The sequence below is a fragment of the Solanum pennellii genome, chromosome 11, assembly GCF_001406875.1.
Source record: "Solanum pennellii chromosome 11, SPENNV200".
Lineage (NCBI taxonomy): Eukaryota > Viridiplantae > Streptophyta > Magnoliopsida > Solanales > Solanaceae > Solanum > Solanum pennellii.
Genome location: NC_028647.1, coordinates 15,906,239 through 15,975,634, shown reverse-complemented (window position 1 = coordinate 15,975,634; position 69,396 = coordinate 15,906,239). Strand labels below are relative to the sequence as shown.

General features: G+C 36.6%; 1 long non-coding RNA gene across 6 annotated transcripts; it reads left to right on the top strand.

The window, feature by feature from the left end:
* Positions 1-9,900: 9,900 nt before the first annotated feature.
* Positions 9,901-53,247, top strand: LOC107005075. Of its 6 annotated transcripts, none has more exons than XR_003575241.1 (5): positions 9,901-10,217; positions 10,568-10,683; positions 13,775-13,862; positions 46,420-51,355; positions 52,900-53,247. It is a non-coding gene; the product is annotated as an uncharacterized LOC107005075 (long non-coding RNA). The 6 variants fall into 6 exon arrangements; XR_001454827.2 differs by having other exon boundaries at positions 46,409-51,355; XR_001454826.2 differs by lacking the exon at positions 13,775-13,862.
* Positions 53,248-69,396: the final 16,149 nt, after the last annotated feature.

The window sequence follows — 69,396 nt, the reverse complement described above, 5'->3', positions numbered from 1 at the left end:
TTTCAGAAGTCTAAGTCTTTTGGAACGAGACACCCTCGACGGCCCGTCGTGTCCATGACGGCCCGTCGTGGGTTCCGTCGACTCACACAGTTTTTTTTTTCAGAAATAAAATCTGCTGCTCAAAACGACTAAACAGGTCGTTACATATCTAGAAAACCCGAATCTGGGTTTCGGTCATAATCGCTAAAGTCTGTATGAAAATCTCTTTCCTAAAGATGAAATTGGTTCTGCCAAAATCGGATTCGTCAATCTTTTTTGCTAGGTCCTCTTTCATCGATCCTACCCAAAGAAGGGTGTTGTTGTTGACACCCAATTTTTACCCTATGCAACATAAATTAATCATCAAACTTCTTACATTCCAAATGATATGAAATAATTAACTTTATAAAATTTTAACTGTCTTTCAAGTCATTTTAAGTAATTTGTCATTTTTATAATTTTTATAATATCTTTTTTTAAAAAAATAATTTCTATTCTATATAATCATGTATGTAATTATTATATTCACACTTGAAATCGTCTAAAATATATTTTTAGTTTTTTCTTAATTATTTCCACAAATAGCTTAGTAAATATATAATTTATATTTGTGGGTAATTGGTTCATAGTTAATTATTTTTTTTCGTTAAAATTAAGAAGATCATTAATTAACTTATACTAAATCACTTTTTTATTATATTATTTTTTAAATTATTTTATTATTATTATTATTATTATTTATTTATTTATATAAAAATATTCCCATTATTTAATAGCAAATTTTAGTCAATTGTTTGCTCCAACTTTAAAGAAGAAAAAAATTGAGTCACTTCCTAAAGGCCTAAATCAAATTTCCAACACCATAAACTTCTCAAAACCATTACCAACCCATCAAATTCCAAGGCCCAACAATAATTTAGCTTATAATTCTCACAAGCAGATAAATACACAACAATACCAAACCGACCCCAGCCCCTACATTTTCTTCCTTGTATGTGACCCCGAAAGTCTACGCCGCAAATCCAGTGAAGCGACCTGCAAATCACGAGAATCCCGCAGCAAATCACGTCCTCTTCTTCCCCTCTCCCTTTCTTTTCTGTTGAAAATTTGGTACCATGGCCAACTTTATTTCTTATCGCTTCAAGATATTGAATTTTCAAATCGCCCAAGCTTCCCCAGTAAATGACATCGTCTCCCCCATGTTTTAAGGTGTCTAAAGAGTGAAGAAGCCTTGAGATTAGAGTGGATAGGCTTTTACCTTCTAAAAAAAAGGTTTATTTTATCGAACATACGAATAATCAAGAGCTAGTTTTATTTAGTACCTATTCTCTTTACCTCGAATTAAGATCACAAAGTGGAATTCGCTCAGCTCGTTTGTCTAAGTCGCTGCCCCAAAAAAGGTAACACGTCCTCTTCTACAAATGTTCTTCCTGTCTTTCATGTTTGAACATGTTGTTTTTAACATCTCAAGGTTTGAGCTCTTTGTTAGTCATTTTTAGTTCTACTTTTTTTAATTGTTGTTATTATTATTTTTTTATTTTTATTTTTCCTAGTCTGTTTAAGAGTTCTAATGTAAAGATGCCCCACTGTTTCCTTTATCTTGACTTTACTTTAATCATGTGTTGGCATCTTAATTGACATCAAATAATGATCCAACTTGTTCCACATTGATTCTTTTATTAAAGAATGTCTTTTTGTATACTTGTGTTCCATCAAATGTAGTAAATTTCCTTATTTAGTTTGCTTATTTATTTAACAACATCATTTTTATTTTGTGTCTTAGACTTTAACAATAATTTATAGTTCATTGGTTTCTCATTTAATTTTTGATTATAATAATTCTAATCTTATTACTATTTATTTGCATGTGAAAACTCTATCCGAGTCCATTTAGGATTTCATCCCTACATTTCGTTGAGTTGAGTTCCTCTTGAGTTAGCCTCCTCGATGTCCTAAGAAATTAGAAATTGAAATAGGTCTAGAAAAGAAGAAAAATAAGCTATTTACATTTAGTATACATTGAAATATGAAAAGTGTATACAAAAATGGGAATTGGGTTAAAACCCAAAATTCCAACGTAACTGGCCTAAAAGGGGGCCCAAATTCAACTCCCACCCCCCTCTTGCACTTAATTGTGATTATTTATTGTTTTTTTATAACTCTAACTTCAGAATTATTATTCCCCAAAAAGATGAGCTACATTCTTTATGTTAGTTATTTTAATACAATTTTATTTTTATACTTCATTTAATAATATTTAGTCAAAACTTTTACTTATTCATCCATTAATTTAAAATAATTTATCATGATTTAATTAACCAAATTGATTTAAACTATCATATCTGAAGTTATTCGGATTAAATTCTTACATAATATATATTTTTTAAAAAAAAGTAAAATTTTTTATCTCGTCTTTAAATGTTAATCTTAATGTTATTTTCTTAGTGCTAATCCGAATCCTTTTTTTTAGAAGTTTTGACCACTTTCTGATAATTAAATTAGTTTCATTTTCCGAAAAAGAAAACGAAAAAAGCTTCATTTGTACACTTAATTAATTTTTTTGTCAAAGTTAGTTAAATATTTAACATAAATCGTAGGATAACCACGTGTTAGCGGCTACTTTATGTGATAATACCTTCTTAAAAATAAGAACCTCTTACTCATTTTCCCTAATTTTTTAAAAGTTTATCTATTAAAATCTTTTTAAATTAAGTTTTCTTATTTTGTTTAAAAAAATTAATGACAACTCTTTCTAAGTACTTTTCTTAAATTGTTTTATACTTGGAAACATTTTAAAAGTGATTTTGCTAGAGATAGTAAAATTACGACATAACAGAAAAGTTGGTTGATCATCCTTCTTTCACAAGATCTAAGGCCCCAAAAATTCCTTCCCCGATCAAAGTTTGAAAAAAGAAAAAGGCAGAAATGGGTGATAACAATGATGAGATTTGCCTTAAATGTCGTGGCTCAACCTACGGCACTAATAAAAAATAATTGATTATGCAGTTGATGCAATAGATTGCCAAAATGATGGTGGAAGTGCAAAGAATTCAAGATTTGTCTAATCTAATTTCATCCTTCAACCCTCTAAGAGATAGAATACCTCCACTCAACTTTCCTCCCCCAAGCGCAGAACAAGTTCAAAACCTACCCCCTAACCCCGCTCAAAATCTTCTAACCATTGACTTAGTTACCCCAATCCCCATCACGCCACCACTTCGTGTCAAGCACCACATATTCCTCAAGATACCAACCTTCAATCCTTCCATCTTTCTCAAAACCAATATACGAACAACGCTCAGACCTTCCCCCATTATCAAAACAAAAATACCTACCCTCAAACTTTCCCCCAATATTATCAAGCCACTCAAAATACCAAGAATCCCTTCATTGCTCCACCCATACCTCAAAAGACTACTTTTCAAATCCCAATTCCAAATGAAACTTATGCCGATTGTTTCGAGGTTGATCAGTTTAAGGAACATGAGATGGTGGAGGTCAAAAGAAGTGGTAGTCAAGCTGAATATGAAAGAAGAGATCGGGAAAGCTATGAAAGAGTTGCAAAATTTTTCCTGAAGTTGATGGGTTGAGTTACAAGAATTTATGTATTAATCCAAATCCATACCTCCCCAGAAGGGTTTAAAATTCCAAAATTTGACACTATCGGAGGAACATGGAATCTTTTGGTGCACCTATGAGCGGACTGTGACCAACTCGTGGGAGTTGGAGGAATGAAACTTTATTAATCTGGCTTTTTAGCCGAAATTTGAATGGAGAAGCTTTGGAAAGGTTTACCTTGCATGAAATAAAGAAGTGGTCTAGCTGGAATGCACTATCTAAAGATTTGTTTGAACTGTTCGCCTACAATGTGGAGATTGGTCCTGATAGCTATTCTTTGGACAAAATTAATAAAAGATCCACTGAAAGTTATCGTCTATATGCGTATATGTTTAGGAAAAAGGCCGCTAGGGTTAGATCTCCTATTTCAGAGAAGGAGATCGTTGAAGTGTTTATACTCATTCAAGAGCCAGAGTATTATGACAGGATAATATTGCTCATTGGAGAAAAATTTGCGGGGATAGTAAAAGTAGGTGAGGCAATCGAAGATTAGCTTAAAACCCGAAATGTTTCTCGTGTTTCCGCCTCAACTGAAATGTTGAAAAACAAGGGAGATGACGTGTCTTTCATTTCCTATGCATATGATGCAAAAAGACACTTCAAAAATCCTTAACTTACAAAGGTTATCCTCGAGCTCAACAAACTTCATATCCAACATGTTATACACAACCAATTTATAAAACCCCACCACCGAGTTATCAAATTCCACCTTTTGTTTACCAAATTCCACCTTCACATTACAAAAATACCCATTCATACTATCAAGATCCATCGGTTAATTGTTCAAATGTCCAATCAAGTTACCAAAATCCACCCCCATACTACCAAAGTACCCTTCGTAGCTACCAACCTTCACATAAGCAAAATCTTCAAACGCAAACAACAATTCACCAAACTCTTCCAAACTAACATCAAGTACATCAAGGAAATAAGTAAAATCCTCCTCGCCTAAATCTTTAGAAGAAATATTCTAGAGTGTTTACCCCTTTAGTTGAGAGCGGAGCACAACTTTTTGAGAGATTTAAATCAGCTGGCTTGATACAAATAATTGATCGAACAAATATCAATGTCAACTCCAAGATTTATAAACTTTATCTTCACTGTGCTTACCATTCAGGAGGTGCTGGGTATATTAATGAGGATTTTATCAACTTGGAACATAAAATTCAAGACTTGATAGATTAAAAACTCGTCAATCTTCAAATTGCCACTCCTAATGTCAATAGTAACCCCATATTAAATCATGGAGGGTGACTATTAATGTGATTAGAGTCGAAGAAGATTTGTATGTGGAGAACATTATAATCTCATCCAACCTCGAAAAGCTTGATAAAGGTGTTGCCTCTCCAACCAAAAGAATGAAATATGAATTTGAGATTATAACACCTTATCAAAAAATTTCTTTAGTGTCAAGAGAGGATCAAAACAAGCAGAAGATCGATCAAGCTTTTTCAAAATCATTATTCCACTCATATCAGTCTTTTCCATAGAAAAATGGTCTAGGGGAAAGAATCGAAAATTTGCAAAAACAGTGAAATTCTACTTGAAGAGACAATTGAGACCCCAATCGTACTAAAGAGTGAAGCAAATGAGCAAACACCTAATTGGACATCAACTCCACTCTTGATTCCTTGCTCATCTTGGTAAAGAAAGACAATTTTCTTTGTTATTTTCAAAATTTGTGGTGTTTCGAATGTGGCTCGAGACCCATCTGTTACTCTATTTTTGTCTCACTATGTTTTAATCTCCTTCATAATATTTATTTAAAAAATGATATTCCGTCAAAGCGCTTATTTTCTTATTTCAAATGAAAACCTCCTTTAATGTTTAAATTTTCTTTACTTGCCTTATATTTGCTATTTTTTTATTGTTTCAGTAAAATTATTTTCAAATCTGTCAATTGCTTGTCATGTCACAAGCTGAATGAACAAAATGGGTAAGATGCAATTGAATTTGATTACTACAATTAGAAGATCATGGTACCCAAACATCGGGTTGAGAAATTTAGAAAGTTCGAGAGTCACGATAAGCCAAATCCAGAAAAAATTGGAATAGTGAATTAGGGAAATGGTGAATGCACCAAAGAAATCTAAATTGGTGCTTATATTGACAAAAACATTGATAAAAAACTCATCAGTTTGCTTAGCAAACACATCAATACATTTGTTTGATGGTGTCACATATTCGAGCATAAACATTAGATCTCACAAGTCGTCGATCTACTTAAATTTTCTCAGAGATATTATATGTGAAGTTCCCATTCATATTTCTATTATTTCCTTGTAATCGTGTTATTTGCTTGTAATCATTCTATTTTAAACCCTATCCCTTTTGTAATGAACTACGTCTGACCTGAATTCTCAAGAATGAGATACGTAGGCGACCTATGTCCTCCTCGGTCAGTCCTTTATCACTTTGTAATGTTTTTTTTGTATATGAACTACGTCTGACCTGAATTACTCAAGAATGAGATACGTAGGCGCATTTGTCGACCTCGGTCACTCCTTTATCCCCTTTTGATATTTACTTTTGTAATGAACTATGGATGACCTGAATTCTCATGAATGATATATGTAGGCGGCCTATGTCGGCCTCGGTCACTCCTTTATCCCCTTTTAATGTTTACTTTTGTATTTGAACTATGTTCGACCTCAGTTCTCAAGAATGAGATACGTAGGCGGCCTTATGTACTCGGTTGCTTTCTTTGTAAATTTATTAGTATTGTTAAACTTTGTTGGGGAGCTTCATTTGACCTAATTTCTGCCTCAACAGGATACGAAGGCGCCACAATGGTTCGGTCATACCTCTCGTAAGATTTCTATTTCTCTTTAACCTAGAACTGGATATAATTTTTGAGAAGGACTCAAAAATTCTCAAGAATAAGATCCCTCCAACAAAGTCGAGACTGAAGTAACTTTGAGATTTGCAACTGGGACAGATTTTTTGAGAAGTTCTCAAAAATTCCGTAATTTGCTCACCAACAGTTAAAGATAAGCGAAGACAGAAAATTAGGACAGAAATTTTAAGGATGACTTCAAAATTTTGACAGGATTTATTGGCAGTTTAGAGAAACTTTGAACATTTCCAACAAGTAAAAAGATAGACCTCGATATATAAACTTCAAAGAGTTTTATTAAGCTTGATGTGACATGACACTTGGCATGACTTTGTCCTAAATACTACCTTCTGAAAAACCAATTTTAATAAAAACTTTCTTTCATTTTTCAATTATTTTTTTTAATAAAAATATTTTGTCTTACCTATCAAGAGATGGGAGATTAGAAAAATCAACCGAAGATAGCAGGACAAGGAGCAGATGATTGAAGCGATCAACACAGATCAATTCATTTTAAAACTAACAATTTTTCTTTGGATGCAGGTTTATAATGGAGAAGTCAAAAGGGTGAAGAGCTCCCAAAATTGTAAATTTTTTCTGTGTGGTAAAGATTTTATGCTGCTTGTGCCAACAATTTTGGAATAGAAATAACATTGTTCCTTTCAATTCCCACCAACATGCAATCCATAATGAACGTGCAACTATGTTCAGAGATGAAATAACTTAAAATATAGACGAAAGACAATTTACTCTTATCCATCAGATAAAGATACCTGGAGGACGTTATCTGCACCATATTATTAGACATGATAGTCTTACTATCAAGAGAGTCATCTATATTGTATTGTCGAATGAGATGATACCACTACAGTGAGGGTCATTTTTATTTGTGTTGTCGATTAAGACAATGGTGTCACTAAGAAGATATGGAAAATATCATATATGTTTCTTGGTGAAGAATCATCTTTGCTAGATATTGATAGACATCATCCTATCATCGGATAAACATAATCCTATCAATGAATCTTTAGCATATTTATCATCATCATCCTACCAATGGATTTTCATCAACATTATCCTTCCAATGGATCATAATCACTATCCTACCAATGTATCGTCATCCTTTTACCAACAGATTATTATTTGCATCATCCTACCGATAAACATTTATCATCTTCATCATAGTTATCCTATCAATTGATCTTTATTATCCTATAAATTAATCAGCACTATCCTATCAAGGAATCATTATCATTATCCTACCTATGGATCAATATCATCTCACGACGGATATTCATTTTCGTCATCCTACCAATGAATCATTATTATTATCCTATGTATGGATCAATATCATCCCACGACGGACACTTATCATCGTTATCCTATCAATGGATCATTATCATTATCTAATCAATGGAAAAATATCATCCCACCAACGGATATTCATTAGCATTATCCTACCAATTGATAATTATTATTATGTTACACATGGATCAACATTATCATATCAATGGATCACTATTTTATCCTACCGGTGGATCAACATTATTGTCATCCTATCAATGAAGAATCATCATCCTATCGATAGAGTATCATCATCATCATCCTATCGATGGAGCAACCTCATTGTCCTATCGTTATCGTCATCCTATCAATAAAGAATCATCATCCTATCGATGTAGCATCAGCATCATCATCCTATAGATGTAGTGTTATCATTCTCTTATCATGTAGTAGCATTATCCTACCAATGGATTAGCATCGTCCTACCAATGGATTATTGTCATCTTACTAATGAAGAATCGTCATAATTATTTTCATTTGCAAAAAAGACATCAAGAGAACCATTAACTTATTACATCAATCTATTTCTTATTACTTCATATCAAAAGAAGAGTACATTGAAGATTATATTGCAAATATAATATATAAGCTTTATTTGCTTTTATGTTAAACCCAATGGAGTTGACGTCAAATGTTGAAGGAAAGAAATTAAGTGTCAACACAGTAAAAGACACTGTCTTCCATTTGGATTGCATTTTTATGCTAATGAGTTTTATCTCAGTCTATGTTGAGAGCATCCGGAAGTATGAATTCTCAAAAACAAACCACAGGTGCGGACAATACAAAAAAGTATGCAGCACAACGTGAAACTTTTTCTTAGCATCAAACTGGGACATAGTCCAAAGAGGAGTGTCAAACTCTTAAGACGCGAGAAGAGGAGGGACTTCCACCACAATCAAACACACCCCTATCTTAAGGCCTGTAGGTTTCTTGGTTTCAGTTTTGCATGCGGAAATTTTTGTATCTACCGGAAGAAGCAATCAAATTGAAGTGACATACACCAAGAGCTTTGGAAATTATGTCTGTGTAAGTTCTTAGTTATGGGTGAAGTGCGTCACATTCATGGCTAAGTGGTTACAAACCTCGTTTTCATACTCGACTTATCTTGTCATTTGTCCTAAACCAATGGTTATCTATCATAGTAGATTTCCTTTTCAACCGATCAAGTTGAACTACAAACAGCTTGATTCCTGAGGTACAAGGATATGTAGGTGGGTTCAATGTTGAAAACTCGGTTGTATTCCAACATTCACTCTTAAATATTACTCCTGAGCATTCTGGTCCCTTTATTATTCTGCATCGGGATAACTTTTAAAATCTTTCATAATCCTGTGTTAAATCAAGCGTACCGAACTATAGTGACCTAAATTCTCGTATAGCCTGAGATATGTAGGTAACCCATCTCTGGGGTTCGACTTTAACTCCTAAATTTTGTACAAAATCCCTTTCCTAAAGATGAATATAAGGTCGGTCAAAATTGGTTTCGTCAACTTCATTTTCCTTAAATTTTTTGCATCAATCCAAGTAAAATGAGGGACATTTGTTGATACCCAATTTTCACCCTCACGGATAAAGATTATTCCTCGAGCTTTTTCAATTTTAAACAATTTAAAATTATTCATTTTGTAAATTCAAAAAATAATAGCTGGCAAGTTATATTAAATAAGTTGTAACTTTTGCGATTTTTTGGCTAATGTATATATTTTACATAATTACGTGTTTAATTATCATATTTTATAAATATTCAAAAATGATCTCTAAAAGATTTTTTTTTGTTTACATATTTAACTAATTAGTTTAGTTATATAATAGCTTACACTTTTGTATTAATTAGTTTATAACTTAACCGATTATTTTATTTCGTTAAGATTAAGAAGCTCCTTAATTAATTTATGTTATTTCCTCTTATTTAACCATTAACCGAATTTAGTAAATGAATTCAATTTGGCTACAGTCCAAATACATTGGCTAAATTCTCAATGCAATGTATCACTCAATTCGGTCAAAATTTAATTCATAGCCAATATTCCCTAAACCTATTTTGAACAAAATCATGTTAGGCCCTCATGTCTTGCAAATTCAAGCAGCCCACCGTCCCAAACCCATTTTCCAAATTCAAAACACCCAGCCCACTCTTTCCACACTTGACCCAACCCACATCCATTCTCCCCTCACAAATCAAGAGATCTAGAAAATGCATCAAAGCAAATTAGAGAAACGGCGTGCTTCGCTTACACACGCGTGAAAACGAAGCAAACCAGATGCCATTGTCGTCTTCTATAAATGTCGCTCTCAACTCTTACTTGCAGCAGCAAAGCAAGTTTTGTTTTCATCCTTGCAACCATGAGATGAATGCACGTCGACGCCAAGGACATGGGAATCCATCTTAAGAGTCCATCCCCCTTCCTCTTACGAAATGGGGTCTAAGATTTTGGAAAAGGTTTTTAAGCCTAAATGGGATAAATTTTGAGTTTTGAATTTTGAATAGGTTTGGTTTTTGTCCAAAAAATATCATCCGCTCCCCCTCCCCCGTTTATTTCAAAAACCCTAATCCCCCTTTGATATATAATCGTTATTGGTTCACAGTTAAAGGGGGTGATTTTTTTAGAAAATGGTTGGTAATTTTTGAATTGGAGATTTTTACTTGGATCTTTCCTTGAACCAAACACACACAAAAAAATAGCTTAAGCCAAATGGCTAAAATACACAGAAATACTTTCAAGGTAGAAGTGATTTACTCTCGATCGAAGCTTAAAATTTCTAACTCATTTTGTCATATGTTCTTTTCAGTTTCGTTCGCGATAAGAGATTTTGCTTGGTTCTTTACTGTTGCTCGCATCCGTGCTTGTTTGGAGGAGCTGGTTTGCCTGCTTCGTCACTGTCTCCATTTTTCTGCGCGGAAAAAGGTAACCTAACGTCTCTCTGTATTCTTTTCCTATGATGTTTAGCGGAGTTCATTTATTAAGATTAGTTATTTTCTCCATATTAGTATTTTGCTTTAAGTTTAGTTTCTCCTGTGAGTTCTTAGGACTATCAAATATGAAGTATAAATGGAAGTGAAATAGTTGATGCATTTGGTTGTGACTTTGGATGTTTAGTTGTTTGGACTTCTTCACTGTTTACTCATGTTTTAGTGACCTCTTTTATCGTTTCGACTACGCGTTGGTAGATTCTAAATTAGTATTAGAATATCTCATGAGGCTTGTAGTTATGCTTGCAATCCGAATATTGTCTCTGTCTTGTGCATTTAAGCTAGTAGTTATATTCTTGTCTTCATTTTCTTACCCAAAGTTGCGGAAAATATGATGTTTGCATCATATTTTTTCTTGTTGTACTTGTGTCGTTTTCTCTAGTGACATGTTTAGTACAAATTGTTTTTTTTATAAAAAGAAAAAACTTTGTATTAATGTCATGTAATTTGTTCCCCCTTTTCTTAAGCGTGTTGGAGAACAATATGTATCATTCTTAGCTATTTTGAGCTATTATCGATTGAGATGAAACAATTGTTTATGCATATTACTTTGTAATGATAAAGTTTAATTGTAGTTAATGCAGGTTGTTCTGGGATTTTTACCTATTCGTAACGTCATATCATTCTTCTTTTTTTTTGAGTTTGGTGATATCCATTCATGTTGGGAAGAACATGTCTAGAAAATGTTGACCTCTTTTCCATTTTTGTTGATAGTTATTATCAAAATGTTTATCTTTTTACACATACTGTTCGATTATTGTTTAGTATGCATAATTCATTGAAAGTCATCAAGTCAGTAGTGGGCTTTCATATTTTCTTAGTGTGAAATTTTTGGATGAAGCATTATTTTCATATATTCCTGAATCTTTGTATTTTCTCAATCTTTGACTATTGCTTTGGTTGTCTTAAGGCTGCTAAGTTTCTTTACTGTGTTTATAATTGAAATATGATGTCATATATTTACCTTTAGTAGACATTTGCTCACTTTGAATCACGATTTGTTACTCACTTTATTACCCTTTGTTTGCATGTGAAATCTCCCATGGGCCTCATGAACCTTAGTTTCTTGCACTATCCTATTGGGCCACCAAGGCCCAATTCCTTATTTTGGAATTTGTACGCCTTAAAAATGTACATAAAGGTCCAGAATTCAGAAAAATTTAAAACATGCCAAGAAGTTGAAGATTTTTGGCCAAGAAGCCCAAATTTATTTTCTAAATTTTGTATTTTGTTATTTTTGGGCCTAAGCCCTTGTCTCTTTTGTCACTATTGTATTGTTTGAATTCTAGGACAGGTACCAAATCAAATAGGCTTAAGGCCAAAAATAAAATGGGTCCAAATACCAGTCCAGGCGGACAAGAACAAGATTTGCACCCTACTCTCTCTCACTCTCTCTCTCTCTCACACACACACTTTATCAATTATTTGCTTATTAGTAATTGTCATGAGTCTTAGGGTTAAAACTTAAAATCCCTCGCAAGACGCATTTATGTTTTAACTATTAAAACTAAATTAATAAAGTCTAAATAGATTTAAAAAGATAATGAATTCTACGGACGTCATTCTCTATGACTTAGAATAATTACGAAGCTTACCTGGATCTACGGACGTCATTCACGATGCGTGTGTTGAATGACAAACCATCGATGGGATCTGTAGACCTATGCACCTGATTTTTTTCCTTATGCCCGTACACATGTAGCAACCATCAGGGAATTCTCTTTGTTTATTCTAGAAGCTTTTTAGATACGGACCCTACGTTATATCTAGAGAACACAAAAACCAAAAATTAACAACTAACTACTCCGCTACAAGAAATCAAATAATTAAAGGAAAACTACTTGACAGAAATTGTAAACCTATGGTTGGATATATTTTACACCTTTGTTTTCATCCCAACCAGCACTTGATTTAACGTCGCGGCACGGCGCAAGCCTCTTGATTGCTCAGACTTCATCAATATAATAGGCCTCAATCACTTGTTGAACATTTTCCTCATTTCCCAGATAAAGCTTAATCATCTATTCATTTACCTTGAACCTTATTCCTTCACTATTATCAAGCTTCACCGCTCCATTAAGAAACACTTGCTTGAGTAAGAATGGTCCGTACCATTTGGACTTAAGCTTGTCGTGAAATAAGCGCAACCTAGAGTTGAATAGAAGTACAAAATCTCCAACAACAAAATCTCTCTTTTCAAATCTTTGATCATGGTACTTCTTCATCTTATCTTTATACAAGGATGCACTTTCATAGGCTTTTAGGAGAAGCTCATCGAGCAAATTTAAGTCATTCACCCTTTGAGTTGATCCGGCGCCTCAATCTAAGTTAAGCTTCTTCATTGCCCACACAACTTCGTGCTCTAGCTCTAGTGATAAATGGCAAGACTTCCCATATACAAGTTAGTATAGAGAAATACATATGAGACTCTTAAGTATAGTAAGGTGATCCCATAGAGCATCTTCAAGATTCCTTTACCAATCAATCTATTGGTATTCACCGTCTTTGCCAAGATTTTCTTTATCTCTCGGTTGGAAACTTTGACATGCCCACTAGTCTGTGGATGGTAAGGAGAAACTACATTGTAGCGGACACCGTATTTCTCAAGTAATGTTTTAAATAACTTTTTGTAAATGTGGGAAACTCCATCACTGATAATTAACAATAGGGTTCCAAATCTAGAGAAGACATTCTTCATCAGGAACGCGGTGACACTCTTGTCTTTATTGTTTGGGAGCACAATTGTTTCCAACGACTTCGATACATAATCAACCGCAACAATAATATACTTCATCCCATATGAACTAATAAACAACCCAATAAAATAGATGATGCATACATCAAATAACTCTATTAGCATGATTGGGTTCATAAGAAGCTCTTGCCTCTTTGAAATCCCATCCACTATTTGGCAACGGTCACAAGACTTGGCAAAATCATGAGAGTCTTGTAGATGGTTGGTCAATAGTATCCACATTGCAAAATTTTGTGCACATTCTGAATACCACTATGATGCCCACCAACAGGTGATGAATGACACGTCTCAATAACACTCAACATCTCAACCTCAGGCGCACATCGACGAATAATGCCAATAGCACAACTATGATACAGGTACGGCTCATCCCAAAAAAAAGTTTTACATCATGCTTAAAGTTCTTCCTTCGGTGAGATGACAGTTTGGAGGCACCAAATCTCTTGCCAAATAATTAAAAAAGTCAGCAAACCAAGGAATGAGTTCATGAGAGGCAGCCAATGCCTTTCCATATGGGAACATATCATTGATCTAACCCTTATAACAAAGATCAAGTAAATCTTAATCTTCCAATCTAGGCAAGTGATAGGAAACTTGGTTATCTGTTCCCTTGCGGTCATTCACCACAAAATAATTTCTTGCAGAAACGCACATAATAAGTCGTGGTTTTTAATCCTTTTTGTCCATCAAAAACCTTAACGCTAAATGGTTCGTGTGCACTATGACCTCAATCCCAAGCAAATAAGTGAAAATTTTCTCGAATGCAAACACTACAGCAAGAAGACCTTGCTCTGTAATCGTGCCATTCTATTGGGCTGCATTTAAATCTTTGCTTTCACAGTAAATGGGGTGAAGTATCTTCTCATGCATTTTCCCCAATACCACGCCAAGCACCACCCCATTTGTATCGCATATGACTTCAAATGGTTTCCCCCAATTTGGAGAAGTAAAGATGAAGTCAAAAACGAACTTCTTCTTCAACTCTCAAATTCTATTAGACAAGCATCAACAAAGTCAAAATTACTCTCCTTTTCAAGATGCTTGCACAATGGATTTGAATTTTTTGAAAAATCTCTTATGAACCTCCAATAGAAACCTGCATGCCCCAAAAAACATCTCACGCCTTTTATCGAGATAGGTGGAGGATGGTTTTCTATTACCTCCACTTTGGCTTTACCCACCGCAATACCTTTCTCAAAAATCCGGTGCCCCAAAAATATTCCCTCTTTAACCATAAAGTGACACTTGTCCCAATTGAGCACCAAATTGCAATCTTCACACCTTTTCAGTACCTCGGCTAGATTGTCCAAACATTTATCAAAAGACTCACCAACCACCAGGAAATTATCCATGAACACTTCAATTGTGTCCTCAACTATGTCGGAGAAAATTGATATCATGCAATGTTGGAAGGATGTTGGAGCATTGCACAACCCAAATGGCATGCATTTGAAAGAAAGGTTCCATAAGGGCAAGTGAAGATGGTTTTCTCTTGGTTTCCAAGGCTATAGAGATTTTATTATAGCCTGAATACCCACCAAAGAAGTAGTACCATCCCTTTCCTGCTAGACTATCGAACATCAGATCCAGGAATGACATAGGGAATTGGTCATTCATTAAACTTCTAGTAATCCATGCAAACTCTCCATCCGGTCACCAACCGCATCAAAATAAGCTTGTTTATTTCATTTGGGACCACAGTAATACCACCCTTTTAAAGCACAAACTGAACAGGGCATACTAAGCTATTGTCTACAATAGGGTAGATGACTCCAACATCCAACCATTTGATAATCTTCGTCTTCAGTACCTCTTGTATAGGAGAACTTAATCTTCTCTGATTCTTAATACTAGGCTCATTATCCATCATGAATTGAATTTTGTGAGAGCAAATATCGGGACGAATCCCGATAATATCCGCAATAGTCCACCCAATAGCTCGCTTGTACATCTTTAGCAGTGCTACCAAACACTTTACTTGTCACCCATTAAGATCCACCACAATAATCACTGCGATTTTCTCATCCTTACACAAGAATGCATATCTCAAATGTGGTGGTAGAGCCTTGAGTTCCAATTTAGGTGCCTCTTCCATAGATTGTCTCGCTGGAAGAGTCTCACGATTTTTCATATCCCTTTCCAATTTCTTAGGTTTTGGACATATTCATACCTATCAAGTGTGGTAACCAACTCGTCATACTCTATGATGCGAACACCTTCAAAGTTCTTTATCACTGTTCCTAACTCCTCAACACTTAGTCTCTCATCGATTTGTACCTCCAGACCACTCACTTTTATATGTCATAACAAATACCAATAGGAACTCACCATGCTACTTCATGGACCTACAAATGTCGAAAGTTGCTTCCTCATTATTAAGTCTGAACTTCATCTGTACTTTCTCCATATTAACAAAAGCGCGCCCCGTGGCAAGGATTGGAAAGTGGCAAGGAATGGTCTCCCAAGGATGATTTAAACCTCAAAGTCAACCTCACAATCAAGAATAACAAAATTTGACAGAAAAATTCACTAGCACGTCATGGAGAACTCCAATAGACCTCTTCACAATTTTATTCGCAATGAGCAACCACATCGTAGATGCTTTTTGATCACCCAATCCCTACTTCTTGTAAATGGACAATGACATAAGATTAATGCTAGCACCAAGATCACATAGTGCGTTGGAAAAGTCCAATAGCCCAATGGTACAAGGGATAATAAAAGCACTAAGATCTACCTCATTTTGTACAAGGGATCTTGTAGCAATAACAGTACAATGTTGCAACTTTTTGACATCTTTAAGACTCTGAGATCTCTTCTTTATAACCATTTCCTTCATAAACTTTGCATACCCATGCATTTGATCTAGAACTTATATCAGCAGAACATTGATTGAAAGTTGTTTTAGCATAGTCATTAACCTGTGGAATTTTCATTCTTTGGTCTTGATTGCTAATCTCTAAGGAAAAGGGGGAAATGCCTAGGAAAGGGAACCACTTTCTCTGTGACCACAACCTCTTTCTCAGTTGCATTATCGGGCTATCTCCCCTTCTTAACCATATTATCATATCTACTTGTATCAACCTCAACCACAAATGTCATTGGTTGATCCATGGTCTGCTTACCTACCCACCCCAAGTAGTGACTGCCATAAAATGCCCATCGTTTTTGAATTTAGGATATGTTTCTTTGAAGAGTAGCATGTTGGTGTGGGTTCGTTGTGGAAGACAACTTTCTCATCTGTTGATCAAGATACTTTATCGACAATGAATTTGTGTCAACTTTTTGACCAATACCAAAGAAGTCATTTTGCATCTCTCCAACATTTTCATTAGTTGCATCAAAACTTCTCATCATCTCTTGCATCATATCTTCAATTTGTGACATGTTACCTCTAGTTTCTTTAGTACTAGAGTCCCGTTTTTATGGAGGAACATAAGGTCCAACTCGATTGTTTCTGTTTATATAGTGGGTCTGGTTCGAGTTGTTGTCGAGATTGTAGTTTCCATCTCAGACATATTAACTTTCTCGATTGTAATTTTCGAAGTTCTTACATTGATTTTCTTGAGCATTGCTTCAATTATCCATGTTGGAAACTAGGGCGTGTGGTTGGAAACCCCCTGTTTGATCCTTCACTCCATACACATCTTCTTCATAATAACACTCTTCAACCGGTGGTGGAATTCTAGTAAAATAGTTCCTCATAATAGCACCCCCGCTCACATGTTTCAATACAAACCCCAACTTTGTTAATTTGTGCCATCTCCTCATGTAAGGCATATGCGGATTTGTTTCCTGTAGCTTGGACTGGAAAGGTGTTTCTCCCAGTATCCGATTTTCTTGTGCTCCAAGATTTTGTTGTTGCGGGAGATCTTCTCTAACTTATATGCAATCTACTCAAAAGATCAATATCCATAAGAACCCCAACTATACTGTCAAGTACCACCTTATTGTTGTCAACCTTCCCTCTGCAGAAATACTCTTTATGAGACTCATAACCAATACAGTGATTTAAAACACATCGGATATAAGAGGTGAACCAATCCTAAGCAATACTCACAGATGCTCCAAGTAGTGCCACAAAATTATTAAGCTTATCCAGGTAGTGCCACGAAATTGGTAAGCTTCTCCTTCTTGTTCAGCTTATTGGACACTAGAAAGAACTTTCCTAGGAATGATTCACTCAATTGGATCCATGTATATATAGAGTTGTAAGGGAATTCACTGAACTAAATTGTTGCATCTCCGGTAAGTGATAGAGGAAATACTCGCATCCCTATAACATCCATTTCCCAATCTGGTCGTCCCACAAAACTTTTGCAAACCACCCTGAGCTTTTCTATCTGAGCATGAGGGTATCCGACACAAACCCTCAAATAAGCCTCTCGTTGTAAGCATTTGTAATAGGATACTAGTTTCCACATAGGTATAAACTGGAGGTAGTGGGGGTAGGACAAGAGGGCCATCAGAGTCAGCAGTGTTGAAGTTGACCCTGTAGTGTTTTTGGGTCATGGCTTCTATGGCTCTTGTATCCCTAATGCATATCCCAATCAATTAACAGTTTGAGCCCGATCATTCCCCTCAACTACCCTCTGAGGCTACAACCTAAAACCATCACCTAATTCTCCTCTCATCAGGTTAAGTGTCACCTCTTGTTTATTCATTTTCTTCAATGTTATATTCAATTCTGGATCATATGGAGAGTAAGTGGTTCTCCTCGCTCCGTGTACTTGGAATATACTAGAGTTGGAACCCGAGAGAAATAAAAACAAAAAAAAAGAAAAATAAATTCAGAACTAGTTGACTAAAATTCAAATATGTCGTTAAATTTAATCTAAAAGCCAAACATCTCTGGCTGCGGCGCCAAAATTTATCATGTTCAAATGACACATCCCAAAAAAAGCATAATCAATCGTTATCAGGTAAAGAACCCAACTAGGAGGTTGTGGTTGATCCCACGAGAAATATGGTTTAGACTTATTTTTAAGCACAATTTTATCCATTTAGCTAGGGTCTTTCTGAAACAATTAAGTAAGGGGGTCATGAAACAAATTTCTAAAATTATGTGAGTATTAAGTAATCAAAAGTTAACTTTGATTGTTATCATGATGAGATATTAACACGTGTTCCGCACAAGCTCATAACGCGATAATTCTAGTAATTGCAATGGATTCCTAAAGTATTACATGCAAAGTAATAACATATATATCTCTAAATCCTTGGTCCGACATCTAGAGAATTTAGCTCGCACCTTGGTCCGTACGTGCGTATAAATTACTAACCATTATCTTTACGTCACATTACACATCGCATCAATGTATGGCTTAGTTTTCACCCTCACACCAATTCACACTACACCCTTGGATAGTTTCACACTAAATCTATGTTGATAATTCTTTTCCTATTATCTACCTCCTTGGTCCGGCAAGTAGCATTAAGGCGAGTTCTAACGTTGGCCATCCGTTAAAAAGACTTCTATGCGAAAGAATTATCAATACATGCAAGACACTATTCTAGAATTGTTATTTTAGTTAGTTTTTCCCCCATTATTTGCCTATGGTTCCCACAACCCTAGTTATGGAGTTTAGTTACCCATAGTCATAATCACAATATTCAAATATATGGTATAAGAATTCATGTACTTACTTCAATGAGAAAGAGTAAAATCTGAAAGTTCGCTTGATTAATCAACAAAAATCACCAATAATCAATTTAAAGAATCTCAAAATAATCAAGAATCTAACAATAATCAAGGGCCTAACCAAATAATCCATAGTCTAACCTAATAATCCAGAGTCTAACCTCAAAAACGAGGTTTTTCGAACTATTTATAGAAAATAAAAACCTAATTAAACAAGGACTCTATTTGCTGGAAATCTGTCAAAAACGCGGCTGGATCGACGGACATCGCGACGGATCGCCGTGGTTACGACGGACCGTCATGGACTCCGTCGTCCCATACTTGATGAAATTTCTTCTGCTGCTCTCTTCATTACCATCGATGGCAGGTATGACGGATCGTTACAAGCACAACGGTCCGTCGAGGGTCTCCGTTCCAAAACACTTGAACTCTTGGAATATGGGTACTTGGGCTACTTCTCTGATCTTCATGACGAACCTGCAGGACGGACCGTCATGGCTACGACGGTCCGTCACGTTTTCCGTAACCCCACACTTGGTCAGACTTCCCCATCTTCCTTCAGCAGCAACACTACGCTGCCACCTACGGACCGTCATAAGCTCCTTAGGTGGTCTCTTCTGCATTTCTTCGCTCAAAAACCTCCGCATTCATCTTTGGACAGATTTCCTTCAAATAAGGAGAAACTTATATAAAAATTAGCACAAAAAGGCTTTTGGACACACTAAACTTAAGATAAAAGTATTAATAATACCATGAAACCACGGTATATCAACAACCTCAACGTAAATTCGTTGTTTGTCCTCAAGCGACGCACTATGACTCAATACACAATCTTTGTACAATTGTATCCATGTTTTATCCTTTGCAATCATTTGGCTATCAATCCCGATTAATCTAATCATATTTATGCATGCTATCACTATTAGGCTTGAATTATGTGGAATCAGACCATGACACAGACTCACCATGCACTAACACCTATCCTCTTCAATTTCTCACCGAGGTGCTAATATTTCCGGTAATGCAACTAGTGTCCTCACTTCAAAACAAAATCCTCATTTTTCACACAATAATTTCAGTTTGAGTATAAGGATTACTTTTCAACACTCACTTTCAGAATATATTCACACTCATTCATACCTATTTCCATAAGCTTGGCCTTATTTTCACTGCTTTAAGTTCGCTATACAACCCTTAGGATCACGATAGGACTTTCTTAGCTTGTAACATAGACTCAGGGTCAGGTAGGGTATATTTAGGTATACTTTAGTGACTTTTTGCCCTCCTTGACATATCGGCTAAACATACCATTTTCTATCAATTTATTTAGCCCAGTTTCCCACATTCTTTCACCTTGCTATTTTCCCTTTTTTCTTCATTTGTGTAAGTGACTCTCTTCTTTTCTTGCTTGTATATTTATTTTTTTTTCATTTTTACTTTTCTTTCAACTAAGTTTTTAGTCACTTTACTTTTGTTCTTTCTCTCTCTTTATTCTTTCAACCCCACTTTCCAGAGCATTCCTCATAATAGCCACCCTCAACTCATGGCTTTGCCATGAGTCAAAGTACACAATACCCAAAGTTGGGTCAGGGCCATAAAAAAGGTTGTTTACTGCATTAGCCACCCTCAACTTATGCTTTTGGCATAAGCTGAGGTGCACATGTCCAAGGAGGGACCAGGGCCAACACATTATTCTCAGAAAAGATCAGTTAGGGTGAAAAAGAAAGGTCTAGTTTAAGCTCAAATCATTTGGATCAAAGAAGGATAAATTTCATTTGGTTTTCTTTTATTTAGGCTAAAAATGGGCTATATTGAATAAGGGCCTATGATCCTTTCCTAATTGTCTATTACAGCTTACTTTTAGCAGGACTAACCAGGCAAGTTCTAGCTCAGTACAAATAGTGGACTATTCAAATCTTCCTCACACTCACTTGACATCTCATCACTCTACCAGATTATCAGACACCTAGTTCGAATTTTAGACTTAGGGTCATGCAGTGGTGTACCTCTATGTCATGCTTAGAGCCACACATTTATCAATTACTATGCCTAGTCATGCATAATTTTCCATTTTATCAGGATATCATTTAAGCTATCATGCTTCAGAATTAAACTGTGTACACAAGATATAGACATACCGGTTCAACAGAAAAAGTAATTTGTCTCTGGGAGAAAAAGAACACAGGCAAGAAAACCCCAAAAGAGGATAGTGAATTGGGCTACTCAGACTTCACCCTAGCACTCACTTTCCATTTACCCCACCCCCAACAAAAAGACATGCAATTGTCCCCAATGCATAAAAAAATTTGCAATACTAGAGTGGTAGGTGAAGCAAACCTGGGGCGCAAAGCGTCGACGATCAGCAAGCTGGTGGGTCCGGTTCGCCGGAACCCACTACCTCTGTAATCTGGACATCCTCAGTGGTGTCCTCAGCATCAAAAGCACTATCAGAAGTGCCTCCCGCTATCTCCACAGTTCTGGAGCTAGACGCCCCAGCAGCTAACTCTTCTACTCTCATCTAACGCGCCTCCTCCTCAGCAAGCGAGGCTCTCCTCGCAGCCTCCATCTCACGGTGCTCCTTCTTCCGTGCTCGCGCCTCATCCTCCTCTCGACCCCTACGCCTCTTGTCATGCTCTCGAGGGGGAGGTAGTGGAATCTCTGAAGTGGCGAATAGGGCCGCCATCACTGTGTCTTCAACAGGCTCTGCAGAAGGGGCCTCAGACTCAGGCACCCTAGCCTCTAAGATTGTATCAATATCTGCTCGAAGAATGTCGACCGCAGCCTGAAGGGTCGACACATCCACCAGAGGGTCTGGTCGGGCTAGCACTCGCAACTCAAAAGCGTCCAAGCGCTGATGAACCTCAGCGATCTTTCGCTCTGTGTGCTGGACCATTCTCCGCTCCAAGCGCTCTTCTGCCTCAGCAATAGACTTCTGCATCCAAGGCTGGATGTGATGCAGAAGTGTGGCCATCTGTGCCTCTAATTTCTGGACCCTAGCAAGCGGGACCAGAGCGGAGAAAGGGGCTGAGCGAGAGGAGCTCGGGGCAGTGCTACTACCCGGGATAGACTCGACCGGGGTAGTGTCAGTGGAAGCCGCCTGCGTAGCCGTGCGGGCATGTGCTACCGTCTCAGCCAGATTGTCACCAAGAGGAGGCAACTCTGGACGGGTTCCTATGCGTGGAGCCAACTCATTGGCCTCATCCCTGATGAGGCCGATATCAACTGTGCTCAGCGGGGTCTTGAGTTGATCAACGTGCCATATAGGCACACCGGCAGACCTGCAGAGAGAAAATATCATGCACGGGAAAGGGTAAGTAGTTGTGACTTTAAAAGCCCTCTCGTTCATGACCGCCTGTAGAAGCCACGCAAAATCCACCTCGAACCCGGCTATCATCGCCGCCATCAGTATTGCTCGATCCCATGTGACGATATTATCAGCGGCTGTGGGGGAAAGGCAGTGGCGGACAATCAACCACAAAAACTTCGCCGTGCAAGTCAGGTAGGCCTTCTTGATGGCCCCCTTTGGCTCAGTCACCCAGTCGGCACCCTCTCCATTAACGGACAAGTGCAGAGCCATCCACCTCTTGGTTGTCTCTCTCAGCGATGGCTCACGCAGAAATTGGCCATCTTTGACAATCTGCCATCGGTAGTCAAACTCGGCAGTGAGAGGGGTCCGATTAGCATCAACATTCTCGCCGTATAGAAACCGGCGGACAGTAGGCAGGGAGATATCAACCGGAACGCCACGTACTCGGACCTGCTCCAGTGGGGCCTGTTTGGCGGGGGCAGCCCGCCTATCAATCTGCGATCGGAGAGTCGCTACATAGGATGTGTAGAACGCTCGGACCAACTCTTCACCATAACGTCCCAACGGACGTGCTGTCCACTCCAGTGGATGTCTGGTGAAGAGATTGTGGATCTCAGGCATCGTCGGGAGACTTCCCGTGAGGACCCGTCGCTCCAATGTAAGTGTCCGAGTCATAACTCCTTTGTCATTCAGGAACTTGGCATCGGAATAGACTTGAACCTGCCCGTCTACACACCACCGGTAGGACTGGTCGGTGACCAGGGTGAGAGCACGAGCTGGTGAACCGGGTGTGGATTCCGAACTGTCAGCCTCATCAGACGAGGCCGACGCTGCAGCGGTGGCGGGTGCGGGAACCTCAGCAGATCCGGAGGCTTCCTCCGACCACGAAACTCCTAAGGAGCCAGACGCTCCTTCTTCATAAGGGGCTGACCCAGAAGGTGTGCCGGTCAGTGTGCGCTCCTCATCAGACTGGGAGGCAGTGACTAGGCCGGACGCCACCTTTTTGGGTGTGGATCTGGCAGCACGTGCAGCACGGGATGGGGTGAAAGTGCCTGGGGGCACGTACTCTAGGTCACGCTCATCATCAGAGCCAATGTCCAGGCGGGCAGACGGGGTGACAGACTTCGATCGCCCGCGTGCATAGACTCGATCTTGTTTTGGTGCCATAGTAAATAGTACCTGTAAAGAATCAATATTAGTACTAGAATGAGCAAACAAGACAAGCAAAACCACACAAAATTAAAAAAATAAAATAAAATGACATTTCTATAGTAACAGTGAAACACGACAGGCCAGGTGACGGCTCGTCGTGACTATGACGGACCGTCATGGGGTCCGTCGTGTCTTACTTAGACTTTGTTTATATGGAGAACCCTGATGGAGAGTCTCTGACAAGTATGACGATATGTGCAGGACGGACCGTTACAGGTACGACGGTCCGTCGTAGGTGTCCGTCAGAGGACACTTGAAAAAAATATGGAGACCCTTAGGAGAGGGGTCTCTGACCATCATAACGGTCATGCAGGGCGGACCGTCGTGGGTATGACGGTCCGTCGTACTTGTCCGTTTGAGGAAACTTAGAAAAATAGAGAGAGACCCTCAGGAACAGGGTCTCTGACAACCAGAACGGTTGTGCAGGACGGACCGTCGTAGGGATGACGGTCCGTCACATGTGTCCGTTGAAGGACACTTGGAAAAAAGTTAGAGACCCTTAGGAATAGGGTCTCTGACAACCAGAACGGTTGTGCAGGATGGACCGTCGTGGGGATGACGGTCCGTCGTAGGTGTCCATTGAAGGACACTTGGAAAAAAATTGGACAGTCGGGTGTTAGGGTTGTTGGAACGGACCCAATGACGGTCCATCGTGGGTACGACGGTCCGTCATCGGGGTCTCGTTCTTTAACTAAGTGATAGAACTGGGGATGCCCCATTCATCCCCAATGACCCAAATCAAATTGGTAGTGTTTTGACCTACATTTGTCTAACCCAAAGAGCTAGTAAACTAGCAATGCTAAGGCACTTATTTCTAGGGTTTTAACAGGGCAATTTTGGGAATTTTTTTAACGTAGGTCACACAAAATTTGATAAAGAATGAACGTATCAAGAAGAACTAGACTACTACTAATTGATAAACAAAAATGCAATATAAATGACTAGAAATTAGAGACACATACCTGAGAATTTGAGAAAAACAAGAGGGAAAGGTACTTGGTGATCAAGTAGAGACCCACAGCAGGAGACTCCAACCAGTAGATAGTGAATTTTCGGAATTGGGGAGTTTGGAGAAAATAATTTGTTGTAAGAGAGGGATTATGATCTTTGCAAGTTGAAAAGGGAGGGAAATGAGAGAGAGGGAAGGAATGGGGTGAAATGAAGGGGTGGGGGTTTAAATGATGAATTTTTAAAAACCCCAGCCGGGTCGGGTACGATCCGTCGTTGGTTCCGTCGCGTGTGCCCTAGTTTGAAAATAATAGAAAGACGTACCTGGCACGACGGATTCATGCGACGGTCCATCAGGATTGAAACGGTCCGTCGCTGTATCTGTCAGTGACTGTTGACGAGTAATTTTCTGTAGAATTTCCTGGTGATGTGCCTGCAATTTTAAAACTCATTAGTAGAAAATGCTACCATTACTAGAAAGAAAAAAAACTATAAGTATTGGGTTGCCTCCCAACAAGCGCCTGATTTAACGTCGCGGCACGACTGAGGACACTTGATTACTCAGCCTTCATCAAGATGGTATGCCTCTATCACTTCATTCACCGATGCAGTATGCCCAAAATAGAGTTTTATTCGTTCTCTATTCACCTTAAACCGCACTCCCTCCTTGGTTTTTAACTCAACTGCTCCATGAGGGAATACTTGGGTGAACAAGTAAGGGCCAGTCCGTTTGGACTTGAGCTTGCCCGGAAGACAAGGCAACCCAGATCTGTCTAAAATCACCAAATCCCCAACCATAAACTCTTGTTTTGCACTTTTTTGTTCATTCTCCTTCTTCATCTTTTCTTTGTGGGATATGGCGGATACCGATTGGAGCTCACCACTCTGCCTCATGGTCCTATAAATGTTGAAGGTCGCTTCTTCATTGTTCAACCAAACTTTCATCTGCCCCTTTTCCATATCAACTAAGGCTCTACTTGTAGCAAGGAATGGCCTCCCAAGAACAATAGGCATTTCAAAATCGACTTCACAATCAAGAATAACAAAATTTGCCGGAAATATGAATGACTCCACTTTTACTAGCACATCATGGAGTATCCCTATAGGCCTTTTCACTGTTCGATCAGCCATCAGTAGTCGCATCGCAGTGGGTTTTGGGTCACCCAAACCCAACTTCTTGTAAATCGAGAGGGGCATGAGATTTATGCTTGGCCCCAGATCACATAATGCGTTCACAAAATGTAATGACCCGACTGTACAAGGAATAGTGAACGCACCCGGATCTTTTTTCTTTTGTACGAGAGATCTTCTAGCAATAGCACTACAATGTTGCATTCTATCATCTTCCTCGAAAGTGACCGATCTTTTCTTTGTAACTAGATCTTTCATAAACTTGGCATAACCGGGCATTTTTTCTAGAGCTTCTACCAAAGGGACATTGATAGAAAGCTGCTTCAGCATTGTTATAAAACGCCGATATTTACCATCCTCGGTATTTTTAACTAACTCTGAGGGAAGGGTGGTGGTGGTCTAGGAATGAGAATTACCTTCATAGGGATTTCTCCATCTTTTTCAGTGCTCTCTTCTTCTTCACCACTACCCTTTACAACCTTATCATCATCCTTTCTCACCTTATCCTCATTAGACGGCATAGGTGGGTCAATGGTTTGCTTACCACTACGAGTAGTGATTTCCATACAGTGTGCATCATTTTCGGATTTTGGACATTGTTGCTAGGAAGATTGCCCGGTTGCCGTGTGTTCACAGTCGCAGATAATTGGTCCATTTGCAACTCGATTTGCTTAATCGATATTGCATGTGTATCGACTTTTTGCCCAATACCTGCTAAATCACACCTTAACTCTTTAATGTGTTCATCACTAGCATCGAACCTCCTCATCATTTTGTGCAACATATCCTCAACTCGCGCCATACTATCTCCACCATCCCTAGGAGTAACTTCACGATTTTGAGGAGGGACATAGGGCCCATTCCTATCATTTCTGTTACCGTAGTTACCCCTGTTGAAGTTGTTGTCGCGGTTGTAGTTTCCATCTCGTACATAATGACCCTCACGGTTATAGTCACCATAGATCCGACCTTGGTTCCCTTGACATTGGCGCCAATTATCCTGATTTGAGCCTTGGGCGCTCGGTCGGAAACCCCCCGTCTGCTCATTTACCGCATAGGAATCCTCTTCATAATAACACTCATCATTTTGTGGCGGTGGTTTCGACAAGTAGTTGACTACATTTATCTTTTCTGCACCCCAGTGACATGTTTTAGTACCAACCTAAGCTCAGTTCTCATCTGAGCCGTTTCTTCACGAATCTCATCTGTGGCTGGGTTGTGAGTGGACTGTATTGCGAAGGTATTTCTCCCGATATCTGACTTACTAGTACTCCAAGCTTTATTATTCCGGGAGATTTAATTTTTCAGCAATCTCAGCATAAGGTCACTCCCCATAAGATCTACCTACTATAGTGTCCAACACCGCTTTATTATTATCATCTTGTCCTCGATAGAAATATTCCTTCAGTGACTCATCATCTATAAGGTGATTTGGGACACTTCTCAAGAACGAGGTGAATCTATCCCAAGAACTACTAAGTGACTCTCCTGGTAGTGCCACAAAGTTGTTCACTCTGTCTTTGTGGTTTAGTTTCTTGGAGACCGGATAGTAGCGTGCTAAGAAAACATTCCTTAGTGAGTTCCAAGTGAAAATTGAGTTATAAGGGAGCTCAGTGAACCATTTAGCAGCCTCTCCCGTCAGTGAGAGAGGAAACACTCTAAGCCCTATTACATCCAAGTCCAAGTCAGGCCTCCCTACACAGCTTTTACACACTGCCCTTACCTTAGCTATATGGGCATGTGGATCCTAAGAAGGTAGCCCTGAAAACAAACCTCTAGAAGTGAGCATTTGCATCAGGCTACTAGTTACCACAAAGGTGTCGCCTGGTGGTAGAGGGGGCAAGACAAGTGGCCCATCGGAGTCTTCTATGTTATCATAGCCTCTGTAGTATGCTTGGGGACGTGGAGCGGGAGTTTGTCCCCTCTGTTGGCGTTCACCCGGAGCATCGGGTAACAACTGACCATGAACATCAACCGGAGCTGGGATGTTCTGGTTTGGATCATCGTCATTAATTCCCCAGTTTCTATTCATGTTGCGTAGTGTACGCTCTAATTCGTGATCGTAGGGAAACAGGGGTTCTCTTCCTCTCCGTGTATTTGTCATACAAGGAGGGTGGTTCTGCACGAATCAAAAACAATAAAACAAAGTAAAATCAAGAAAATATAAACTAAACTATAGTAATAAGTTTAAGTTAATCTAAAAGCTACTTTCCCCGGTAACGGCGCCAAATTTGATACGCTCAAACTTACTTCCCAAATAAGAAGTAAAGAGGTCGTGTCAAGTAAATAACCCAACTAGTGAGGTCGGGATCGTTCCCACGAGGAAAATAGTTTAGACTTAACTTCAATCTATTATTACTTTTGTTCAGTCAATTACTTCCTTAGAAAGCATAAAATGATAAAAAGGGGGGTTTCTATTCCTAAATAAATGAAAATAACTAGCGAAATAAAAGGAACTTCGAATGTTGGAGTTTAATCAATTAATCAAAGTAACTAGGGTTTACGTGTTCCCCACAGGTTCATAACTTGATAAGTCTAACAATAACAATTCTTTCCTAGTATCTTGCATGCAAAGTGATAAGTTATGTATTTCTAAATCGTTGGTCCGGAATATAGAAAATGTCACTCCGCACCTTGGTCCGGCTACATGTGTGTTGCTATCCTAACCCTTATCTTTACCTCATATTAAGCATCGTATTTGATAATTTGACTAAGTTATTACCTCATACCAATCAATACTAGCCTATTAGATAGTATACACTAAATCTATGTTGATAATTCTTTTCCTATTATCTACCTTCTTGGTCCGGCAAGTAGCATTAAGGCGAGTTCTAACGTTAACCATCCGTTAAAAAGACTTCTATGCGAAAGAATTATCAATACATGCAAGACACTATTCTAGAATTGTTATTTTAGTTAGGTTTTACCTCATTATTTGCCTATGGTTCCCACAACCCTAGTTATGGAGTTTAGTTACCCATAGTCATAATCACAATATTCAAATATATGGTATAAGAATTCATGTACTTACTTCAATGAGAAAGAGTAAAATCTGAAAGTTCGCTTGATTAATCAACAAAAATCACCAATAATCAATTCAAAGAATCTCAAAATAATCAAGAATCTAACAATAATCAAGGGCCTAACCAAATAATCCAGAGTCTAACCTAATAATCCAGAGTCTAACATAATAATCCAGAGTCTAACCTAATAATCCAGAGTCTAACCTAAAAAATGAGGTTTTTTGAACTATTTATTGAAAATAAAAACCTAATTAAACAAGGACTGTATTTGCTGGAAATCTGTCAAAAACGCGGCTGGATCGACGGATCGTCGTGGTCACGACGGACCGTCATGGACTCCGTCGTCCCATACTTGATGAAATTTCTTCTGCTGCTCTCTTCATTACCCTCGACGCCAGGTACGACGTATCGTTACGAGCACAACGGTCCATCGAGGGTCTCCGTTCCAAAATACTTGAACTCTTGGAATATGGGTACTGGGCTACTTCTCTGATCTTCATGACGAACCTGCAGGATGGACCGTCATGGCTACGACGGTCTTTCACGTTTTCCGTAACCCCACACTTGGTCAGACTTCCCTATCTTCCTTTAGCAGCTGCACTACGCTGCCACCTACGGACCATCACAAGCATGACGGACCGTCACAAGCTCCGTAGGTGGTCTCTTCTGCATTTCTTCGCTCAAAAACCTCTGCATTCATCTTTGGATAGATTTCCTGCAAATAAGGAGAAACTTACTTAAAAATTAGCACAAAAAGGATTTTGGACAGACTAATTTAAGGAAAAAGTATTAATAATACCGTGAAACCACGGTATATCAACGAACACCAAGTTGTTGCTCATTATTATCATCCTAGGACACCGTAGCAACATCATTGTCTCTAACCTCATCTTGTAGCCATAGGCACATAAGAATAAGCTGGAACATCTGCACTTGGCATGTCCAGAATCTCCGCGGTCCCTAAAAGTGAACTAAAATTAGTGGACTTCAGATGGTCTAGATCCTTCCTTAGATTATTAATATTAGCTATCAAGGCTGTCACCTGATCTGAAGCACCATGATTCTTCTCACGAGCTGCGACTCTGATAGTAAGGGAATTTAGTGTCAACCAATGATCCCTCATATCTGCCCCAATTGTGGCTAATATAGCAACTATCACCCTATCTATCATCCCAGTCATTGCAGACTCTATCTAGGGGCATGCAAATCAGTAGATTTAGATAAATTGACCATCTTGTAGAGAATGGTTTCGATGATAGGGGCCAGGACACAGAAGTAGCACACGAAGATCTAGAGCGAAGAGGTGCAGCAGAAGTGTCCGGACTATGAGAAGACAAAGGAGAAAATATACCTGAGGGCCCATTTGCCTGAGTAGACATGATTGTATCAGTAGGTAGCATATCAACATCATCCTTAGTAGATGTGTCCAATGGGGTTGCCCTTCTGCTTTCAACCTCATCACACATGTACTCAACCTTTATATGTATGATATTTGTAGAAGAGGTTGGTCTAACCTCGACATCCTTTTGCTCATCTCTCGAAACATGAACCCATCGACATAACTCGATGGTCAATACAGAAAATAGAAGCAATGTCTAACATTTTTTTGCGTTCTGACCATCTCCTACTCGATAATCAAACCAAAATCCAGCCTCTTCCTTGCAATGATTGACTCAAGACCTGCCTTCTTTAGGTGGCGAAGGATAGACTCATTCTTGGACGGCATGATAATGTTGGTGATAAACCTCAACTAATAACTAGCTTCCATATTAAGATATTTTTTTCTCTATCGGTGCTCTAGCTTCAATCCACCTCAGGGTGATGTCGGAGAGAAGGGGCAACAACCAACCTTTTAGGTCATATAGAGTCTCTGTCTTGATAATACTTTGACAGTCATTCATGAAGTCGGGAGAGCACCCAAACACAATTTATTTCATCACTACTACATTTAACCTTCTTTCATAAAATCACCACAAAGTACACCGGGTTGAAGGCACTATCTTTCTTTTTCCATAGAGGCATAAAGTTACCGTAAGCTGAATAGAACTCCGCACCCAAGTAAAAATGTATTGGCCACGATGTTTTGTGAAAACCTCAAGTCTGTAGAATCTGAGGGTGTTCGAAACCGTTAGATACCTGTCTGCCACACCATTTATGGACAATATCTTCTCTTAAGAATAGTCCTCAAAGTCTCGACCTTTAGTTGGTTGAGTGACCAGGTAGGAGGAACCTATAATAGTGGCGATGGGACCACTTTTTCCTTTTGGAGGAGATTCTAGCCGAAGCTGGAGGGGTAAGACTCGGAGGCACCAGGATTCTAGATGTATTATTCATCTCCTTAGAGTGATGTTCTGCTCTTCGATCCTGTAATAAGTATTCATACTCTATATCAAAGATGGAAGCCTGAGAATCTTATGATTCCCTCTCACTGATGATGCTGTGAGGGGTGTATTGTAGACCTCCCCCCTCCCAAGTGTTTGAACTAGACTTTTGTAGATGTACTACTAAGGTCACCTTGCCCTTGCCTTTGCCTCCCTTTAGAGGTGTTTTCATTGCCTTTGGTTTGGATGGAGTTGTATCCTCATTTATAACCACTACTTGTGCATGCTTCAAGGGTGTCAAGTCTCCATCTCAAACTTTAGGTCTAGCCATTCCTGGAAAACAATGTAGCTAATGATGCAAAAAGATCAAGAAAAACATTAAAATAACTACATGAAGACTTTTTAAATAGGTCGGAAAGTCTTTGAATCACATTGGCAAGCTAGGTCGAGATTGCCCAAAGGTCTAGATCATTAATTTCAAAAATTTGAAGATGGCCGGTGATGTACACTACCATTCAACATATCGCCAAAACCAATATGCGACCTAATAGTAGCTCTCAAAAATTTAAAGTCTTTTTTCAGGAATAATGGGTATAGAAAGGCGATCATGAGTACTTTCAGCGAGTCACCGAGTGAACTCAACAAACACAAGCATTTTGCCAAAAGTTACAGAATAAAAGCTCAATATTCAGAGAAATTTACGGCAATCTAAGGAAATGTAGGAGAATTGCCAAGCCCTTCGATGAGCTTGACTCAGCTCGCCAAATGGCTCAACAAACAAGTTTTCACCCCCTACTTCAAAATCAAGCTCGTAGCCTAAGAAAATAATATTAAACACCTATATTATGAAATAAGGCAAGACACATAGTATCCATGCATTCAGGATACTCAAACTTCTCTCGATTTGGCTAAAATTTGCCAAGTGGCATGTTTTTCCCTTAAGAATGACGTCAATCGTTCCATCATTCGCAAAATATGACATTTAGCGCAATCGGGGGTTACTCACACTTCACCTCACTAGAACAAACACATTTTCAAGACAACTCAACAAATTTGGTGATGGAATCCCTCAGTAACTCAATAACCATTTGGTAGCCTCACCCATCAAAGATACTGGAGACAACCTGTGATAAACCGATTCTTGTGATACGTTCTTGATTGAGAGTAGGCCACAAACATTCATGAATTTCTTAATATGCTTATCGGGGTCTTATTTGTTCGGACCTCCATATAACCCTTTCATTTGGAGAGTCGTGATATTGTGCTCGTAACATGGAAGACAATATTCTCCTCAATAGGAGGTAGAAGAATTGCACCAACACCACCCAATTGGATCTAGTAATTCACATCATTAAGATTCCAGTATATATAGTATTGGTTCCCACTTTGATACATACCAATACTCCCGTTCACGATCATCCCCTGCTCTAACAAAACAAGGAATTGAAACACAAACCAAAGTAAGTTTATTCAACTACAACCAAAAAGATCATAATTAACCTTCAATAATAAAATTTTATACAACACCACTCCCCAACAATTATGCCATTTTGATTTAACGTCTCAAGTACCACTCATTGGATTCTAGGAGTAGACGATCATTATCTAGTATAAAACCTAATAATGAGTTGGGGTCGAACAGATAAGCAATGATACATGTTTAAATTCAGTTATGAAGTCGTAAAGTTGGTTAAATTGTTATAGGAATATAAATTCTCAAAAACATACAAAAAAAGTCAGAAGGGATCACACCGAATGTTAGATAATGGGTTTAGATTTACAACATTATTAAGAAAAATACTTGTGATGTAACCGATAAAATGCTAATGGAGATATTTGGGTAATTGTAATATTATAATAAAGCTAAATTATTCTTGTTAGGCTCGTCTATAAGTGAAATGGCTTTCTCTCGAACAACTATTACGATTCAAGCAGTTTCTCTCGAACATCGACAAGCTTAACGAGATAAACCACCCACAACTTTCACTCTCTCGAGCTAGATAGGTAAAATTTAATTTAGAATTCACTCTCTTGAGCTGGAACCCATATCAATCCAATACCTACAATCATTAATCAAAATATTTGGTTCCAAAACCTCTCTCTCATGTAATTGAGGGACTATAAACTAAAATTGCATTTGCATCTAAAATCAAATAATTAAAAAACAAATAATGATTAAACCGACACTGAAACAACATTTTTATCATAAAGCAACAATACTCAAAAGATAAATTACACAAATAAACACATGATCACACCTCAAGAAATGGGGTTTTAGCTACACATCATAAAAATAGAGAAAAGATTACCAAATACATTATCCATAATCTAGGGAAAGGTTCATTACTTTTTACACCCGTCCAAATAGAGTAAATTCAGAAACCCATTTGCAAATCTTCAAGTTTGAACCTAAAAATCTTTTAAGTATACAATGGAACATCAAAACTAAGAGAAAACTTGAAATCTAGAACTCAGGGAATCAGAAATTTAAATAATTTCTAAAATTTCATTTCAAATTCCAATTTATCGGCACCCAACTTCGTCCAATGAAGTCATTGTGCAAAATAAGTCGAGTCTCACCGAACAGATCGGCGATCCATATTCTGATCCAATCCATCGCTGGTTTGCATTGGTCATTTGCCCATAGGGTTCTCAGAGTTAAGGCGATCAAGGTTGCCATCATGGAGTCGTTAAGAGATTTACCGACTACCCAATTCTTTTGCAAAGGTGGTTCTTCCCCAGGGGTGGCATTCTAGAACTTTGGGCGGTCTAAAGAGCCACTCGGCGGTTTACGAGTGGTCTTGGCGATCATCAGAATCGATTTTCTTCACTTCTTCAGCTTTTTTGCTCCTTTTTGCCCGATAATGTCTTTTCCTTTTTCCTTAGCCTACATACATATGAATCAAAGTTCTAACATCCCTTTATAGCATAAATTAGGCATTTGAGGATACTAAAACTATCAAACAAATCCCTAAATATGTCTAAATCTTACACTCATCAGTATTTGTTGGGTAGTATCGAGACTTGGTTACAGGTTAACTTGTCCATATTGTATAATTATAATGATGAAAAAAGGTAATAAAATGCAATATAATTAGTTATTGGTGTATGATGTATTGAGAATGATTTGAAATAATTATTGATTAACTAGTGATATTGTATCATGATTATGTTATTGTGAAATGTGCATTGTTATAGGAATAGTCATCTCCCCATTATTTGTTTGAACATCTCATTTGAATTGGTTCTCAGACATGGTTTATACAAATATTATGTAAATTCGGGAAGAATTTGAAATTAAAGAGCATGTACCATTTTGAGTGACGTGTCATGCGCTATGAAAGATTATGATTTAAGGATGCTTCGTGCATCACAATTTATGGTTCAAGGGATATGTCTAACACTTTGAATGATTCTATTATCTTGGAGTGTGTCACGCACCATGTCATATTTTATTATAGAGGGTAACACCGCAAGCCGCGGCTGCACAGAAAGATAGGTCACTCAAATGTGTCCAGGAATAAAATACAGCTGGTGTGTATCACTATCATGACCCAAGAGCACCCCCAAGTTGTGACGCGGCGTACTTGAAGAGTCGTTGAAGAGTCGTACGCGGACGTTTCGACCCTAAACATACTCTAACACTTTTTTAATACCTTTCCACCAAGTTTCATCATATTCCGAGTCCTAAAACCCCATAAAATAGGTCAAGGCACACTAGCACCTATTTCACTAGTCTCCAGAAGTCATGGACGTTTCTTGACCTCTTGAATCTAAAACTTCGTAAATGGTTTATAAACATTATTTTAGGGCTTAAAAGAGTGTTACCAACCTTAAACCAACATGTGAGGCTCTAGTTAATGTCATGGACTTTTGGAGTGTTGCAGGAACTCCATGAGTCTCACCACCTCTTGAAGGTACAACTTAGCATAATCCTTGGACGAATTGGTAGTCTTTACTGGAAAGAAATGGGATAACTTTTTCATTCTATCGACAATCACCCAAATAGAATCATGATGTCTGCAATCTTGGCAGCCCTGTGATAAAGTCCACATTAATCAACTCCAACTTCCATTCTGGAAGTTCTTTAGTCTGAGCCAAACCTCCAGGCCATTGGTGCTCTACTTTCACTTTATGGAAATTTGTGCACTTGGCAACAAACTCAATAATGTCTTTCTTCATGCATTCCCACCAATATACCTCCCTCAAAACGTGATACATCTTGGTGGAACCCGGATGAATGAAATATCTAGAGTTGTGAGCCTCTTCTAGGATCCTCTCTTGGAGTCCATCAACCCTAGGTACACAAAATCTACCTTGGTACTTCAGTATACCATCTCCCTCTTGTTCAAAAGCCAAAACTCTTTGCTTATGAACATTTGTCTTCAAGTCAAGCAAAATGCGGTCTTGGTCTTGTTTCTCTTTCACCTCTGACACTAGTGATAATTCAGCCCCATTGGTCATCACTATTCCTCCTTCCATGGAATCCATAAGTATGACTCCCAGACGTGCGAGTGTGTGCACATCTTTAACTAACTCCATTTTTTCTTGTTCAACATGGACGGTAATCCCTACGGATAAACTGCTTAGGGCATCAGCGACCACGTTAGCCTTACCTAGGTGATAAAGAATACTCATGTCATAATCTTTTAGTAATTCTAACCACCTCTTTTGTATGAGAGTTAGATCCTTCTTAGTGAACACATATTGGTGGCTTTTGTGATCCGTGAATATGTCAACATGAACACTATACAAGTAGTGACGTCATATCTTTAAAGAAAACACTACTGAAGCCAATTCCAAGTCATGAGTTGGATAATTCTTCTCATGAACCTTCAACTGTCTGAAGACATAGTCAATAACCTTGCCATTCTGCATCAACACATAGCCAAACCCAACTCTTGATGCATCATAATACATCACAAAACCTTGAGTACCCTCTCGTAAGGTAAAAACCGGAGCGGTCGTCAATCTTTTTTTCAACTCCTAGAAGCTTTTTTAACAAGCCTAAGACGATTGAAACTTTACTGCCTTTTGAGTTAGCTTGGTCAAAGGAGACGATATATATGAGAAACCTACTACAAACTTCTTATAATAGCCAGCCAAACCCAAGAAACTCCTTATATTTGTTTGAGATATGGGTTTAGGCCAACTCTTAACTGATTTTATCTTTAGGGTATCAACTCTAATCCCATCATCGGAAACAATGTGGCCCAAGAATTCCAAAGACTTAAGCCAAAACTCACACTTGGAGAATTTTGCATATAGCTTCTTCTCTTTAAAGTCTGCAGAACATTCCCCATGTGACTAACATGATCTTCTTCATTACTTAAATACACCAGTATGTCATCAATGAAGACAATGACAAACAAATTTAAATAAGGTTTGATGATTGTGTTCATATGATCCATGTATGTTGCTAGTGCATTTGTCAAGCCAAAGGACATAACTAAAAACTCATAATGTCCATACCTGGTTCTTAAAAGTTGTCTTTGGGATGTCGCTTTCCCTAAATTTCAACTGATGATAGCCTGATCTGAGATCAATTTTAGAGAAGCAAGAAGCACCCTGAAGCTGGTAGAAAAGATCATCTATCCTTGCGAGAGGATACTTATTCTTGATGGTCATCTTATTCATTTGGCGGGAATCTATACACATCCTAAAGAAACCATCTTTCTTTCTCAAAAATATGACTGGAATGCCCCAAGGTAAGACACTTGGTCAAATAAAGCCCTTATCCAACAAATCTTTAAATTGGTTTTTTAGATCTTTCAACTCTGTTGGTGCCATTCTGTATGGCAAAATATAGATAGGGTGAGTATCTGAAATGATTTCTATGCTAAAGTCTATTTCTCTGTCAGGAGTAACTCTTCTTAGATCATCAAGAAAGACTTCTGGAAACTCAAAGACTATAGGAACAAACTGAAGGTAAGCTACCTCAGCACTTGATTCGTTAACTCATACTAAGTGATAGATACAACCTTTTGAAACTAAATTTCTCACCTTCAGGTACGAAATGAAACCTTTAGGCCCTCCTGAACTACTACACCACTCTATGACTGGTTCATTTGGAATCAGAAACTTGACAACTCAAATACTGCAATCTATTGATGCATAACAAGCATGGAGTCACTCCATACCTAGAATGTTATCAAAATCCACAATGTCTAACTCTATTAAATCAGCCATGGTACTCTTGTGACCGAAGTAAATAGGACAATCATGATAGACTCTTTCTAATATAATGGATTCTCCAATAGGTGCGGAAACGTTGAATGGTTCACTAACTTGCTCAGGAGTAATTTCAAAGTTCATAGCAACATAGGGAGTTACAAAAGACAAATTCGAAACTGGGTCTAATAATTCATAAACAGAAAAGTCAAAGACTCAAATCAACCATATCTGTTGAATTCTCCTATTCTTGGAAATTATTGAGAGCATACAAGCGATCTACACCTCCGCCAACACAAGAAGTAGCTCCCCTAGATGTAGCCCTGTCTAGTGGAGCAACTGATGAAGACTGAGCTTTATTTCCCCCATTACCACCGCCTTGCTTACTCTTGGGACATTCTTTCAAGAAATGCCCAGTCTGATGACACTTGAAACAGCCTGTGGATCCTTTACGACATATGCCACAGTAAATTCTACCACACTTGGCGCAGCCATGAGGCTTACTACCTCCTTGCGTCACACTACCCTGTGAATATGCAGGCCTAGTCGGGAGTTCTAACCATGATGCTCAACTTTGTCTCGGGGTTGCGCAAGGTTCACAAGAATATGATGGTGCATTCCCTTCTTCTTCTGGAATTGTGGCCGATTCAGATCACTTTTTTGTTGCCCAGACTTATTCCCGATATTGGCCTTCTTGTTTCTACGCTTCTCTTTATCCCTCAGTTTTCCTCTTCAACTTGCTGCACATAGACCATTAGCCTGTATATGACCATGTCGCCAATCATCATTGCAGCCCTACCTTCTTTACTTGAAGCACGACCTAAACCAGCGACAAACAAACTCATTATGCTCCTCATATCCTTAACCATATCTGGAGCATAACAAGATAGTTGGGTGAATTTCAACCAATACTCATGCGTACTGAGTTTGTTTTGTTTAAGGGTGAAAAACTCACGTACCTTTGCCTCTTTATGTTCTTAAGAAAGAAACGCCCCAAAAATGCTTCTTCAAAGCAAGACCAATTCGGATGTGGTTCACTCTCATCTCTTCCCTCATTCCACTTGTCGTACCAAGTCCTAGCCACATTCTTCAGTTGGTATGCATCCAGTTCGACTCTCTCAACACCAATGACATGCATCACATCAAATACCTTCTTTAACTGTTCCACAAAGTTTTCCGTATCCTGAGTAGTGCTTGAACCAGTGAAGCTTCGGGGATCCATCATTAAGAATTCCTGAATCCTCAAAACGCCAGCCCTTCTTGTCGAGCTCCTCTTTGTTGCCCGACTTGGTTGGTCACAGCTTGAATCAACATCCTGATATCCTCAAGGAACTCAGCATTAGTAACCTCTACTTGAGGTTGCACTTCAGGAGCATTAGGTAACTCCTATTCCTGATCTTCTATATTTATCCTAGCTGGACGACCTCTTGCTGCTCTTCATGGAGGTATTGTTATCTGAAGCAAGATCAAGCACAAATTAGAAAGAGACTTTTAAAGATAAACTCTAACGCATGAAAAGGAATATGAAAGAACATACATATTTCTAAATGTTGTAGCATGCTAATCATAGATGTGGCGCGCTTCACACTGATAACTAAGACTCTATGGACACGACTTCATAGGTGTCACATCCGGTAAATACCCCCTAGACGTAACTGGTGTCGTCGTCCTCGGAGAGGACTAAGACTAGCCTCTTAGCATTTATCATTACATTCATAGGTTAAAAATACGGAAATTTTAAAACCTTTCATCTACAATTACTTCATGAGGTTTACTTAGACCTCTCACTTACACATAATATATTCATAGCGAGTATACATAGACTCTTCATATAAGAAGATTACATAGTCTTCTACTTTCATGGCATCAATAAGAGAAAGGTGATCATCCCCTCTACCCTTGAAATCGATCACACACACTCTCAACATATATTGTAGGGTCTGAGACTTCTAGAAATGAGAGGTAAATTGAGGACCTCTATCTGAGATGATAGACAAAGGAACCCAATGCAACCTCACAATTTCATTAATGTAAAGCTAGGCATAGTCCTCCACCGAATATTTAGTCTTGACCACTAAAAAGCGAGAAGACTTAGTCATCCTATCAAATATCACCCAAATTGAGTCATGTTGTCTTCGAGTACGAGGTAACCCTGTGATGAAATCCATATTGATCACTTCCCACTACCAAGTAGGAATATCGATCTCTTGAGTCATACCCCCTGGTTTGTGATGTTCTACCTTGACTTGCTCGCAATTGGGGCACTTACTCACAAGGTCTGCTATATCCCTCTTCATACCATTCCACCAATAGACTTCCCACACATCACGATACATCTTAGTGTCACCTGGGTGAATAGAATATCTGGATTTATGGGCTTCTGCAAAGATATGCTTTCTCAACTCACCCACATCAGGAACACACAATCTACCCTGTTAGCAAAGTACACCATCTGCCCCTTGGGAGAAAACTTCCAATCTCTGATTGTGGACTACACCCTTAAGTTCAAGCAAGATTGGATCATTGTCTTGATTTTCCTTAACCTCCACTATCAAAGAAGATTTTTCCCCATTCTGAATTGTTACACCAATGTCTGATATGATCATAAGGAGAACTCCTAGGCGAGCAAGCCTGTGAACATCCTTCACTAGCTCCTTCCTTTCTTTTTCAACATAGGATACACTACCCATAGATAATATGCTAAGAGAATCTGCAACTACATTCGCCTTACCAGGATGATAATACACACTCATATCATAATACGTGAGGAACTAAAGCCATCTCCTATGGTGAAGATTCATCTCTTTCTGGGTGAACACATACTAAAGGCTCTTATGATCAGTGAACACATCTACATGAACATCATGCAAGTAGTGTCTCCAGATCATGAGTGCAAACACCACTGCTGCAAGCTCGAGGTCATGAGTTGGATAGTTTTTCTCATATACCTTAAGCTGTCTAGAAGCATACACTATAACCTTACCTCGCTGCATCAACACACAACCTAGGACAACTCTGGATGCATCACAATTGATCATATAACTATTTGAACCCTCTGGTAGAGTCAAGACAGGAGCTGTATTCAATCTTGTTTTCAATTCTGCAAAGCTTTTCTCAAAATCATCTGACTTATTAAACTTCACCATCTTCTGAGTCAACCTAGTCAATGGTGAGGCTATGGATGAGAATCCTTTCACGAACCTTCTATAATAACCCGCTAGACATAAGAAACTTCTGATATCTGTAGCAAAGGTAGGTTTGGGCCATTGTTCTATTGCTTCTATCTTATGTGAATCCAATCGGATCCCTTCGCTAGATACAATATGACCAAAGAAAGCAATGGATTACAACCACAACTCACATTTTCTAATCATAGAGAATAACTGGCGATCCTAAACAGTCTGTAAAACAATTATCAAATGACTCGCATGTTCTTTCTCATTCCTTGAGTAAATGAGGATATCATCAATAAAGACGATAACGAACAAGTCCATGTACTGTTTGAACACTGTGTTCATCAAATCCATGAAAGTTGCAGGAGCATTGGTTAGTCCAAACTATATAACTACAAATTCATAATGACCATGCCGAGTTATTAAGGCTATTTTCGGAATGTCATTATCTCTGACTCTAAGTGATGATAACACGATCTGAGGTCTATCTTTGAGATATGGCAAGCACCCTAAAGTTTATCAAACAAGTCATTAATCCTGGGGATGGGATACTTATTCTTGATTGTGACCTTGTTCAACGGTCTATAATCAATGCACATTCTAAAAGAACCATCTTTCTTCTTTACGAACAACACTGATGCACCCCTTGGTGAAATACTAGGTCTGATGAAGCCCTTGTCTAGAAGGTATTTTAACTGCTTTTTCAATTATTTAAGCTCTGCTGGAGCCATTTTGTAACCAGAAATATAAATAGGTTGGGTATTTGGAAGAAGATCAATTTTAAATTTGATTTCCATTTCGGAAGGGACTCCGGGAAAATCTTCTGGAAATACTTTTGGAAACTCACTGACTACTGGAACTGACTCAAGAGTTGGGGTTTCAGAGCTAGAATCTTTAACCTGAACTAGATGATAGAGATAACCCTTAGAGATCATCTTTCTTGCCTTAAGGTAAGAAATGAATCGACCCATATGCGCTAAGGTACTACCCTTCCATTCTAAGTTTGGCTCGTCAGAAAACTGAAAATGAACAATCCTAGTTCTACACTTGACTAAGGTATAACAGGAGTGTAACCAACCTAGAATGACATCGAAGTCTACCATTTCTAACTCTATAAGATCTGCTGAGGTGACTTTCTAAGAGAATTTGATAGGGCAATTCTGTATACCCATTTAGCTATAACTAGGTCACTGACTGGAGTAGAGACATAGAAAGGTTCTGAGAGAGTTTTTGGACTAACACTGAATTGGACTACTATGTAAGGAGTTACAAAAGAAAGAGTATCCCCTTGATCTAATAATGCATAAAAATCAAGGTTAGACTCGTAACGTACCAGTGACTACAACTGGAGAACCTTGCTGATCCTGGCGAGCCTGAATATCATACAATATGTTCTAGCGCTGAGTGCCACTTGTGCTAGATGAGTTACCCTGCTGAGTCTAGCGACTTGTTGGTGCTGGTGAAGTTGTAGTCTAAGCTCTACCATTTCCACCTCCTTGACCCATGTCTAGAAGGACAATCCCTCAACCTGTGACCAGACTGACCGCACCCAAAGCATCCTTCTTTTCCTATGAGACACTCGCCCGGATGGTTCTTACCACACTTAGGGCAAGTAGGGTAAGTCTTGGTGCCTGAAACACTTCCCCGAGACTTATAGCATGGTGCTCGACCTTTCTGGTCATACCTGTTCTTGGAGGATGGAACACTAGTTGATGAAGGGGCTAGAGCTGAAAACTTCTGCTGACTCTGTGTGCGATTTCCACCACCCAATTTTTGTTGAGAATAGTCATAGTTCCCAGTCCTAGACTTCTTATTCTCCTTAGCTTGTTCCCTAAGCTTATCACCCTCAACCTGCTGAGCATGAGTCATAAGCCTAGATATATTCATATCTCCCAGTAATATAGCATTTCTGCACTCAATATTCACCAAATCCGATACTCCATACAATAACTTATTCATCTGAGCGCTAGATTCAACAACCATGTGAGGAGCATACCTAGAAGGTTGCTCAAACTTGAGCCCATACTCTTGGACCGTCATGTTTCCCTGCCTTAAGTTCATGAATTCCTGAGCCTTTACTTCTCTGAACTCTATTGGGAAAAACCTGTCCAAAAAGGTCTCAATAAAACAATCCCAAGCAATAGGAGTTTCATCTGTACCCCTATTTTTCTTCCACTGAGTGTACCAGATATGAGCAACATCCTTCAACTAGTATGATGCCAACTCAACCCGATCATTCCCAATTGACTTGCATTACCTAAAATATCTTCTTGATCTCATCCAAGAAATTTGGAGGATGCTCATTAGTTTGTGATCCTAAGAACTCAGGCGGATTAATCCTAACAAAATATCACGGACCCTTGCTGCTACAGATCCACCATTTTCATTCACATGAGCATGAACCCGATTGTTCTGGTTGGTCATACTCTAAGCCAACATCTGTATAGCATTTCTAACTCAACATTGGAGACTTCCTGATCTGGGACCGGCGGAGCTGCGTTCGCATTCTTGGCATTTGCATTCCTAGCGTTATCTCTATGAGGAGACATATGAAGCATAGGTCAAGTTACAGCGGAATAAGATCATACCTTACGCATGATAAGACTAACAAGAAAGTGAAGTTTTCCAAAAACACTTTTTAGCCTCACTCTCATTAGATGTGGTGCACTTCACACCCATGAAAAGGACTCTACTTAGTATGACTTTTCAGACATCCTACGACTCTTGAACCTAATGCTCTGATACCTAGTTTTGTCACGTGTTGAGCTACCCCCCAGACGCGGACACGGAACTTAGGACCACAAGTTATCCCAAGCTAACCCTGCTGGCATGACCATGAGCATACTAAAGATAATAAACTAAATGCGGAAGCTAAATCATAATCTTAAATTGAAAGGTTGGGAAATACCCATTGAAATATACGAAAACTAATAAGTTTAATACAAGGAAAATATTAACTCAATACTAAGCTGAAACTAACTATGTCTGAAATAAGCCTCTAACTAACTGAAATCCTGGGAAAAGCCCCAAGTAAGTCTAGCAAAAACTAAAACTAAATTACTAAAAGACTAAAATGAACTCATGACTATTGTCCTCGGAGAATGAGGACTCACCACTGAATTTGCTTAACTGGAGATCCGAAATCGATCTATGCGTGATCTAGATGCAGAGAACCTGAACCTACATCACGAGAAGATGTAGCGTACGTATGTGTCAGTATTTGAAGGTACTGAGCATGTAGGATAGAGTAAAGCTAAAATAAAACATAAATGAACAAGAACAAGATCAAGTATAATAATCTGAACATGATATACTGAATTCTGAGCTAACTGAATACAATGACCAATTTATAACATACTGAAACTTAATATTGAATATACTGATAAATAGTCAATGCAAAAGAGTCGAACTGAAATGTGGGATCTACTATAACCGATAATAAAACTACATGAGCTAAATGTGGAGTTCGATGTATATACCTCATCAAGAGGACCCAATATACCCCGCCAGAGGTATAAAGGCATGCTGGCGTGATCACTAAACTGATTGCCCATAGAGGGGACTTAAAACCTACTTGGCTAGTAGTTCTGGGACTAATTAGGTATGTTGATCCCTAGTCCAACTCGGTATTATGCTACTCCCATTGATTTATGTAGTTAACGTATTATGTCTGAATTTCTGTAAATACTGGATAGCTCAAAATTGAACATGCAAACTGAGAATGCAACAATTAATCTGGTAATTATGCATTTATCACTGAGGCATGTAAATCTGAAGTAACTGAAATATCTGACCTAGCATGTGTAATTCAAGAACTAAAGAAATGCATACCTAGGGTTCTGAAATTCATGCGATAAACTTAATAATAACATGGAAATCTGATTTGGAACATATAACCAATTGATTCATGAAGTTCTATTGAAGTTCTAGAAACCCTAGGTCTAATCATGATATGAGAATCAAGAATGTGACTGAAAATTATGGATCTAATGGGTGAAAGGAACCCACTAGTGAAATCTCACATACTTGGTGATGAAATTCACGAAAAAATATTAAGATTTCGGGGCTGATCTGCTTGAACCTTGGTGCGATCCTGAACTAGGGTTCTTGACCTTTTTCTACTTCCATACTTCTAATTTTCTAAGTTTTGATTTAATGATTTGACTTAGGTAAGTTTTAGTTATGTTTCTAGGTTTAAGCTGACTGAAATCTTTTGATTTAGGATCAAAACGACATATCTTAGGGTTTAAGCGAAGTGGGAAAAGACCAAAAGACCCCTGAGTTAATTGTTGTCGGACCAAACGATGACCTGAACTGACGGTCCGTTGTTCAATCGATGGTCCATAGGTTGTGTTTGTTCGGCAGACCTTCCCTAAAATGGGCATAACTTTTTACTTGGAGATCCGATTTTAGCTAGGTTAGTGCTATGAAAAGTTAATTCTATTATCTATATGTGGGTATTTCATGAAACACCTAATACATTTTTCGCTAAGAGTTATGATCTATTGAAGTTGACCCAACTGCATTTCCCCCCTATCTGTCTGTTAATTTCCACCTACGGACCGTTGATCGAACGAGAGTCTGTGCTGGTCAATTGTGGTTCATATCAAAGAGTGGGTAAATGGGGTGTTGATGGAAAGACACAGACTACGGACCATAATCTCACCTACGGATTGTAGGTTCGCTCGTCGTTCGACACTTAGTTAAATTTTCCTGGGCTAAGATTTTGGGGGTTTCTGACTCCATCAACAAATGTGCAGGACGGACCGTGGGTCAGGCTACGGTCCATAGATGGCCACGTCGATTGCACCTGTAGATTTTTAGAAAAACTTGTTTTTGGTCTGTTTTGGATACGGGGTGTTACAACAATGAAGAGGATCTGACGCCAAAGGCATATCAATCATTAAGGGCACAAATTCAATGTGATACTCAAGGAGGAATTAAGTCACTCTTATCCCAAATAAATATCCTAAACATCCCTAAGCCTACATTACAAGCCAATGGAAATCCCTACATGTTCTCATTCCAAATGTTCTCACATTAGTGGAGATTTACCTAAGGGTCAAGAATATGATATCACAGTTGTATGCATTGAACATTCTTGTGAGTGTGAGTGCACTTTGAAAATTACTCTAAAACCAAATGTTTCAAATATGTGTGAATAAGACTAGTCTTTGTCGTTATGAAACTTGAAACATGAGGATACGTCCAATTCAAAACTTGTACTTAAAGTAAGATGAACGAATTTTATTGATCCTTAAGTATGTTTGAGTTACCATTTGAAGTTGTAGGAATTACTTTGAATTCAATCTTAATTAGAAAAAGAAAAAAGAAAAAGAAAAAGAATGAGATTTACCTGCAATCCTAACTGTTGGTACCAATGTATTCAAGATTTGACTGTCTCATCACATTCTATACTTTTCAAAAAGAAAAGAAAAACACACAAAAGTGAGCAAGCACCCACTCTTTAATATTTTTCAAACTTTATTATTTTTGAGTCTTTCCATTTTTTTAAAAATAAAAAGAAGCAGAAATTGTCTTTTGAGTTGTTGATTGTAAAAAGTTCATTAGGTTACACTTGTATATATGAGAGTCCTATTTTACTTCATTGGGTTGTCTGTCCAAAAATGTGATATATTTTGTCTTTAGGCTTTAAATATAGAAAGGAATATCATTTTCCTATTTCATCTTGTTCATATTATACATTTTTTACTGATGATCTTGTCTAAGATTCCTTTTTTAGAGTCTTTCCAATTTCAAAAATAAAAGAAGAAGAAGAAATTGTCTTTTTAAGTTGTGCAATGTGAAGGGTGTCATTAGGTTACACTTTGATGTGTGAGAGTTCTATTTTCATTCATTGGGTTGTCAATCCAAAATGTATATATTTTGTCTTTAGGCTTTAAATATAGTAAGGAATATTATTTTCCTATTTTATCATGTTCATATTGTGCATTTTATACTAATGATCTTGTCTTTAGATTCATTGCAGTATTCATCATCTATAGGATTGGAACTACATTTAACCTGATTACTGGATCAATGGGATATGTAGGCGCCACGATGGTTCGATCATAATGCCCAGTGTGATTTTTCTTTCTCCTTGTAATAAACACCAGGAAAGAATTTTTCATAATATCTCAAAAATTCACAATAAAGATGGAATATCATTTTTGAGATTCGCCAAAATTTTAACTAGGATAGAATTTTTAAGGAAGACCTCAAAAATTCCAATAAATATTGTGAGAAGATTGATAGCAACTTCAAAAATCCTGCAGCACTTGAAGCTCAAAGTCAACTTGCAAATCTTCAGTGCTGTCATGGAACACGCGAAAGCATTAGGGCGATGAAGCTTTCAAGATAAAGGAGTCATCCACCTCGTAACAGTAGAAAATCATTGGGTCATCCATCAATTGCATTTTCATTGCATTTTTATTTCCAATAGGGCAATTGCATTTTTTGTTTAATAAAAAGGTCATGCATTTTTCATTTACCAAAAGGGTAATTGCATTTTTGTTTGCCGAGAGGGCCGCTGCATTTTTTTTTATCGATAAGGTCATTGCATTTTTATTTGCCAAGAGGGCCATTGCATTTTTTATTTAATAAAAAGGGTCATTGCATTTTTCATTCACCAAGAAGGTTATTTCAATTAAGTTGCATCTATTCGATGGTGAAGGATGTGCACCATATCTTTTCAACGTTCAAGTCGGTGGAAACTTGCGTTGAAAAATATTTGTATTTAAGTCGCATCTATTCGGTGGTGAAGGATGTGCACCATATCTTTTCAACGTTCTAGTTGGTGGAAACTTGCGTCGAAAGATATTTGCATTTAAGTCGCATCTATTCGGTGGTGAAGGATATGCATCCTATCTTTTCAACGTTTAAGTCGACGGAAACTTGCGTTGATGGATATTTACATTTAAGTCGTATCTATGGTGAAGGATGTGCACCATATATTTTCAATGTTCAAGTCGGTGAAAACTTGCGTTGAAAGATATTTTTATTTAAGTTGCATCTATTTGGAGGTGAAGGATGTGAACCTTATCTATTAAATGTTCAATTCGGTGGAAACTTGTGTTGAAAGATATTTGCATTTAAGTCGCATCTATTCGTTGGTGAAGAATGTGCACCATATCTTTTCAACGTTCAATTGGTTTACACTTGCGTTGAAAGATATTTTCATTCAAGTCTCATCTATTCGATGGTGAAGGGTGTGGAACATCTCTTTTCAACGTTCAAGTCGGTGGAAACTTGAGTTAAAGGATATTTACATTTAAGTCGCATCTATTCAGTTGTGAAGGATGTGCACCATATCATTTCAACGTTCAAGATGGTGGAAACTTGCGATGAAAGTTATTTGCATTTAAGTCGCATCTATTCGGTGGTGAAGGATATACATCCTATCTTTTCAACGTTTAAGTCGATGGAAACTTGCGTTGACAGATATTTGCATTTAAGTCGTATCTATGGTGAAGGATGTGCACCATATATTTTCAATGTTCAAGTCGGTGAAAACTTGCGTTGAAAGATATTTTTATTTAAGTTGCATCTATTTGGAGGTGAAGGATGTGAACCTTATCTATTAAATGTTCAATTCGGTGGAAACTTGTGTTGAAAGATATTTGCATTTAAGTCGCATCTATTCGTTGGTGAAGAATGTGCACCATATCTTTTCAACGTTCAATTGGTTTACACTTGCGTTGAAAGATATTTTCATTCAAGTCTCATCTATTCGATGGTGAAGGGTGTGGAACATCTCTTTTCAACGTTCAAGTCGGTGGAAACTTGAGTTAAAGGATATTTACATTTAAGTCGCATCTATTCAGTTGTGAAGGATGTGCACCATATCATTTCAACGTTCAAGATGGTGGAAACTTGCGATGAAAGTTATTTGCATTTAAGTCGCATCTATTCGGTGGTGAAGGATATACATCCTATCTTTTCAACGTTTAAGTCGATGGAAACTTGCGTTGACAGATATTTGCATTTAAGTCGTATCTATGGTGAAGGATGTGCACCATATATTTTCAATGTTCAAGTCGGTGAAAACTTGCGTTGAAAGATATTTTTATTTAAGTTGCATCTATTTGGAGGTGAAGGATGTGAACCTTATCTATTAAATGTTCAAGTCGGTGGAAACTTGTGTTGACAGATATTTGCATTTAAGTCGCTTCTATCCGTAGGTGAAGGTTGTGCACCCTATCTTTTCAACGTTCAAGTAGGTGGAAACTTGCGTTGAAAGATATTTGTTTTTAATGCATCTATGCGATGGTGAAAGATGTGCACCCTTTCTATTTAACGTTCAAGTTTGTGGAAACTTGCATTGAAAGATATTTGCATTTAAGTCGCATCTATTCGGAGGTAAAGGATGTGCACCCTATCTATTTCACGTTCAAGTCGGAGGAGACTTGCGTCGAAAGAATTTTGTTCGTCCTACCGATGGACATACATTCAAAATTCTACTGACAGATCTTTCTTTTTCATTCGTCCTACCGATGGACACACATTCAAAATCCTACAGATGGATCATCTTTTTTTAATTATTCGTCCTAATGATGAGCATACATTAAAAATCTCGTCGATGGATCATTTTTTCTCATTCGTCCGGTCGATGGACATACAGTTAAAATCCTACCAATGAATTATCTTTTTTTTTTCATTAGTCCTACCAATGGACATACATTTAAAATCCTACCGATGGATTATTTTTTTCATTCGTCCTACAGATGAAAATACATGAAAATCCCTACCAATGGATCATCTTTTTCTTATTCGTCCTACCGATGGGCAAACATGTAAAATCCTACCGATGGATCATCAATTTTTTCTTTCTTTTTTCATTTGTTCTACCGATGGACATACATTCAAATCCTTCCGATATATCATCTTCATTCGTCCTACCAATGGACATGTATTTAAATCATATCGATGGATCATCTCTATTCATCTTAGCATAAGAGATGCTACCCTTTTTCTTTTAGTTTTGTCTATACAAATGAGTCTAATCTTTGTTTTCTTAGAACATCCCAGAGGATGCACTCTCAGTGGAGCCATATGTGCGGACACTTCAACAAGGACGCAACAACGCGAAACCTTTTAGATGCAAGTTGGAGATCGACTTCCACTACATTTCAACCACACTTTTTAACAAAAGTCATGTGTTCGGTCAAAATTGGCTTTGGCCACGATTTCTTTCTTCAATCATATCCAACGAAAGGAAAAACTGTTGACGCTCAATTTTGGCCTAACATTTTCAAAATTCATAATTTTTAAGTTTGTTTATTTCATAGTTCAAAATATATATCTTTTATGATTTAACATAAGTTTATCGATAACTATCTTATTCGTCAAAATTTAGGATTTTTTATTAGTTAATCTTAATTACATTATTTTTCATAGCCGATTGAATAAATTCAATTTTTTTTTATTTTGATTAAATCATTATTTTTTCTAAATTCATTTCATTAGTCACGTTACTATATATATTTATATTCATTTTATTCGTTATATTTGTTTCTATATTTTACAAAATCTAAAAAATCATTTAAATGTTACTGGTGAATTTTCCATACGGAGATTGATCAATAATTTTGGGCCACAACTCAAATGCCACACATTTGGGTCCATTGCATTTTTTCTATTAGGTTTAGTTTTGGTCAAAAATAGAAGGTGGTGGCTAAATGTTAGGGGTATTCTCAGATTTTTGGGATTGAAGAGACTTTTTATTATTCCTTATTTTCTCGGCCGGAGTTCCGTCGGAATCGGGTGTCCACCACCAAAACCCCCATTTTTTTCTCCCATTTTTCTCCAGCAAACAAAGACCATACTCAAACCAAACTCGTTAGCTCTTTCCGACTGCCATCCGACCATAACAGCACTCAAAAACATTTTTACGACACCACCAGTGCTCCAGACCACCATCTCTTCTGGCAAGCTCGTTGCGGGAGCAAGACACCGCATCACCATCTAGACCACCCTTTCCTCCGGCAAACAACCACCTAATCCTCCATCTCCTCCACGTTTTCCACTCCTTTCAACAGCTAGAACAACAAGCCAAAACAACCACTCAAACTCCATTTTCAACCATTCCTCCACCTCCAAATCAGACCTCGAAACCCCAACCTTTTCTAGCCTTTTCTTGCTACAATTAACGAACCTGAGAGCTCGGAACTCGTGAAACCACCGGCTAGTCTCTTTAACTCTGTCCCCTTTATGATTTTGATTTAGTTTGTAGGTATTCCGGCCACCGCCAAGCGAACTCAGTGAGCTTCAAAGTTGTGGTTAACAAATTAAAACCCTCCAGCAAAAATGGAGCTAAAGAAGCCATTAACGGCAAGCTCGAGGCTCTAGACTTCTACTCCGGTGAGCTGAACCAAATATCTTCAAGATCGTGAGCCAAACCAGCCAGTCGCAAACTCATCCTGTCCAACTCCAAATCCATATGAACCAACAATTCCATTTCCAACAAGGCTTGCTATCCCGATAAGGTTCTGTAATGACCCGAAAAATTATTTTTTTTGAAATTCCTATAAAAATTAGTGTTTTACCCCTCTTTATAATTGTTCGGAGTAATTTTTTGTTAGTCGGTGAAATTGATTGGAAAATTTTAAATTAGTCGATAGCTACGGTAATTTAATAAATTATATATTAAATAATTTATTTATTTAGTTGGTGGTTAATGAGCAATCTCATAATTAATTTAATACTTATACTATTTTACTCATATATTAAAATAAGTTACTAGGATTTATTACTTTTTGCATATAATTAATCTAGAAAAGAAAAGATAGAAAGGATGAACGAAAAACTCACCTGCGGCACGGCGTAGGAGCAGCAACTATCAGGAATGAATTGTATCTCCAAATTTAGTGATTTCACAATCAAAGGATTAGGCGAGAGAACAAACATGTTGCATTGGCATTAACGAGGTAATATGATAGTTTGCAGGAATTATTGTTGTTGTGTATATTATTGATAAATAGGATCCATTTTTTTAATAGTTAAATATTGGTTAGTAATGATTGACAAGACCTTAGTCTAATGATTACTTAATGACGACCTAAATGATTGGAAGGAATATTGGTGATGAATGATAATTCCATGTTATAACGTCCATCGAATGAACTGAGGATTCATAAACTTTATTCATTCTTGATATTTCATTCTTTATCAATATACTTATCATATTATGGTTCAATTTTTCAATTTAATAATGGGTAATTGAATATAAGGTGTATTAAAATTATTAGAGTTATAGTGTTTGGAGAAATTATGACTTAACCCTAAGCTTGAAACTTGGAAAATATGATAATTGAAATGTTAATTGACATCAAAATTGGGAGTTGAAATAAAATTCGGATGAGTTTTCGATTTACGCTAGACCTATAGTAATATGGTGTTGTTAGTGTCGAAAACTTACTGTGATTATGTATTTGAATAGATAGAATTGATGAGGGAGACTCAAGTCCCAAAATGATTGTTCGACTATTTAAGGCAAGTGGATTTCTAAACTCTTGTTAAGTGTATGAAATGCGTGTATTTTCTTGTGGTATATGTGTGGGAGTAATGAGACATGGTGATGGGTTGACTTGTCCACATTGATTAATCTAATGATGAAAACAAAGGGTAATAAAAGGCAATGTGAATAATTGCTTGTGTGTGATGTGTTGATAATGGATAATGGTTTGAAAGGCTTGTTGAATCATTGTTGATGTTGTTGTGAATTGTGCAATGTTATAAAAATGGTCATATCCTCTTAATTTGTGTGAACATGTCATTTGCATTATTTTAAGACATGGTTGTGACAAGTGTTATGTGCATTGAGAAAGAATGAGAACTTAAAGAGGATGAACTATTTCGAGGGACGTATCACGCGCCGCGATGGATACTATATTTCGAGGGACGTATCGCGCGCTGTGATGGTTACTATTATCGAGGGTTGTGTCGTTCTCCGTGACAGATGCATGGACAGATATGTCCCCCATGTGTCCTGAACTGAGACACAGCGAGTGTGTATCACTAGGTCAGACCTGCATCATTATACTTGACATTACATTCAATTGCACTGCACATACTTATCATTAGTGAACTTGATATTGTGTTTTGCTGATCTTATCAATGAATTTCTGTGGAACTTGTGATTGATGAATACTTAACTTGTTGTTGAGGATATGTCATATGTTGAAATGTTGTTGTTGAGGATATGTAATTTATTTTGAAGTGTTGTTGTTGAGGATATGTAATTTGTTGAAGTGTTGTTGTTGAGGATATGTAAATTGTCAAAGTATTGTTGTTGAGCTATGTGCTATGTAAACTGTGAGTTGTTAGGGTGGGCTGGTTTTTATGCATTGTGGAGGTTCGGTTGGGGTGATAGGAGTACCCGTATTTCGTCCCCTTAACTTGTGTTTAGAGGTTTGCTTGTTGAATATCGTGTGGTTTGGTACTCACCCCTTGCTTCTACAATCTTTTGTAGGTTACAAGCCCGGACCTTTGTGATATATTCTCTTATAATCCGAGGCTTCTTGGAGATTTGCGAGGTAGTTGTTTGTTATCTCAGCAGACCTTCTTACTCCTGTTTATGATTTTGTTCTACTCTAGAAACAATGTCATATGAGACTTACATTTTTTTTTTAAATTCAATTGTAATACTTTAGAGGCTTGTACACGTGACAACCAAATTTTGGGGTAATCTAGAGTTTATTATAAAGATTCCACATTTTATTCTAATAGTTGAGTTTTAGGCTGACTTATCTTGGTGGAATAAAATGAGTGCCATCACATCCGTTTTTGGGTCGTGACAGGTTCACTATTTCTTTCTTTATTTCTGATTACCATTGGTTATTAAGATTAACTTTAAAATTTGTGTTTAATTTTTTATCTACTTTCTTTTTTAAAAAAACAATTGCTCTCGCTGTTATTTACTTTATTTCAAGTTGTTCTCACGTTTATTTAGCTCAATATTTTATTATATTATCTAACCTTCACATTGTAGTACTTGGTATTAATATTGAACTTTTGGCCTATTAATATGTTCTTTTGTCAATAGTGTTTAGCTTCCAGATAAGCTAATTGTTTTTATTTCTTGATTTAGTTTTATACTTAATTTTTATCAATACTTTATTTGTTCTAATTTCTTAAAGCATTATAGTTATTTGGTATTTTAGTTTTCCGATTTGATATATACTTGTTTGGTTTATTTGGCTTTGTTCATAATGTTGTGGTGTTTTTGTTAGAATCACTGGCTTGGGATTTATAATATTTTTTAGTGAATTGTATTGTTATAGTTTCTCATTATTTTCGGGTTATTGAGTATTATTTTATATTGTATTTTTTGTCAAGTTTTATGTTATTTTGTGTTTAAAAGATGCATGCTAAAAATGGCCACTGAAAAAATCTCTCAGTTAGTTTTAGAGGCCTTCCCAGTTTAAAAGACGAAAATTTAGTTAAATTTATATTATATACTTGTTAAATTTGGCCGATGAATAAATTACCGTCGATTTCCAAGGCCTTCCATGTTTATAAGACGGATTTTAATTTTCAAGTTATTATTTGATTGGTTCATATTTTATTTATTACTAATACTTTACTAAGTGTCTAAAAGTCCAATTCATATTTGTTGATATCTTTTCTTTTCCATATGTATAGCTATAATATTTAAACTTTATTGGGTTGTATTTATTATAATTTGACTTTGTTTATTGTTATCCGAGCTTATTTATTTGCTATGTCGCCATACTGTGACTTGTGAGTGAATAAAAAATTAAGCAGTAATTGTTTATTTCCTATACTGTTTTGTTGTTATGTTGCTAGTCATTATCATTTGGTTATTTTATTTTCTTTGGGTATTCATTTTGTTTAGTTAATTATTGTTTAAATGTTTTATGTTACTTTATACCATACGAATGTTATGTGTATGTACTTGCTACTATTTTAATATTATTTGGGGATAATGCACAAGTATCTCCTCAATCTATGCACGAAATCTTAGAGACACACTTATACTATACTAAGGTCCTATTACCTCCCTGAACTTATTTAATTAATAATTTTCTGCCCCTTTTTGGTCTACGTGTCACTATGTTGTGGACCCAACGTTGGTTGACATTTTTTTTCAAGCAAATGTGACGTAGGCCAAAAGGGGTAGAAAATTACTTACAAAATAAGTTTAGGAGGGTAATAGGACCTTAGTATAGTATAAGTGTGTTTCTGAGATTTCAGACATAGGTTGAGGGGTTACTTGTACATTTTCCTTATTATTTGTTATTGGTTTTACGCAATCTTGTGCTTTGAAATAATATTAAATTGGTTAATATGAAAATTTCTCCGTCGGTTTTGGAGGTATCCCCAATTTAAAAGATGGAAATTGTAGTTTAAGTTTATATATTTTTGTATGATAGAATTGACCGATGAAGAAATTATCGTCGATTTTCAAGGCCTCCCTTGTTAATAAGACGAATCTTTATTTTTTAAGTTATTATGTGATTCATTTATTTTTATTTCATATTTATTTATTACTAATACTTTTACTAAGTGCGTTTACAGGTACCCCGGATTCACTCCCATTAAAGTTATTCCAATGAAATTCGAATTATAATTTTTTATTTGTTATTTATATATCGTCCACGAAAGGCAAACATTAGGTCGTTTCTCATATTACTTGTTTACTTTATTATTTGTGTATACTGTATGTTTAGTATACTTGTATATTATTTTATTTCCTCCTCAATTTGAAAAATGAATTCAGTTTGGACCCATATTTGTGAACTTCAAAGGGTGTATAACATCTTCCCTTCGGAATCACTTGAACCTCTTACCTAGAACTAATGATTTTGTAGATATTTAACTGGTTTCCTAGTTTTTCCTAAAATTAGGTGGCAACTCTTTTGATATTTGTTGATTTCTTAAATTTTCAAAAAATTGAATTAACTGATTATTTTTTGAGTCATCGTGACGTTTCACACTATTTGAATAGAGTTGGGATGAAACAAATAGCATACCCAAAATTGTAACAGGCAGCTTTGTCCTCATCACCAATGGTCTAGCAAACAATTGGAGACGTTTAATCAATGACTTTGCTAGGCCATTTTGAGTGTGTACATGTAGAACAAGATCTTCAATTGTTATTCCAATGGTTAAACAATAATCATTAAATGCCCGAGATGTAAACTCACCAGCATTATCAAGGCGAATTGTCTTTATACCAAAATCTGAAAGTTGTGCTTTTAACCTTATTATTTGAGTCAACAACCACGCAAAATTCATATGAGAGTTGACAATAAACACACATGTGATTATCTTGTAGATGCATCTATCAAGATCATATAATATTTAGATGGTCCACATGTTGGGTGAATAGGTCCAAATATATTACCTTGTATCCGTTCCAGAAATGCAGGGTATTTCACCCAAACATTAGTCACTGATGGTTTGATAACAAACTTTCCTTGTGAACAAGCAACACAAGAGAATTTCTTTGATTGAAGAATACTTTTGTTCTTCAAAGTATGCTCATGTGAATTCTCAATACTCTGCGCATAGTATTATAACCAGGATGACCCAATAAGTCATGCCAAATGATAAAATTATTAGAACCAATAAATCTTTTGTTTTTTACAACATGTGATTCAGCTGTACCAATATTTGTATCGCACAACCCTAAAGAAAGTGATGAAAAATTTTCATGCACAATTTTCTTCTCCAAATGATTGTAGTAATATATTGATTGTAGTAATATAAAGGTATTCAACTTTTCCTTCATTCGCAATCTCAACATGATATCCATTTTGGCGAATAACTTTGAAACTTTAACAAGTTTCTATGAGAGTTAATCCAATACAATGCATTATCAGTTACCAATGATGTTACTCTAGGTAGTAAAAGGCCGCTCTTCCAGAGCTCTTAATAAATTTTGTACTATCGGATATTATATTAAGATATGCCTTTTTCATTATCAAATAAGAGAAATATTTCTTTTCTCTTTGTATCGTATGATTCGTGGCACTTGTAACACCATGTAATTTCCATGACCTATAATAGAGAGCCATATGTTGTATAATGATGATTTTAGAACTAAATAAGTATAAATAACTTGTTTGAGAAGTACTGGAGCCATGGCATCAAAGAAAGGCCTTAACGTCCGCACACTAGTGAAATTGAACTAGTAGACGACCCTATGTTGGTGAAGGTTACAGAGGGTCATATTGAGTCTAAAATTTGTAGACTTTAAATAGGTAAAATGTATTATAGAGGGTTAAAACTTACAGTCACGACTCCCAAAGGACCACCGGAAGGTTCTTTGAGGAGGATCCGAACATGGGCGAGTAGGCTGCTCAGCAAAGAATGGGAGGCTGTTGCGCGACGGGCAGCCAACATGGGGAGATCCAAAAATGCCTCGCGACGTGGGGTCTACACGAGGTGCACTGCCTCAACCCGAATTCCAAAAATAAAATGTGAAATCAACCCCGCAATCGTAACCACTTCCTAGATTTGTTAATGTCGTATTTTTGTCAATTTGACTTCACAAAAACACCCATTTAATTGAGGGGTCTTTTGGGTAATTTAGGGGGTGAATATATATTGATTAAGGGTCAGTTTTAAGTCATTTTTACCCGCTCCAATCAAATCACCGAAACAAAAACTAAAAGCTCTCATCTTTCTCTATTTTCTTTCTCACAAAATCATCCATTAAAGAAGCAAGAAAGCTTGAAGAAGAAGACCAATATCTCTAGGGTTTAACTTGGATTTTTTGGGTCAATCTTCATTAAGGTATGATTTCTTTTTCTTGGGATCCTTTTCTCAAAAAGGTCCCTCCAAAAGATGATTTCAAAATCCCCTTCAAATATAGGTTTTTTCTACACATGGGTCTTCTTTGAAAAACGAAATTGTGAATCAATTATGATGAATTAATATTGTTTAAGTATATATTGATGGTTAATTGATTATTTCCTATGATTTTACCTAGACCATGTCTTGTCCCCAATTTCATGAAAACCTTGAATTGATATGGTGAATTTTGAAGATCATGAACATGTAGATTGACTACATTGTTGTTAATTATGTAATTTCTTCTTAAATTTACCTTGTTTATGTAATTGGTTATGTATTCTTGGTAATGGAAGTATTAAGGTTCTTGGAAGGGCAATGAGGTATGTTGATTGGTTTTTCTTGATTTCAATTATGAATTATGAGTTATTTAGATATTAATGCTTCTAGGTCTAATGTGTGGTTATGATGTTGATGATAAGTATTCCTCATCCTTAACCCTAGACTATTGAATTGGTTATGAAGTATGTAAGTATGTTATGATATGATTATTATATGATTGAAATTAGTTTCTCATGATTATAATAATGTGTTAAGTGAAGGGTTTAGTCACTTATGAGATGGTGTCTAAAGTGAAAGAATTGTTCTCACTTGTGATGACCTATGAGCTAGATATGATAAGATGTTTACATAGGGGTATAGAAGAGACTAATGTAAACTTGTATGATGAAATAATATGATTACTAAAGGGAATAATTGCTTAGAATTGAAAGGCATGTAAGTGAGGTGGAGGTCTCACGTTTACCAAGTCCGGACTCCCACATGGGTTTCCTCACGTTAGTAAGTCCGGATTCCCAAGTTATGTGTTGTCTCATGATATGAAAACCTCCATGTTAGTAAGTCAAGGTTTCTAGTGACAATCTCTTTGACCCTTAACTATGTGTCCACATAGGATTATAGCTTAGTGGATCTATCAAAATAGCTACGTACGAATGGTTTCACCTTAGGCAAGTGTTAACCCTCTCTTTTCGGTGTGGGAGTATAACACCGAATTCCATGTAGCTCACATGGTATCATGTCAGTTATTGAACTACTTTCTCTAATGTAAAAGTAAATGAATAATCTATGCATGTGAACTCTTATTAGGGTTGTCTTAGAGGTTGCTACATGGTGTGAAGGAGGGTATGAGACTTTTCTTATACATTGCACATGTGGGGTCCTAAGTGATGGTTCTAGTAGTGTTCTTTTATGATTATGATTATGATTATGTCTATGTTTATAAGCTATGAGTAGTATTGATGTATGAAGCATGTTATACAGGAGAATATGTTGTAAGTGTGAAATGGGTTGCTTAATGTGACGTTTAGCTTTGGATAGGGTTATGAGGTTTTATTCTTGACATTGCACAAGTGTTGCTTGAGTTACTTAAATGTTGATATGATTATGATGTTCTTTATATGTGTATATTGAACTGTTGGACATTATACATAGTTTTGACTAAATTGTTCCTTTTCTCATGCATTAATGATTTTTATACATAGGGATCATACTTAGTACATGTGTTTTGTACTAACCCATATTTTTTTCTTTTTTCCCAAACATTTTAGGTTCGGGCCATTGAGTAGACTCGTGTCTATTGGAGAAGAAGACTTGGATTTTTCCTAAGTCCATTGGTGAGTCCTCATGAGTTCCGAGAATAGAGCCACTCATCAAGCCTTATTAGTTTTGTCTATGTTTTGAGACAATTATTTCATTCTCATGTTGAGACTATCTTGTAGCCTATATGGGCATATTGAAATAGACTAAGTGCTATGCCAAACTATTGTGATTCAGTTTATAGATGGTTTAATGTGAGACAAAGTATTAGACTAAATTCCTAGATGTTGGTTATGTTGTCTATGCGAGAAGCCTTATTAAGCTTCATATGCGACGAGTCTATGTAAGCTCCCTATGTATATATATTATGTGTAAGCGAGAGGTCTATGTAAATCTCATGAGATAAAAAGTTTTGAATATGACCTATGATGTTCTATGATGTATGCTAAGGGCTTGTCTTAGTCCTCTTCGAGGATGACGACGCCGGTAACGACTACGTTGTATTTTGGGTCGTTACAACACTACCTAAAGACACATATCTCCATTACTCATCTTGGATCAAACTGAAGATTCAGAAATTTTATTGATCTTCACAAAAATAAAAATACATAATAAGAAGTATGAAACTTAACAAAAGAGTACATGAACTTTAAATAAGACATGAAAACACACATAACAACATTATTTATTTCCCAATTCTATTATCAAACTTTAATTGTGATCCCAAAAGAAGCTAGTCCTCATCTTCTAGATGAGTAACATCTCTGAGCCCATCAAACACATCATATTTCAGCGCTAAATTCGCTTTAACATTCTCATCATATTTTTTAGAAGACCCTGTCATAGCATCATCATTCAGAGTGAAATGTGTCTCCACCCGGGCATTTGAATAGGAGGCATCACCTTTCTTTCTTTTCTTTTGAAGAAATTCTGATACAGCCTGACAAAATGCTTAGGTGCCCGACGTTCACTTTTTCAATGACCTTTAAAGCAACAATGATGACCATAAACGCTCTTTTCTTTAGAAGGATTATTTTGGGAACTCATTGGTTCTCTTTTTTATTATGACCACCATCTCGATGATTATTATATCGTCTTTTACCTTTGACACACCCACACACATTTTCATGTCCCCGATTATTTTTTCTTATTTCAGACTGGTGTGTGCTTCTACGCTGTGTGCCTCCGGTAATGGAGCACTTTCAGCAGGATGAACTTCATGATTTTTTATTAAAAGGTCGTTATAATGCTATGCCACCAAAGAAACGAGATCAGTTCAAAGTATTTCTGAAAACTTTTTTCACGATATTGTTGTTGTAATTTCATACTAAAGGCATGTAAAGTAGTTAATGTCTTTTTCAATACTAATCTTTTATAGTTTCCTACATAATTTCAATTGGGAAGCTATTCTAAATACTTCAAAGTTATAATCAATTATGATTTTATATTTTTGAAATCGTAAATCATTCACTAATAATGAGCCCTTGGCAATACAGTTTCCTTGAGGTTATCTCTCTTTCAAACCTATCCACAGTTCAACTAAATCTTTCACGATTAAGTATTCAAACTTTGGGCTTTCATCAAGATGATAACGAAAGAAAATTATAACTTTTGCTTTATCCTAACTTTATGCCTTATTTCAATCAATTATACAATCACCAAGACCTTAGCGGTAAGGTGAATTTTCGCATCAAGTACCCATTACAAATAGTTCTTTTCAGAAATCTCAAGTGCCACAAATTCGAGCTTTGACAAATTCGACATGATGAAAACTATCATAAAATAATTGAGTTAATATTATGATTTTGGTTTCTTTATAATAAATGGTAAATTAATGTTCAAATTCTAAAATTATAATATGATTTTATAATATATTATATGCTATATGCATTTAAATTGAATATCTCAAAAACATATAAACTAATGACGTATTGAAACAGTAGATTTATTATGTAATTTTAATTGTTCCACAATATTTATTATTCATTTCAATAGATATTAACATCAATTTCTTTAAGAGTTTCAAGTAACATTTAATGCAATAATATTCTTCTTATGACACACACCAATATACTTACCATAGTGTATGAAAAATACTTATGAGTTATTCTAACTAGCATGTTATCATATTACTTAGTAATTAATTTAGAGTTATAAGTTAGTAGCATATAAATAACATAAAAATATAAACCTGAAACGTATTGATTATAATGCCTAATAAAGTATCATACTAATAGATAATTTAAGTTACATATACAGTTATCAAATTATAGATCAAAGATTTATGGAATTCCTGTTAGATATGTTATAAACATATAAATGTATACCTGACTCGAAAAGAAAATTGATTAACTTTTAGAAAAAAAATAATTCCAAATTAAGTAGGTCTTAATTGGTTAGAGACTCGTATTGATAACGTGTTGTAAAATCAGAATAAAATGCAAGAATACTTATACAAGAAAGTAAGGAGACAAAGTGTGATGGAAAGTATAAAGTTGAGGACTTATTTTAATCTCTTCAATTGTATGTTTCTTAAGGGTGAAGAAGACCTTTTAATAAGAGGTAGAAATCATCCTTTTACTACCTTAACAAAAATATGTTAGTAATCTTTAATTCTTACATTAAATTAATACATGCATTACGTTAGGTTGATGAAAAGAAACATCCATATTAAATGGATTTGTACAAAAATGTATATCTAAAAAAAGTCATGATGTCATTAATAATTTGATGTGTTCTTATCTACTTGATTATACAAAAATTATCATAAAGTGACAAAATATTAATTTTTTTTGAGAACATGAAGTGTCAAGTTGTATAAAGGCATACCAAGAGTTGGATCAATATTTGTCCCTAACACATGTAGAGGAGTGGAAGAGTTTTATAACATTAATCTAATTTTTATTGTATTCATCACTAAAAATATATTAAAATACATGAATAACTACTCAAAAAACAACTCCTTTACTGTGACAAATTAAGATAGATAATTTTTATTTTAAATAATTACATATTAAATACATATTGATCACAAATGCGAATTTATTACAGCATAACTATAAAATAACTTTTTATCACATATGTACACATAAAAGATAATTTTTTCTTCTTTCTTTTTATTAAATAATTTATTTTTTAATTAAGAGTTCTAAAATACTAAAAAAATTGTTTGTTTATTTATTTATTTATTTTGTGATTAATTTCTAATATGAATATCATACATTTTTAGGGGCAATACTATATAATTGCTATGAGAAATGTAACATAGGTTAATTAGAAATATGCAAATAGATACACACATATAAATGAGTAGAAGAGTTTTATTACATTAATTTAATTATCATTGTAGTCATCACTAAAAAAATATATGATAATAGTTATTCAAAATATAACTCCCTCTTTAATGTGAAAAATACGATAAATAATTTTTTATTTAGATAATTATAAGTTCAATAGATATTAATCACAAATGCATATTTATTATAACATAACAATAAAATAACTTTTGTGTTTTTTTTATTCATTCATTTCATTAAATAATTAATTTATTAATTAAAAGTTTTAAATATACTAAAAAGATGGTTTACTTATTTATTTTGTGATTGATGTCTAATATGATAGACCATAATATATTTTTAGGGGTAACAATGTATAATAGCTATGAGAAATGTACCATAGGTAATACTATATCTTTCAACAATGACAAAAAAGTTTAGAATATTAATAGAAATTGACAAATAAATACATACAAAAACAAAAACAAAAATGTTATATTTTTCCTCTTCATTCATTCGCATAATAACAATATTAGTAGATATCTAATCAAAATAAAAAAAAAATAGAGTGAAATTAATTGATATCAAAATAATACGGTAATGAATGTTCAAAATATTTGGAAACCATCCAAACTTTTATACTAATATGACAATCTCTTTTGATGAAATTTCCAAGATAATTAAGCTTCCTTCTTCATTTGATGAAGTTGTACCAAACTAATGTGATTATACCTATGATGAATCTTTGAAGAATATATATTTCTTTGAAGGAAGAATTTCAACTCTTTTCTCTTTACTTAACTTGAAAATTGAGCCATAAAAGAAAATTTAAACGTTTAATAAAGACTCTTGAAACTTTGCGTTGACTTACTTCTTAACCTATCGACTTCACTCTTAACTTTTTTGACTTTGATCATAACTTTCCTTAAATTGGATTATGGATTCAAGATGCATGATATCATGTTTATGTATGATTTCATGATGTTTAGATGTATCTTGAGTATTGGAATCAACTAAGAAATATGTGTACATCACTTAGGAAATAGTATGAAAGAGTGGGAAATGAATAGGGTGCACTGGCATCCTTGGCGCTCTGAGAGGCGTGGGCGCCAGTCCCCAAACTTCATAGGCCAAGTTGGGGCACTCTAGCTGGCGCACCGCCCTAAGGCCCTACGGAAAAACATTGTCCTAAGGGGCTATGAGAGAAGCGGTGCCCCAGGGCCCTACCGACAGGTGTTTCGACTTTTCGTCTTCATTTTTCATCTCTAAACCCTCTAAAATTCCATGGTTTTTTCCTCAAACACTTAGGATCATTATTTACCTCACTACCCAATAGATTTGATTCAAAAAGACAACCTGGAAACACGAATAATCAACACTAGGCATGTAACAACTCAACCAACAAGAATTCAACAATGTTCTTCAAGAACTTCACTTTTTATCATTCAACCTTACTCAAATCGCTGAATTTAAACAAGTTGGTGGATGGCTGAACTAACCCAACACGAAAATATATCACATACCTTAATAGGAATCACCCCCGACATTCCACTCACAAAACCTTGGCGTTATTGGTGAATTCTTGACTTTTCTCCCGTTCCTTCTTCTTTTTTCTCTTCTCCAAGCCCTAAGCATGATTTTAATTTTCTATTAATAAACTAAAGTTTTCTTTACCCCAAGTAAATCCCTAAACCAAATAGGAAATTAATTGGTGAAAAGACTAGTTTGTCATTCCTTATATCCAGATTGGGACCTTCCTTAATCCAATTGCCCAAGTTTCGATAGGCATATCTCCCTCATAACATATCGAAAATGTGCAAACTCGGCTGCGTTGGAAAGATATATCGAAGGGATTCCCAACCATATCAAGAACTAGCTCTAACTCATCCTAAGCTAGGAGTTATGACAATTTGAAAATGACCAAAATTCACTTTCTTAAATTAGGAAATATTCTAGATTTTTTCCTTTCTTTCCAAAAGTGATTATTTTTAGTTTCTTAGATTATCCATAGATATTAAGTAACAAGATGTTATAACGGTACATGATTTCTTCTAGTAGATCAGTTTATTCAACATAAAAAATCCCAAATTCTTCTCTCTAAATTCTATATGGTATTAGAGCTACTGAATCAATAATTCTTTTATTCAACTTCGAACATGGAGATCTTCATTGACGAAGAGATTAGCAATATAGTCCAGTTACAGAGATTTTTTTAATAATAGCGATTGACGATAAAACATCAGTAGCACGTCCCAATGTTGTAGCAACAACGGAAACACTTGAGTCTATTGAGACAAAGAGGAATCATCCCCTTTTACCTCCATCCATCAGACACTCTTGGATCTATGTTGACCACAGTGCAACTCACATGTTCAGAAAATTACTCACAATGGAGTAGATCGATGTTGATTACTCTTTGATCTAAAAGTAAGCTAGGATCGAAAACATAATTTCTCACCTGAATTGGAGGGAAAAAGTGCAATGTATTCGTCTTAGCTTGGATCATGAACACAATTTCGAAGGAATTATTAAGTGGGGTTGTGTACGCTTCAAATGCCGCAACAATGTGGGAGAATCTAAAAGAGAGATTTGATAGAGTGGATGGATCTAGAATTTACCAACTTCACAGGGATATATCTATTATTCATTAAGGTAACATGAATATCTCAACTTTATTTTACGAAGTTATGATCACTGTAGTGTTTATATCGATCACATTCATTATCTACGACGATTTGCTTTTCTAATGGGGCTGAATGAGATCTATGGCCCGAAGTCAAATCTTAATGATTTCTCCTTTGCCTAATGTTGGCAAAGCGATGTGATGATAAGTTCAGTTGAAATCGAAAGGAATACTTCAGGACTAGTTGAGAAAAATAGGAATGAGGCCACAACTTTATATGCAAACAAAGGTAGTCAGGGTTATAGAAACACATATCGAACTGATGGTAACAAAGGAGAGTATACTAGAAGATAAATTTTAATAGTAAAAAGAAGGTAAATTGGAATTTGTTCTGTGAACATTGCAAGATGCATGGGTAGACTAAGAACATTTGTTATTTACTTGTAGATACATGTAACATCTCTCAATTCAAAATAATCTAGGAGAAATATAAGAATTCAAAATAGTCATCTTTGGAAATAATTAAAAATTTGGAAACTTACTTAAGTTTGGAAAAGTGAGTTTTTAGTCAACTTCAAACAACTATAACTTCGAGCTAAAGATATGATAAGGTACTTGCAGATATGGTTGGAGATCTCTTGAGATGACTTTTCCAACGCTGCCAAATTTGCGTGATTCCGAGTTTGTATGAGTGAGTAACGTCCTTCAGAAGTGGGTTGCTGGAATAAGAAAAGTCCAATCCAGATTTTGAAGAGGTAGTTTGGTCTTTTCCTTGACTTTTTAGTTTTTGTTTTGGTAATTAAGTTAGGGGTCCATGCTGAATTAGATCAGTTTACACTTTTACCAAAAGATTTAGGGTTTTGAGAGAACAGAAATGAAGAGGAGAGAGAGAGATAGACTTAAATATAGATCTTCGTCCAGATACTCGTCCTATATCTATTCCGCCATACATAATGGCACCAACAGAGTTGAAAGAACTAAAAGAGAAGTAAAAAGATATTTTAGATAAAGGCTTCATTCGGCCAAGTTTTTATCCTTGGGGCACTCCGATCTTGTTTGTGAGAAATAAAGATGGTTCTCTTAGTATGTGTATAGATTACCGTCAGCTGAACAATGTTACCATTAAGAACAAGTATCCTCTTCCAAGGATAGATGACTCATTTTATCAATTTTAGGGTGTCATGTGTTTTTCTCAAATAGATCTTAGATCTGGCTACCATCAGTCAAGCGTAAGGGAATGTGATATTCCACAGACAAATTTCAGAACTCGATATGGTCAATAGGAGTTTTGGGTCATGTTCTTTGGTTTGACCAATGCGCTTAAATCATTGGACCTTATTAATAGAGCATTAATACCTTATTTAGATATGTTTGTTATCGTCTTCATTGATGAAATACTAGTCTATTCAAGGAATGACAAATATCATGCTAGTAATATTTAAATAGTTCTTTAGACTTTGAAAGATAGAGAGTGTTATGCCAAGTTCTCTAAATGTGTGTTTTGGCTAGAGTATGTGGCATTGTTGGGCCACATAGTTTCTTGTGATAGGATTAGAGTTGATACTTGGAATGTTCTCCAACTGATATTAGGAGTTTCTTAGATTTGGATGGATATTATAGAAGGTTTGTATAGGGGCTCTCAACTATCTCATACCCTTTGACGAGTTAACTCAGAAAATAGTGAATTTTCGATTGTCTGAAGCTTTTTAGAAAAGCTTTGAGGAATTGAAGAAAAGGTTGACTAGCTTTGAATTTATTGGAAGGTACTCAAGGTTTTGTGGTGTATTCTGATGCATCTAGAGTTGGTTTGGGTTGTGTGTTTATGCAAATTGGCAAAGTTATAGTTTTTGCCTCCAAACTGTTGAAAGTTCATGAAAAGAATTATCCAACTCATGACTTAGAGTTTGCTGACATAGTATTCACCTTGAAGATATGGTGTCACTATTTGTATGTTGTTCATGTTAATGTATTCGCTGACCACAAGAGCCTGCAATATGTGTTCACTTAGAGAGAGCTTAGTCTCAGACAAAGAAGGTGGATAGAATTGCTCAAGGATTATGATATGAGTATTCATTACCACCCAGGTAAGGCTAATGTTGTTGTTGATGCTTTAATCGGGTTATCTATGCATAGTATCGCCCACTAACCAAAGACATGCATAGACTTTCACGATTCGGAGTCCAATTAACGGACTCCACCAAGGAGTAGTGGTGATGAATGAGGCTGAATCATCCTTTGTGTCAGGATTGATAGAAAAGCAAGATCAAGATTCCAGTTTTCTTGAATTGAGGTAAATGTTCATGAGCAAAAAGTATTAGCTTTTAAATAAGGGGGAGATGGTGTATTGAGATATCAAGGTAGATTGTGTGTGTCTATGATGGATGTAATCCAAAAGAGAATAATGGAGGAAGCTCATTGCTCCAGATACTCCATTCATCTGGTTTCCATAAAGATGTATCACGATTCGAGGGAAGTGTATTGGTGGAGTAGCATGAACAATGGCATCACATAATTCGTTGCTAAGTGTCAAAATTGCCAACAAGTTAAAATAGAGCATCAAATTCCAAGTGGTTTGTCTTAGAATATAGAATTATTGGAATGGAAGTGGGAGATATATGGATTTCATTACAGGTATACCAAGGTCTGTCATGCAACATGACTCTATTTGGGTGATTGTCGATAGAAGGAAAAATCAGCCCACTTTTTGTTGGTAAAGACTACCCATCCGGTAGAAGATTATGCTAAGTTGTATCTTCAAGAGATGGTAAGACTTCGTGGAGGTTCAGTCTCCATTATTTCAGATAGAGGTGCACAATTTATTGCATAGTTCTAGAAATGTTTTAATAAAGGACTGGGTTCAAAGGTGAACTTAAGTACTGCCTTTCATCCTCAGACAGATGGGCAAGAAGAGCGCACTACTTAGACCTTAGAGGATATGTTGAGGGCATGTGTGAATTATCTCAAAGGTAATTGGGATGATCACAAAGCTCTAATTGAGTTTGCTTACAACAATAGTTACCACTCTAGTATCAAAATAGCTCCCTATGAAGCTCTTTATGGGAGAAGATGAAGATCTCTTATTGGATGGTTTAAAGTCGGTGAAGCTAGGTTTATAGGACCACATTTAGTTCACCAAGACATGAAGAAGGTGAAGGTGATTCAAGAGAGGTTTAAAACGGTGTAGAGTCATCATAAATCCTACACTGATACAAGGAAGAGGGTGTTGGAGTATGAAATACATGATTCGGTTTACTTGAAAGTGTCACCCATTAATGGTGATATGAGGTTTAGTAAGAAGGGGAAATTTGGTTCCCGATTAATTGTACCTTATATAATATCCAAGAGAATTGACAATGTATCTTATGAGTAAGAGCTATAACAAGATTTAGCAACGATTCATCTCGCATTTCACATCTCTATGTTGAAGAAGGGAATGGGCACTCATTCATTGATTACCAACTGAAAATATTGATATCAAGGATAATTTATCTTATGAGGAGATTCCAGTTCAGTTTCTAGATTGCCAAGTTTGAAAATTGAGAACAAATGAGGTTACATAAGTCAAAGTCCTTTGGAGGAACCGATTTGTCGAAGAAGCTACATGGGAAGCTGAAGAGGATATGCAGAATCGATATCCACATCTCTTTTGATCTAGAGAAAATGCAGACCAAGGTACAAATTATCTTCTTAGAACTCTTTAAATTAGGAGTAGCATGTTGGTTGTTGCATGTGTTTGTTCAGTGTTTGAACATGATGTTACCACCCTTAACTAGTAGGATTAGTCTAATTTGAGGACGAATGTTCCAAGGGAGATATATTTTAACATCTCTGAATTCGAAATAAGCTAGGAAGAAGCTGAGAACTCAAAATAGTAGTCTTTGGAAATAATTAAAAATCTGGAAATTTACTTAAGTTAGAAGAAATGAGTTTTTAGTTCAACTCCAAACGACTATAACTTAGAGCTTAGTATGAGTTGGAGGCGCTCCCATATATAGTTTGAAATATTGGGATGATCTTTTTAATGCCACCAAATTTGCACGAGTTCGAGTTAAGTATGAGTGAGTTACGCCCTTTGGAAGTTGGGCTATCGCAATAAGTTTAAAAGGGTAGTTTGGTCTTTTCCTTACCCTATTAATTTATTTCATTTTTGGTAATCAAGTGAAGGGTCTAATATGAATTATATTATTTACACTTTTACCAAAAGAGTTAGGGTTTTGAGAGAAGAGAAAAGGGGAGAAAAGAGAAAGACGTTCAAGATTCATCAAGATCTTTGTATTAACTTGTGGATTTCATCGTGATCCCTAAAAAGGTATGTGAGCTTTCCATCAGGTTGGGTTTTTCCACCCACGTGCCAAGCATGTTTGATACAGCGTGAATTTGTTCTAAAAGATTGGAATTTGAATGTTTTTTATGGTCATTCGTGAATTTCTTTCGTTCTTGAACATGAGTTAAGATTTAGAAGTTTCTTGATGAAAGAGTGTTGTTTGTTGAGTTCATTGGATTAAATCCTTGTGTAGATAATATGGTTACATAAATATAAGTAAATTTGCAAAAAAGAATTAAATTAAAACGATTTAAGGCTAGAAAACAAGAGGAAAAATTCATCAAGCATATAGAAATCATCCAAAAAAATGAATTACAACCTTGAATCCATAACTTCAAATTCAAGGATAGATAAGAGCCAAGTTTAGGAATTTCTTAGAGTCTTTTCAAG